We start from the raw sequence: 72,089 nt of genomic DNA, 5'->3' as shown, positions 1-72,089 counted from the left end.
GCTGTGTTCAAATGGGGTACCCGCAGTGCTACTGTGGCAATCGAGGATTCCACGTATGGCAGGCGAGGATCCGAAATGAAAGAAGAATAAAAGAATTGTATATTTGGTGAGTCTTGTGCTGAGTATATTGATACAGGAGTCTAAAATTTCGTTCAGAGTTCATCGAAAATGAACTAATGTTGACGACGAAAAGCCTACTGCTCGTCACGCCATCTGGCGAGTTAGCTGGATTTGCGGGTACCCCATTGATGCAAAGCTAATTGGATTCGCACATCATTCCATCTAACCGCGGCCTTGTGCTTACTGAAAATCGATTCAATTGCGGATAAATTGACCCAAATCGGGTTGAAATTGACCTGCGCTGGAATCAGATTGACGGTTGCTTCAAATCGACCCTGCTTTCAATAACCAGGCAGACACAGAGCGTCAGCTCAATAGATTCTCATCGTAAATAACTAGATATTTTAATTGAGGGGATCATGCGCAGATAATTTTCCTATTTCCAGTGAAGCCGTTAATTCAAACAGTGATGGAAAAACCATCAGAAAATGATTTAATTGACGTGAATAATTCACAAATTGAACCAATAAAATCAGAATGTCTCAAGCCCATTACAGAAAGAGAGAGAGAAAGAGAGAAAGAGAGGGAGAGAGAGAGAGAGAGTGAGGGGAGAGTGAGAGTGAGAGAGTGAGGGAGAGAGAGAGGGTGAGAGTGAGAGTGAGGGAGAGAGAGGGTGAGAGTGAGAGAGTGAGGGGGAGAGTGAGAGTGAGAGAGTGAGGGAGAGAGAGAGAGAGGGGGAGAAAGAGAGTGAGAGAGTGAAAGTGAGATGAAGAGGGAGAGTGAGAGGGTGAGTGAGAGAATGAGAGGGTGAGAGTGAGAGGATGAGAGTGAGGGAGGGAGAGAGAGAGAGTGAGGGTGAGAAAGTGAGAGTGAGAGTGAGAGTGAGGGAGAGAGTGAGGGAGAGAGTGAGAGAGAGTGAGAGGGAGATAGTGAGAGAGAGTGAGAGGGGGAGAGAGAGAGTGAGGGAGAGAGAGAGAGAGAGAGAGTGAGGGAGATAGTGAGAGAGAGTGAGAGAGTGAGGGAGATAGTGAGAGAGAGTGAGAGGGAGAGAGAGAGAGTGAGGGAGATAGTGAGAGAGAGTGAGAGGGAGAGAGAGAGAGTGAGGGAGAGAGTGAGAGAGAGAGAGAGTGAGGGAGAGAGTGAGAGGGAGAGAGAGAGAGTGAGGGAGATAGTGAGAGAGAGAGTGAGGGAGAGAGTGAGAGAGAGTGAGAGGGAGAGTGAGAGAGAGAGTGAGAGTGAGGGAGAGAGTGAGAGTGAGAGTGAGAGAGAGAGAGAGAGTGAGAGAGAGTGAGAGTGAGAGAGAGAGAGTGAGAGTGAGAGAGAGAGTGAGAGTGAGAGAGAGAGAGAGAGAGAGTGAGGGAGAGAGAGAGAAAGGGAGAGAGAGTGAGAGTGAGAGAGAGAGAGAGAGAGAGAGTGAGGGAGAGAGAGAGAAAGGGAGAGACTCCACGATTCTCTATTTAATAGAAGCGTCTATTACTTGATTTGATGGCATTGAATACAGTAAAATCTACTTGCAGTAATGGCTTAAACTGCTCTGTCTAAGTTTCCACGGGGATTTTCACGGATTAGGATGTAATGCACACAGCTACTTTGCGTCGTAGGATGGTTGGTCATCGTAACGCGATCTTCATCTTCATGGTTTATATACATACATATATATATATATATATATATATATATATATATATATATATATATATATATATATATATATATATATATATATATATATATATATATATATATGACAACATTCGATCAATCTCGTTTCTGAAAGTGCAATTGAATAATTCCTCAATAAACGCGGCAACCTGTTTGAGACTGATGGTTCTATGATTCGAGTGGCTAGAGGCACGATAGAAAATCGTTTTATATTGTTTATCGTGCCTCTAATCGTATAGAAAAATACTTTAGTAAGACCCGAATAGAATAGCCGCCATAGAATGCGATTTATCAAGTCGTCGCTGACTTTTCGAGATGGTGTAAAACGCATTCCTGCCGCTTACCGTTTCACTTTTCTCACGATATCTACGGCGATCAGGTGATCAGTAATTTATGGCAAGCCGGAACCAGCCGGGTCCTGATCTGTTCGTTAAACAACTTTCGTTCGATCGGTATTTTTTCTCGCTACACAACAAGGTAAATCAATCACTTACAGGTTGTCGGTTGTGTTGGCGAAGCGCGTGGGAAGCTGTAACCGAGTTTTTAACCTTCGAACACCGATACAAAAAATGTCTCATCGATACAGGTGTTTTACTAATAAATAGAATATATAATCCTCGTAATAGTTTTAAGATGGGATTATCCTAATCCACAGTGCCGAAAGCGTCGTGTATATCAGTATAGTATATAATCGCTATGGCGATAGAACGTGTGCCTTTTTAAAAGATCGGGAAATTTTTCGCAAGCGTTTTGTGCCGTTCGTCTCAAGAGATTTAACTTTATTCTCAATAACGTTTAGCCCTGGGTCCAGTTCCACAGTTCTGAGTTAAGATTTGACTCTGAGTTAACTCATTGAAAATGAACTAACTTTAACTCAGAGTTAACTCTAACTCATGACTGTGGAACTGTGTTCTGGAGACCGTGTAGAATAGAAAATGCATAGACAGGATATCTTATTTTCGGCGCCTTCTCTGTTGTTAATTTGGTCGGAAATCGCCCACGGGTCCAATTCAATCTCTGATTCACTTATCTTAATTCTAGAATCGAACGTTTTTACTGTATTCAGATAATCTCATAGTTTGAATCACTTTATTTCCTCTATATTGAGACTTAAATAGATACCATACCCTCGTGATAAACAGGACACCAACAATCATTATGCGAAATGAGAATCTTGTAGATAGCAGCCGTCTCTATTTCTGAAGGAACTGTCAACTGTTTAGACCTACGTAACTCCCGGATATTGTTACCGCAAACCCATCATCAAATATCGTAGTATAAGCGGTAACATTATAACCTAGTGAAGATTCTCTCTCCAACTAATGACAAAATGAACTAATACGCAATGATAATTGTTAACCGTCTTACATTTGATAACAGACAACGCCCTTAGGATAATTGCGCCCTTAGGATAATTGAACATTGGAAAGAGGTAAACACTAATCAACTTCCACAAGTATTATCATTGGCTTCTATGTAATATAATGGTTATTAACTTGTTTGAAAATATCTATCTTCCGATTTCTGTTGGAGTTTTTAAGGCACATCACCAAATTGTTATCATTACATCGAATGAAATGGTGGATATTTTTATTCCTAACTTTCCCAGGGGTTGACACGTGTCATATACTAGGATGATGATATGCGCGTATAGAAAAATCGTATCCCAACTGGAAAGTGCGCGGAAAATATGCGTAAAGCAACGTACGCGTGTAGCCATAAAGAGAGACGGACGAAGGCGACGATAAAATAACACATTCATGAACACTCGTGAGACGCACGGAATCAGACTCTTATACGTTACACGTATAAATATTTCATCATTTAATATCCTAGGTTTGTGTCGCGCATCTACAAACGAGTTTTGATGATGTGAAAGCTCCCAGAATCACGCTGACCGTCGCACGAGAAACTTCATATCCTCATTTACGTATTTATAAGTCGGTCGTAGTTCGGGGTCGGTTAGTTTTAAGTTGTCTTCGATGTATAAATCTATCCATGATTACGTAAGCTCTATACTGTACTAAAGGTCGCGCTATATTTATCGATCGGTACTGAATCACTGAATGTTCTTAGATAATTGTGTTAGTCTTTCTAATTAAATACGTATACTGTGTGTTGAATTGAAGTAACGAGACGATTGTTATCGTGGGTCTTGTCTTGTCGCGTGTATCTGCGGTACATGTCAAATAACTCAGTTCTTACACGAACGCTGCTGTTGAGTTCTTCTTCCACTTAACTTCGAATGATTATTTAAGAAGATTTCTTCCTTTTTTTCATAAGCACGACGCAATTTTCAGATACGTCATTTCCTTATCTCAATACGAACCACACACGCACATATATCAGACGTCTCTGGATGGGTCCCCCGCGCACCTTTGCTCGGGCTAACATTTCTAAAACCTTTTGTATACAAAATGATGTGGCACGAATCCGCACGGAACTGGTTTCATAAAAGCCCGGAGCTATAGACGTCGTGATAAGCCTTTATACGACGGAAATGTGGTCTGGAATTACCACGGCATCTTTTCACATGTCTTCACAATACTGAATTATTAGCATCATTAATCATGAACACTGTAGCCTGGTGCTCAATAAGTACTAACATGATCTACAGCAGTATCCTCAGGAATTTTTACGAGTCTCGCCATAAAATACACCTACAATTATGGTGCTATAAATACCACTCTCCTTCACAAGACGGCGCTCAATTGAAAATGGACGTCTTTCTTTTTTCTGAATTGACCGTGTGTGCTTTGTTGTGCTGTGCATGTTACAAATAGGTTTTTGTTGGTTTTAGGCAGGGATACAATAACAATCTACACATTTACATCAATATCGGATATTGACCTGTAACCTGCACACTCTCGACCTGTCTGGACTACTCCCGTCAGATAGTTACTGCCGGGATTCCCTCAGACATGCTATTCTCTATCATCTTCACCTTCTAATATTCGCACTCTCCCCGTGTGTCCAGAACTGAACATTTTATTTGAAAATGGACTACAAACACCGAGCATCCGATATTCTATGAGCACGCTCTCAGAAACTGATCATTCACACTATAGATCATTCACACTATACACTGGTGAATGTCCGAGTGTAAGGTTGAAGGCTTCACATTGATACGTTAAGAGTTCAGATATAAACTGTGTATGATTTATTATAGGCTCATCTTAATTGGCTGTGAATAAACACAAAGTATATTTTTGTATCGTTCTTTACGTGTCGCACGATTTTAAGCCGTCATCATCTGTTGTCGATAAAGTGAATTGGTCGCATGTGTTGGTTTTTATTTTTTATTTCTCGTGCATATAATAATACAGTAGTAACATACGGAACTCATGTTTCATTGTCCTTAGAATAACCTTTTACCAATTGTACCAACCGTTCGCTAATCGACGGTAAAACGCTGATACCGGATTTACGGAAGAAGCTTATAAGAGGACGGAGAAAATGACGTTAATTTTCCCTGGCGTCGTCTTTACGGTCTTCGCAGTATTTGTCTCGGTTGTGTAAGGTATCGCAGGTATTCAGCAGCGCCTTGACCGAACATCTTGGGCGGTTCGTCTTGAGAAAAATGGAGCGTATAGGTAAAGAGCAAAAGCCAACTTAAGATAAATTTGAAATTGGTAAAAAGTACTTTATATTTACCAATGATTGCGCCTTTAATTGTGGTTAACGGGATGGCGTGTCGTGAACCGCTCAAAAAAGAGGGACTTGGACGTTTTTTTCGGAGTTGGGTTATAGTCAGATGGAAGCCCTGTGTACGCCGTTAAAATTACCGATTTTAAACTCTGATGATGAATCCCGTTTACTCAAATGTTAAATTGACTCGACCATATTCGAGTTACTTTACAATTTACATTCGAATATCGCGTTACTACCGATAGTGTTTACATTAAACACTACATCGATTTGTCGTGCATTTTGCGCCAGTGAATTCGAGCGCTCTGATGGAGTCGCGTACAACACGGGTCCATCTACTCCGACTGGTTCAACCATTTAATATCACTGATGATCATCATCACCACCTTAAACATGATACGAATAAACTTAGATGATGTTTTTAAAACTCTCCAGCACAGAGCTGCAGATTGTACCGTCGTCGTCACAACCGCAATGTAAGCAACGTGCGAATTGAGTTCATCCTTATATTAAGATATTGCATTAGAAATAAGTGATTTCCACTGAATGATTCTGTGGGTTTTTCATTTGAAATTCACGGATGATCGGCGTCAAAGATTTGTCGATTTTGGGAGATCCTACTTTAATGTAGGTTATAATGATTCGTTAGATTGTTCGAACGCAGATTACTGGTGCATGACGTCACAACATAATATCTGAGTTTACTACTTGACACATGCACTGCATTTATCCTAGGCGTGGCGTACTAGACCTGGTCTGATGGTCATGAATGTATCAATTGGATGTTGAGACCAAACCCGTTTGGCACATCACAATATCAGTACATGTATATTCCTAACTTCGGGCGTTGTGTATCACGACACGATGGATATAGTAATAGTGGCACCATTTCCACTGAGCTACAATGTTCAAATATTATCACCCTCAGTCTATTCTAACCAGGTATCAGTCATCTCTCCCTGGGGAGAGGTAACAGCCGAGCAGCTGCTAAGCGCTATGGCATCATCGATCAGACCAGGCACCTATTTACTCCTGGATGAGGATAAGTGTCGTGCCCGGGGACGCTATATCGGTAAGGCACAGGGTTCGAATCCACGACCTGGCTTGTCAGAGTTGAACGCTCTAACCACTCGCCAATACCACTCCTCTTGACGAAGACCGTCATAGTGTAACAGTGATATATTTCTCGTCACGGAGGCGGATGGATCTGGCTTTAGATTAAGAGTAATGAATTCTTGTCGTGGTGATTTAAAGTATGGTAATCGCTCGCACTGGTCACAGTGCCTTCAGCACGGCCGTAGTGAGTGAGCAGCTACAGAAAATAATTCGGGACCCGAGACCACCGAGCCAATACCATATCCATACTTAGGTTTTTTGTTATCTGTTGTTAATTCATCTCTGCTTACACAATCCACTCCTCGATATCCAGACCAGTGTCAATAGTACAACGAATCTCTGTGTCATCAGATCGGTCACAAAGTAAGAGTTGATGAATTAAAACCGTCACTCTGCAGTAGTTTCTGTCTCCAGTGTATTACATTAGAAGGACAGCGATGTAGAATTACATGCGTCCGATCTTCAGTTAAAAGCCAATCAATTCTCTTGATATCAATTTCATTCATCGAACAAGTGGCCTAAATGTCAAGAACAAGCATATTTATACTCGTATATATCAAGAACAGAAAAGCTGTAATGCATTGCGTAATTTCACCACTCTCCTGCAGGGTGAGGGTTTAGGGGTCAGGGGTGATATCTCAGTAATGTTGTAGGCATTTGTTGTTTTATCGATTGCACGGACCCCTGTTCACCTGAGTTAGAATTTGACTTTAAACATCGGAGATGAAACCATTTTCACCAGAAGGCGTAGAAATCTAAAACTGTCAATGGAAATGGTTGAAAATTTTATCGCATTTCCTTTTTATCTATGATCAGGAGCGCGTAAATAAAGTATTTAACCTGGTCTCGGCAGCCAGTGCTACGTAACATTAGTTTTTGATTTTTATTTCGCTTGCCTATTCGCGTACGCCGTTATAATCGCTGTATTGTCAAAGCGAGGTTCGTGTTGAGTTATTGATATCCTGCTGCTGAAAACGTGGTTAATGGATTCCTCAAGGTAAATGTCAGCACAGACGACTTGCTCGCTCCTCAGATATCTCTCTCTATCTCTCTCCTTCTCTCTATCTATCTCTATCACTCTCTCTCCTTCTCTCTCTCTCTCTCTCTCTCTATCACTCTCTCTCCTTCTCTCTCTCTTTCTTTCTCTTCGATCTTTATTATCTTTTGACACCGCAGTTGAAAACACGCGAATCTTATTCAGTAAGCGATGTTAGAGCATTTTACTATAGAACACGGCGACCGAATGGGAGCAACTTTTAATTTGTATCGATATTCGGGAAGTAAATCGTCCATTGATTGAGTTATATACTAAATCAGTTTCTAGACCCGTTGATAAGTTCAATGTCCTGATTAACTGCGGCACTAGACGTATACATTAGAACCATATGCTTAAATGAGCTCGTGACTGGTTTCCAGTTTTAAATTATCAATTGAACTGTGTAAGGATGGTTATATAAAAGCTAGACGATTTTGTGTAGAACCAAAATGAGCTAAGACTGGGTCTAACGTTGTTGGATTAGTTAGATTGGCAGCAACAAGAATAATCATTACAGGTCTTGAGTTGTTAGATTGGCTATAAAAACGGAATAAACTTTAGGCTGGTCTCGAGACTATAGGATCAGATTTGCTAAGACAAACGTTTAATGTAAGACTCTGAACACATAACATACGCGCCAAACGCCATTGATTGCACCATTTTAAAATATTTGACTTGAAACGGTTGGAAACAGTTGGAACCACGTCGTGATTCGTAATTGAGCGTCGTCAAACACGATATGAAAATGCATTATTATAGTATACTAATTAAATCTAGTTTATTTTGAGTGTTATTGCCGTGAATAGAGGGAAATAGTCACTAATAACTGTATATACAAATCACCTGTACACGTATACAACAAGTATCAATATTCACGAGGTTTCACAGTTAACTTCATTTGCTTCGTCGTTGCCTCCTACTTCACTTTTTCTTCAATTCCTTATCTTTCCCTCGCGGCTCGCTGACCTTGACATTGATCGTCTTTTACGCGAGATCGGCGACCAGAAATTGGTGACGATAAATTGAATTTAGACAGACGCGGCAGTTTGCCGTATGCCACTCACCTCTCACTCATTTGTTTCACGCGATTGGTATACAATGACCTTTGCGCGAGAATTTCCCGGATGGTTTGGCTCTTAAAAAAAAGATGGCTCAGATTATAGATCTGAGCAAATTGACGAGCGACGATTCCATCAGTCTGGTCGGCGCTATATCAATGTCTAAGCAATAGTAATGTGTTACTCAATACTCGTCGCCGTTGCATAGAAAATGATGTTAACGAACTTTGACAGAAAACTGTTTAAATTCAATAATGCGCGATCGCGTTCGAGATGTTTATACCACGAGCTAATACCCGATAGTAAATTAGCACCGGGAAAAGAACTGATTGAAGATATAATAACCGTTGCCGCTTTGATTCCAACTGCTTCGATCAATTTACAAAACAAATCAACGTCGCGAATTGATGGAAAACATATTGAAACTGACGACGACTTTCATTTCCCGCGATCGATTGAGAAAAGGGCGAATCTATTCATAAAGCGAAGAAGTCTTCCTCGACCCACTGAGCTCATTATCACTTCCGAAACCTCTTTTTCTCACCAACTCACTGAGCGCCACTCAGCACGATCGATTTCTATTCTATATTTGCGCTACTCCGGAGGAGGGTCGGCCTGGGTTTAAATTACGGAGCGTAAAATTCTACCACAGCCCGGGTTCGAACCCACATTCACGGGATATCATTTAAGCTCGTTCAAGCAAGGCTGACTATAGCATCGGCCACTTTTACCTAATCACGCAAATATACATGAGCAAATACAAATAATTCGGTCTCTGAGAAGAGTTTAGTGTTTACAGTGTTCAGACTTATGTTATCTTTGGTTGCAGAATGTGGTTTGATCGTCTGGTAGTGTGAGTGATGTACGTATGCTATACCAACACTAGATCGATATTTCCCTTATCAATAATCAGATAAAACTTTGATGAATCCGTACGGTGTCGTAAGCAGCAATAATAGGAATTCGAAACGTCGTCGAGAGAATGTCAGAATTCAAGGCGCATCTTCGCCAGTATTCCACACTGCTGTATATCATCGATACTGAACTCTCTATTGAATTCTACTCGTTCTATTGACAATATCTACAGATATAATATACGTATTGTATTCTTACCGAATCCGGAATTGATGATGTATCATTTGACGTCTAAACTTGTTAATCGTTAATGTAGCTATGATTGTAAATTATCTGTTCTGAAAACACAGTAATCAACAATGGACAGTTTATACATGTATATCATAGCTGTTAGTTTTACACGTGAACATTGCAGAAATACATCAACATTTTACAATTATATTCTAGTATTCAATATTTGTCTCCGATACATCGAGTTTTCGGATCCGTTGCAGAAAATGAAGCTAAAACGCAATGTAGTTTACGTATTTTCTGACGTTTTCTGACGATAAATCTTCCAAATTATATTCAAACTCGATGTTCAATCCGGCCTGTATATCCGCAGGAGCCTCGCTGGATTTAGTTAATACGTTTTTTTTTACAAATTCATGTTCTGGTGAAGGCGAGCGAGCGAGTTGTAACGTAATTGATATTCGCGAGGGTAATTTCATACTTGGTCGGGTACACGATAGCGAGTGTCTTCATTAATACAATCATATCGAAATTCTGCAGGATATGTTCCTATTATCAGTGGATTTGTCTCGGGATATTCCTAGCAGACGTAAACATAATAAAAACGAGCTGAATTAATGTCGCGGATCGCGATGTCAAATAAACGTGATTAAACGATGACATGTTTTTGACACGGGATTCTATCAAAATACAGTAGAACTCAGTAGTCTCTATAACCGAAGATCTGTATTGACATTATGTACGGTCGTTAGAAATCTTGTTTTCGCGACTTCAAGGGCATCGTGGCACTCGTGTGTGGCACATTACTCAACTTTACAACATTCTGTTTCTTTTTTTGAAAATCTAAGGGTAACGCGTAACACTGCTTTACAATGTCAAATTGAAGTACAAATTAATTTCACGGAAAGTAAATGACGGCTTCTATACAGAGATTGAGAGAGGTATTGTTACGACACTCGTGACGTCACATCCGAATTGATTTTTGATTTTTCAATTACCGGAAGTAGTTAACAAAGTTTGCCACTTGATGAATAAATTTCGCTTTTAAATTCTGTATATAATGGGTTTTACAATGACTATAAGTCGTGCGCGTCGGGGTGTACCGGGTCTTGGGAGTTTCATCGCAGTCACAAGGTTGTTAATGTCAAATCATTTTCTCTGAAATCTTTCTAATAAACATCGTTAGTTCGTTGTTACTTGTGTCAGTAATTTTCGGAGACGCGTATATTGCATAAAACAATTAGAATCGCTCTATCGCTTTGAAAGCTGTCTCCGTTTGATGGCATCAGTCGATAAACGAAGTCGTTGTTTATGGGATATTTATTCGAGGCCCGGTTCGTGCTGAACATCAATAAAATGACGATTTAAAGGGGCCATTTTTCGTTTGAGATGAATGACAGTAGAACGGAGATCTACTTTGTGCAATTTACGGTTTTTTAGTGTTATCTACATTTTTATTACGAATATCCGGCGTACAATAGCACGAATATTCCGAATGAAAAAGTTCGATTCTAAAAATTGCAAAAACTGTCTTAGTAAGAAGAGGCTGTTGTTTAAGTACTTGATATCGATTCTTTTTTCTTGCGTTACGCAAAGCTGTCGGAGCTGTATTCGCAATTGCATGATTCGTCGCATGATCAAATTTCGATGATAAGCGCTTGAACAATTAAAAAGCAATCAGTCACTTACCTCGATACTGTCTGAGAGAGAGATAGAGGAGGAGAGAGTGAGTGTGAGAGCAGAGAGAGTGAGTTGAGGGGAGAGTGAGGTTGAGGGGAGAGGGTGCGATTGAGAGAAGAGAGAATGAGATGAGACAGAGGGAAATAGGGAGTGGGATGAGAGAGGGGAGAGAGAGAGAGAGAGAGAGAGAGAGAGAGGAGAGAGAGAGAGAGAGAGAGGGGGAGTGAGAAGTGTGAGAGGAGAGTGGGAGTGGAGTTGCAAAGATAGATAAAAAGAGAGAGAGAGAGAGAAAGAGGGAGGGAGGGAGAGAGGGAAGGAATGAAGGGAGGGAGAGGGAGGGAGGGAGGGAGGGAGGGAGGGAGGGAGGAGAGAGAGAGAGAGAGAGAGAGAGAGAGAGAGAGAGAGAGAGAGAGAGAGAGAGAGAGAGAGAGAGAGAGAGAGAGAGAGAGAGAGAGAGAGAGAGAGAGAGAGAGAGAGAGAGAGAGAGAGAGAGAGAGAGAGAGAGAGAGAGAGAGAGAGAGAGAGAGAGAGAGAGAGAGAGAGAGAGAGAGAGAGAGAGAGAGAGAGAGAGAGAGAGAGGAGGGGAGGGGGAGAGAGAGAGAGAGAGAGAGAGAGAGAGAGAGAGAGAGGAGAGAGAAAGGAGAACGGGTGAGAGGAGAGAGAGGAGAGGGGAGAGGAGAGAGAGGATAGGGGAAATAGGAGAGAGTGAGAAGATAGTGAGAGGAGTGAGAGTGAGAGAGTGAGAGGAGAGGGAGAGAGAGAAAAGATAGAGTGAGAGAGAGAGAGAGGGGGAGAGGGTGAGAGTAAGAGAGTGGAGAGAGAGAGAGAGAGTCAGAGCCATTCGTGTAACCTTCATTCAGAGCTACACGGAATAAAAATAAAACAACGTTCAAAACGGTTTCTTTCATAAAATAAAGTGCGGATATCGCTGAGTGATGGGGTGTATACAGGTCCAACCGCAAACAATAGCAATAAATACCTGTAAACAGTTTACACGATAGAATACATCGTTTCTCTTCTGTCGGCTCAAGTTCAGTGTTTGTTAACAGAAGTTTATTCAGCCCCATTAATCAGCCTTACGTTTCCACTCGGTAGGTTTTTCCTTGCGCCGCAGACTATGACAGGATTACTTTGTACTCGAGTTTACTTTCCCTCGTCGAGATATTTTAATGCACCTCTGAGTTTCAAACACAGGAATTCACGGAAGTTTATCAAAAGCGATCGAAAGGCAGCGTTGCCTGTCAAAATCTAATAAATTTCACTACTAAATCGCTAAAATATGTACTCGGTTGACCTCGAAATCCTCGCGGTTTCTTTTTTAAGTGCATTTTAATTAGTTGAACCGGATACGAATTCATATCATAAATTGAAGATATTACAATCGAAGGTATTTCCTCAACCTATGAGCGCTGCTCGCCAAGATTGGATGTAATTACTTACAAGGTATCTTCAAAGAGTATGGAACCCGAATTACATCTAAACGATGAATACCGACTCGGTTTATTATAGTAGCGATTACGTAGGTCTTTCGTGTTTTCCATTAAAGTGCTCGATGGGGCTTCATTAGACAGCGGTAATTCTAATTGAATCAAATGCTACACTCGGAATATTTTACATTAACACCGAGGTTTCTCCTTAATTTATACTTAGTTCATCGCGTTAGCTTTCATCGAACCTTCGTATAATGTCAATGTGAATTCGATATATTCTCGCTGGAATCCGACTCGACAATCTGAAATCACAACCAGGCTGTAAAACCCGTCACTACTGATAATTATATACTTTCATTTCGATATTTCTGTTATTGTGATTCCAAATAAAGAGTGATAAAGCTGTATTTGTTCGCGCCTCCTACACTCGTCGTCGTCGTCGTCGAAAACGAACCGAATATAGAATATTCTTCTTAGAAACGTATTTATAGATACGTATTATAACGTATTTAACAGGCATTAATGAAATCGGCTCGGGACAATTTCTTCCTCATCAACGAAACGATTCAACGTCTTATCCCTAATTCTAGCCCACGCTTTAGATATTCAACTCGGCGGTGAAGATGGATCCGTTGCCCTCCGGTGCGAATAAAAGCCTTCTTCTTCACCGGCGCTTCACGTGTTTGAAGGAAGCATCAAATGGAATGTCTGGATACCATTAATTTAATGGGTTGACATTGCTTTGTGTTCGGGAGTCAGAAAGTGTACAGACTGACGCTGTTGTTGAGAACGTTTCGTTAATTCGGATCTTGGGAATTGTGAAGAAGAGAAGAAGAAGTTCTCTATGAGTATCTACGTCTCTCGTGTAGTCTACTCGTCGTATATCTGTATGCGAACACCGACCGGTATTTTTACGTAAAACGCATAATGATGATTCGCAGAAACACTTCCAGGCTCCAGTACGGTTACAATATATGAAGGCCCACATATATTTCCGAATACACGTTCATTTTCCCACATATATTTCCGAATACACGTTCATTTTTAACTAATGGCAGCCATAGAGTCGATCTATCGCAGAGTTATGGCCACTGGGACTTCAGCTTCTGAGATTATCGTATCAGGATCATAATCTTAGTTTGGTATCAATATTGCAGACACATGAAATGCCGATTTGGTAGCGGTGAGTTCAGTTTGACCAGTGGAAATAGGGGTTCCATAATGGAAAATAGCAATACGTTTCGAAGTTACTTTCGACTGTACAAACTTGTATACTTAGACCCTGATTTAACGCATTTTCGATCTTGTAGTACTTACGGCTCTTATTCGAGCCCCTGTGAGTTCTATGACTCATCTAACAAGTCAGAAGCTTAGAGCAGTCTTAGAAATTAAGATCGTGCGCAACTGGGCCCTTTAGCGACGACATCATTTCATTATGTCTTTGGGACTTTGCATCTTACCACAACTCGAATCATCGGCGATGCGTGTAACTCATATATTCCACACTGCCTCCTTCTCGCTCCCAGAATCATCAATGATGCGCGTTAGAATTTTGCCGTGTGAAATGATGAAATATTTAACATACTTTCCGTCGACAAGTTTTCGGTCATTGCCCACGTGTGATTCGAAGCGACGGATGGATGCTATGCTCTGTAACCCGGTGTTTGTATCACCGCCGCTAGTAAACAGAATATCAATGAGTGAAGTTTCTGCATTATAAATCATACTTCAATCATCTCGAGTCTGATGTCGTATAGCGCTTCTAATCGGTTTCTCGATGTTTACAAAAAAAATCATTTGTATCTAAAACCTAAAGAATAGCGGTTTGTGTTCAATTTGAAGTGAATCTTCATGTTTTAACTTAATGGTTTTCTAGTAAAATGAATGCAGTGAAAGCTTGTTATAACGCGCCGGTCAAGGAGCCTGGTAATTTTAGGTGTTATAAAGGATTTGTTTGAAAGTTCATGGTTAAACTAGTGCAGGTATAACACTGGTAGAATGGTAGCCTATCCTTTACCCGGACAGAGAGATACGTTCGGTTATTCCATTCTAACGACTTTTTTAAACTCAATATAATCTTGTATTCCAGAAGGATTTCCAGAATAATAATCCGATCTTTGTTATTGTGTAGTCATTCCAAACATGTATCAATTACACTCAGATCACAGGTAGATCTGTCAAACAGTATGTGTGCTTTGATACTGTCACGTGTCCTGACAGTATTACTGCTGATATATTAGAAGGTATTATTGGTAGCCTGTGAATTCGAAGTCATTACCGCTACTGAGTGATGGACAGCGAGCTAGCTGGTGGCTGTTCGTAGGAAGCTTATTTTCATAAACCCCGGTTTCAGCGCAGATAATGTAATTTATCTTGATAAGCTCACTCATATCGAAAACGATACCGACACCTACGACGGATTTTGTCGAGAACTTGAATAGATTTCGTATAGAAGTTTGCGAAGCTAGGGACAGCGTGAATTCGTATCGGTTTTGTTTACTTGTGTCAGCGACATCAACTAATATCCAATTCTGATTGTGAACTTTCCTGACTCTGGACATGTGGACTGAACTAAAACAACATCCAGACCTTTTGTTTAAATTGACGCAAAGTCACGATTCAATCGATTTTATATGATTCATGTCGTGTTGGTGAAATATCGCGATAATACGACAAAGTGCCCGTTCAATTCCAACAAGTGCTCGCTGTCCCCGAAACGTTCAATGTTCACCTTCCCAACTATTTCCAGAGATAAAGTAATATCGAATGAATACACGTAATAATTGTGCTCGATAAGTTTTTCTTTGAATGGATAATATCAAAGAAGTCTCCATTGTCTAATAGTACTTTACGTAAAAACCGACAACAATAAAGAAAAGCTAAACGAACACATTTGAAGTTTCGTCCCGATTCTGTGGTCCAATTTTCAAGAACTGTATTAGATCGAGACGCCAAATGCTCATTTAGTTTTCTACGTCAATTTTTCTTCAAGACGTCTCAGTTTGTCTTCGCCGCATAAATGTTACTAAATCTTCTGTGGATTCTCGACGGATGGATTGTCTTACGGTATGATGATCGAATTTAACCGTCATCACCGGCTAGATTGATCGAAAACGTCGTCGTTCTATTTAAACACCGATCGCTTCGAGAATAGCTCTGATGAATGGAGCACGCATGAAACAATCTGCAACATAACGCAACCACTTTCGATTGAAAAAGATGATTCTAATTTTACTCTCATCTCAGAATGGCAACTGTTGTTATCAGTGCTACCGTTGAATACGAATCGTTGTGAAATTTAGTCACAGCGGATCCACTGATAATTTGATCATTTCTGGTTTAATCGAATTTGAATAATGCGATTACTAGGAAGCCCAGCGGCGGTAGCCACCAGCTAGCTATGCTACACTACCGGCTCTAGTTTGTGCATCACCTCAGCTATTTACGGCCTTACACGAATGGCTAAACTAAAAAATATTTTGTACCGAAGTACATAATTGGAAATGTCGGAACTTCTAAACAATTTTCCAGCGAGCGACTGACTGGGTATTATATATATTTTGTACGTTAGGCTAAAGGAGTCGATACCGTCCTTGTTTTTCATTTCTGCTAACCTGAACATTTTTTTTTTAAATCATGATCTAGCTAACACTAACGGACCCGGCTGCTTTAGAAATGAACTGATTACAAATTCTATTGAGGTTTACAAAACGACCCGACCAGAAGAAACAATGCGCATGTGTTCGCCTAATAAACTAATTTAATGAATCGATATTTTGAAAATTAGGATTTTGTCAGCACTTCAGATAACAACGATACCGCGTCTTTTATTAACAAGCTTATCGATGTATAAACTTGCGACGTTGCGCTGTATTTTCTGCTGTTGAGTCGAGGCGAATTATTCTTTACATAAAAGATCAGTGATCGGTGATAACGCCCCTGATTGTGTTCCGACTGACACCATAAATTCCCCGGATATTCCATTGAACGTAACAACGTCCGACGTATAAAATATTAACGTTACCGCGTAACAACGGAACGAACAAAGAACAAACATAAATTTTGCCAAGTAATTTAGGCGCTTACGTACCGCGCGTATGTTCCTATACGATTGGTGAAAGTGGCATGGAAATAACCGGGTGCCGCTTTAGCGACTGTTCCACAAGACGTGTTTACTGGAAAACTCTTCAACCAGCACGCGCTATTCGAAAACCTCTTTAATTGCATATCGAAGCTTATTTAACGAGTGGCAGTTAAACATTAAAAACTACAGCGTCAGAGAGAAACCTCGAGTGGACGATTTTACCTCTCAACGTTAGATTATCAGGCGTGAAACGTGTCCAATAGTTTATTAGTGTGGATTATATATTTATGGCGGTTGTTGTTGTCATTTTTTGGGGGTAGAAAATTAACAGTTTTTATCAAGTGAAGTAATACGAAACCAATGCAGAATCTATTAGAAGCACGCTCGTAATCGCAGGTCCCTTGTGGAGTTCATACGAACATGTAGGCCTAGGGAGGTGTCAAGTCTATATAGGTGTCAAGTCTATCATTATTATTCTTGATTTATGAAAATTCAGTTTTCAAAAAGTGGATCGTTTTCGGATTTTTTAGTGATTTCTCGTAACCCTCTAAGCCCCACCCCCTCTACTCAACGGGCATGCATATACTCGCGTGTTTAAAAAGTTTTACGTCTATGGATGCGTGATGAATGATAGACTTCTCGTAGTTTTTCGGTTGCACCTCGAGGGAACGATACAATACGGTGATATATTACAAAACTGCGTAATAGGAAATGAATTCGTAATTGCAAAATTCATTCTGAAACGACGGTGAAAATGTATCTCTTGTGGCCTATTGAAAACTTGTGAAGTTCAATTAAATACGCTCTCGACTGTTTAATCTCGGGGACTTGTAATAAATGAAGTAATTTTCAGAATAGAATTTAGGAAGATATATATATATATATACATATATATATATATAGAGAGAACTATAGACTAATCAGATTCCTGTTATCAAACAATAAGGCTGAAAACGATACCTTGTTTCTCCTAATCGGACGGATCATTTTTCTAAATCGCAAGATAATTTGTGATCAGTTCATTTCTATAATTGCCGGGTCAGTTATGGTTAGCTTGATCATGATTTTTTTTTTAAACAAAAGTGATGTACAGGGCAGATAGGCGACCAGCGCAGCAGAAATATGGAAACAATGCATCAATTTTTTGCCCAACAGGAAGAGGCAACATTAAAATCATCATTTTTGACTATAGAAAATACAACGAACGTACAAAATTGTGCTCATCAAAACATAATAAGACACCGACAGTTGTTTACTGATGCTTGGTTTTTTGTTCACCCAGTCCTGCTGGCAGTGGTTGTCCCTCCACAGTGATCTCCGTCGCTCTACGATCCTAGTGTAACCCACTGTGGTACATCAGACACTAGGGTTCTTAGTGAAGGTTTTTGGATTCAAGAGGTAATGCCTTTGTGATCATCTAATCAAAAATGAAGATAACTGTCATTAAAAGACTAAACAAATTATCATTTTCATGAATGCCTGGCACCCGCAATGAACAGACATTTGTTCATTATTGATTGTGCGTCTCGCTTCAATTTGCGCATCTCGGATCTCGGAATCAGTTCCAGTATAAGAACTGCGTATCGAAGTTCCACACGAATGACTTGTAGCTTTTGAAGCTTTTTATTTTTAGTTTTAATCGCTTCCCTGCGGGGCTCGTCGATAATATCTGTTTTCCGGCATCAGTGACATCCGATTTCCATTCAACGGATTATAAGAAAAATATGATAGCATATTCCATATGACGAGCAGTGACTAGATGAGCTATAGAGAATCCATTACAACCGCGTAATCTAATCAAACCATGAAACGGGTTGTACTGTGAAGGTTAACTGATTCTATTAGAAAATGCGAGCTTTTGTCGAGGAGACTGCTGTAAATATTTCACTGAGTTGAGAATCAGGGAACTCGGTAGCGTGTTGGGACTGCTGTAAATAATCCATTCGAATTGACCGGATATCGAGTTGAGAATCGGGAAACTCGCTATAGATAAAACTGTAAATAAATATTTCACCGAGTTGAGAATCACGGAGGTAAAAGGCTTTCCGAACGTACCTTAATAAAATTCGAAGACTTGACCTGTTTTGAGTAAGAATGTGACCACACGTCTTAATTAAACACTTTTCTATCTGAAGATATCAAATATCCGTTTCTATGGTAACACTATTGCTTTGAACTATTCACGGATAAAACTTCTATTCATTTAGTTCCGTGTTGATGTCGATGATGTTGATGATGTTGATGTCGATGATGTCGATGATGATAGTTAGTATAGAATAAAAACAGCTTGAAATTTCAGGCAAGGGTCGTATTTATCAGGCTCAATGTACGGTATCAAATGTATAAATCTGTTCGCTGGATCCTGTTTCTCGTCAGCCTAAAGCCCGCCCCACCTCAGACATATTGCCGCCCGCACCGTCCAGACAATCCTCTGCCTAGGACCAACATTCAATACTGAATCACTCTTCTCCAAGTGGATTTATTTCACGTGACAAACTAGAACTTCGCGTGAAACATTTTTGATTGAAAATGAACTACAAACACCAGACATATGACACGTTTACACTTCAGCGATGTGTTCAGCGCTGCAGCTGACACATTTTTGATCGAAGATGAACTACCACCAGACATTGAACATTTTTATCGGCGCACTTTCAAAAACTGATCATCCACACTTGACGCTACTTAACGGTGAATGTCTGTAGGGTTGTGTATTGATCCCTGTTATAAACATGTATTCAAGGTATTGATACGATCGAATTGTTTCGCTTAGTTATTGCGTATGCGTAAATAAGGATTGAACATTTTGATGAAATTGATATGAATAGTGATGACCAATGATTACTCGCTATTAGATGTATACATTCACGCGTTACTACGTTGAATACTGTATCTTTGCTGTAATCTTTTATTTCCAGATATCAGAATGACGTTCGTAAATCAAGATGTAGCAGGGGGAATAAATTTGAATTTTTTTTAACTGAATCTCATCCACGTCTATACATAATCATTATATGTACTCTTCGAACACGTTTCTACGATTCGTTAATGCGTTCATATCGTGCCTCTCATTAAGAAGATATTGAAATATCCATACATTTGAGATTGCTGTTATTTTGAACGGACAGAAGCGGTCTAATCAATAATCTATTTACTATATAACAATAATGAATATCGTGATGGGTCTAATAGTGGTTTCAATGTTAGCCTGTACGTATTTGAATTTTTGGCAGTTTTTCGCACAATTCACGCAAGTTCAATTTGATACGGGTTTATATAGCAAATCGCTGTTGCAAATAGTAAGACTATCGAATATTGCTTAATGGTAAAATGTATGAATGTTGTATGCGTGTGTATGTATGCGGTTTCTAATTATTGGTTTCATTTTTCATTGAAACGTCTTTTAAGTTTCACATAATCTTAAATGGACGCGACGTATCTTTTCTTATTTGGAAAATAATTAGAAAATGAACTTTAGATCCTTATCAGAATTATAATAATAACGCCCTACATCCCTTACTGGTCATCTGACCAGACAAACTTCGACAATTGCTATACAGCTCCCCGTATCTTGTCTATGTATTTTGCTCATATGGTGTAATAGCTAATGTCTATCTTAAAACGTAGTTTGAGAGGACCCCGGGTGGCCTAGTTTTAGCAGAGCCTTAACCGGACCAGAATAAAAGGGCAGTTGACTGTTAATTCTGAGGTGATTTTAGGGTGATATATGTTGATATTTTTTCCTGGAAGATAGGCCTAACATTTCTTTTAGAAAATCACTGTTCGAACCAAAAGAACTGACCTTGAATATTGACGGCTTATTAATGAAGATCGAAATGTTTATGTAATGTCATGTCAGGGAATATTAAATATATAAAATATTACTGGGATTCGAACCTGATCGTGTTATTTCGAGTATTCGAATCACGAGGTGGTCACAGATTACGTGTATATGCATATTATATCTGCATATTATTAATCAGTTTTATTAATTGATAATAAACGTTGCCTTGACGTGTCTTTCTACAAAGTTTGCTGTGTATCAGATTCGATCGTCATATTTTCAGTTCTTTGTATTACATTAGATCTATATACTGCCTCGTTGACCTCCAGTGGATATAAAGATAGAAGAGGCTATTCTTTAAAGCCATGATACTCAAGTCATCCGCGAAGAGAATGAAAAAAAGATAGTCCATTTAACAGAAAAATGTCTTCATTCTGGAACAGAGGAAAAGAAAAATTATCATTATTGAAAATATAGAGACAGGCAAAGTTCGGTATACTTTTTTCTATGGGACATGCTGCTGTAGCGATGGCCAGAAAATCGAGATTTTGCGAATAACGATCATACACATACAGCCTATATATGTTGACCACGTTATAGATTGCTTGGTACTTGATATCGTCAAGTAAAATAATGTACGAAGCCACCCATGTACGTGCAGTCCTCTCTCAAGACTGTGAAAAAGTAATTACTCGGTTTTACCCCGAAGCTTGGCTATTTGATGCAAACACGAATGTAATTTGCACTTAGACTATAAGCGCGCGGTGCGGTGCGGTACAGCCACAGACAATCGACGACAACGACGCGAGCGCGGTGCTGATTTTTCTTCCGGATGCGATTTGAACGATCATCAAGATGTTTACTTACAATGAAAATGGTTGAATAGCAGACGGCGAATTCAATTTTACGATTATTTCACGACAAATGGCGCCACCGGTGAATTACACGCTAGCGTCGCAGGACGTACGACATACTATCAAATCACTGGTATGACGAAGAACTTTGTAGATGGACTCATAGAGCTAGCCATCCCTGAGTAAAAAACAACATGGTTGTAATTGGTAACTACAAGAAACAGGTACACCGAGGGCTTCACCCAGTTCTGGAAGTGGTTGTATCAGCCATCTTACCGTGCTGAACCGGTTAATTTCACTAAGACCAAGGTTCGTGACTTGCGGGCTTGATCGGGAATGAATTCGTCATTTTCAACGTGTGCACAGTTACCCGGCGTGATATATCGGTATAACGTCAACTAATGTTTGGTCTTAACTCATTTTAAGAATGGAAAATAGCTCTTAAAACCTGAAGTGACGATTATGTCATGGCTCAATGTTTTGAAAACCAGTCTAAGACCTCTAATGTATAATATTTCAATTTTGCTAGAAAGAACGCTGGGTGGCCTAACTCAGTCATTTTTGGTTGTACACGCACGTACCTGATATAGGTCTACATTGTATTTAAGGACTGCCAAAAAGTTTCATTGAAAGTTGAAATATATATTAATTCTACAACAAACACCCAAACATCCATATTTTAAACCACTTTTTGACTGAACCTGGACTTGAAGCTACGACTGTACATGATAATGGGCGCTTGCAGAGTTCTCTCAGTTATTAAACGCATATATGAAGACAGAAATATGATAGCGACGCGTCCATTTTATCTCAGATGTTCTTGCTTGATATCAGATATTCTACGTAGGGAAAATCAATATACGGAGCTGCGAGGTTAAAGAAAAATGGCTAAGACGTTCCGCTTACTTACAGTCGTTCTGTCAAGCCATCTCTACTATCGCATAGAAAGAACAAAGCTTCTTGAACATAGAAATAACCTTGAGCTATTCGTTTACGTCATGTCTACAATTTTATAGCACACTGTCTTAGTAAGTGTTTTTTATTTGTTTCTGGTGTCACTATTTCGTGGCGTTAGTGGTGCTCTCAGTTTGTTTTTCCTAGCCGTTGTTTGCAAACAATGTCTAGGGTAAAAGCGCACATAGGTTAATTTTCGAATCGAAATCTGTGATAACATTGCAAGAAACAAGAATTAGCCGCTGCTATTTGTCTAACATCAAATGTTGAAGTGGATTTGCTGCAGTCAGCAACGTTTCGTAGTTTACGTATGGCCAGTATTGTTTGCTGTGCAGGAACTAGGAGAATAGTCAACGCCCAACCTACCCCGATACCACAACAGCGCCCTAATTTATATTTCGTTCAACACAATCTTTGTTGTCTGGATACGTACGTAGATTTCTATTACATTCGCCTCTTGTGCCTTCAGTCAATCAATGTTTAGTTCATTCGTGTTTCTAGCACGTCGAGAGCCAGAAAGAGTCGGGTCGCGAATATTGTCTTTTGATTAATTGGTTATTTTCTCTCTCCCAACTTCTCTACGGCTCCGGCGTTTATCTTCTTCATAGCTTAGTATCAGTCTGTCGAAGAAGGGGGGGGTACCCGGTACTCCTTAGTCGAGGTTAGATACATGTATATCAAAACCCACTATATACAAAACGATTTAAAAGATTAAAAGCGAAATTTATTACTTAAATACTATCTTATTATTGAATTTTAAACATGTAATCTCTATTTTCCACGTCTGAGTTTGGCTAATCTGTACAAACCTTGCATGATTTGCGTCCGCTATTTCGGAAGGTATAACATTTCAAAACTAGTCAAACACTTTAAGACACTTCGTAATGAACATTTCAATAGTATATTCATTCGTCTATATAAACCACTCACGGAACGGAACAATTTATTTACGACCGTCTCGAGAAAAAGCTTTTCATCAATTCACGAAGCTTCCACTGACACGACTTACCGGAAATGAACGTCGTCACGTGATCGTCGAGGGGAGTATTGCGTGTTTTGAAGTGTAAGCAAGAAGTTCACACGGTTATCAAATATCTAAAACCGAATCGTAAACGAAACGCGAACAGATCCGTCGTCGCTCCGTCGTCGAGCTGGCAACGATTTTTGCTCTTTTGCCTAATGCACTCATCAAAGAGCACGTTTCCGGCGTATGGACGTCGAGCTGTAGTAGGAGAAATCGACTTTATTCCATTGAGAAGGAAGTTCTGTCCAGGCTATAGAATATACACTTATCCGAGGATCTCTTTCAATGCAAACCATTCCCTTTGACAATAGATGTTTGCTGCTGCCTCCTCCAGACAGATATGAATTAATAATCATAATAATGTATATAATACATACAATGTCCATCCATTTGATTGAATACGTAGCGAGATCGGTTGGGAATATAGCAGATACAGTATATATCGTGCTATGGATTTAGACGTGCTTGGTTAATGGATATTTGTAAGTGTTCGCGAGGTTCATAGATAACTTTTATTTCATTGCTCTGTAAACAATAAGAACTGTAGACGAAATAATTAAGTTTGGAAAAGTTGGGACAGCGTTCAAGAGATTCTGACTACTTCTCGATGGGGCATGATAAAATTAATATGGTATTTCTATATGAATTCAACAAAAACTTCCAAACGAAATATACCTCATTACGTGATGGTGAGGTAACGATCAATTGAGAGGTCGGGTTGGAATCCTGAAATGTCGATTCAAAACGTTTTATTTTCCACGAGAGTGATAAAATAATTCGTCGAATAGTTCAGAGTGAGTCCATTCGACTGCTGTTAATCCCTATTGACCGATCGCCATAGAAATTCTATACATGCAAACTCTGTTCGTTAAGTATTGGAAACAAATATTATCGGTATTTGCCATAGACATCATGTATATCAGAGAATGCTGTATGCTGTATAAATAATATCTGTGTGAATGGTCTCTTAAGATGAAGATGAGACTATCAATGTATAGCTTAGATCTCACATGTGACCTGATAAGCATTGGGTAAATCAATTTTGAGATATGTAGAAATAACGAACTTCGATATGGACCGACATATCTGCCTTCGTTCTCAAAGGGTTACTTTAGTGTGTGTAATATCAGCATCGAGGGAAAATATAGGAAGTTGAACTTTCAGTAATAGAAATCATTTGATACGTTATTAGAAAAAAATCTTTAGGAAAAGCAATGCGGAGTAAGGCCATGGCTACGACTGCCTGCTTGTCCTTGTATCATCGAAATTCTAAAACGCATACCGTCAAATTCGGTATTAGATAAGCCATTGAAAAGGCACCGCTACTGTGGCAAGCGAGGATCCGCTAGGTTCGCTAGTTGTTACTCGGTTACCACGATTCAATCTGGTGTGGACGGTTCACCATTGAAAGTGCGTTTTGAACGTGGGAATTAAGATGTATTCTTGAAAAAAGCAAGTGTCGAAAGTTGATGAAAAGTTATGTAAAAGTTATGGATAAGATTTATCAGACGCAACTCTTGAAATTCGGTTTTATTGAAGTCAGATAAACGTATTATGTTTTACTGAATCCATGTAAGTGCGACATTTCTCTTGGCGCATTCGAGATTTCTTAATGTCAGCTATTGATACATATTTTCCTGGAAGAACGTTTGGCCGAGGAAAACACGCACGTGGACGCCCAGCCTAGCGGCTGTAGTGAATCTTTGACAGGTTTCTTACTCCTGACACACTCATTGATAAGCTAATATATGATAATCATCTACCATTATCATAACTACGATAGTCACTATTCTAATTGTTCTTGTGATTGTTCATCATTTATTAATTTCTCTTCCAATGTTTACGCAATTCTTATTCTTGTAAAATTGACAACGTGTCTTTTGCATGCATTAAACTCAACTAAATAGGGCCCAGATATGCGATTCTGCCATCCGTCTGATCCATCAATCCATCCATCCATCCAGCACATGAGAAAGGAACCCGCGCTGTCGACTTGCTAGCTGCAATATTGCCAGCAGGGGAATTACTATTCGGTGGCGGCTGCGATAGTCGCGTTGTTTGTAATGAACAGGTGATCAAACCATCTACATCGCGTCTGCTCTTGTTCTCTTTCCACTTTCACGTCATTGCCTCCTGGTTTACGGTTCGCCGAATTTCAACGTCTGAATCAATCATTTGGAAAGTATAGCGATTCAGGGCACAAACAACGCACAATCTGATGACGAGCATGCGTTGTACTTTCGCTGCTCGTATTAGCGGAAGTGACGTTTGTAGCCACATTTTGTTCGTCTATTTAGGGTTTATGGGTTCGAATCCTGGTCGTGGCAAATTTTTTTATCAATCGTTCTTCCCTTATCTCTACCTTGAAATGGAAACCTTCACCAGCTAATAAAGTCCTGCTGAGTTGCGCTAAGTAGGTTGAAGGGAACCTACTGATGTTGCGATGCCCCGGGTGCTCAGTAGGTTCGGGTTCACGCCGTTCAGATGAATCCGAATTTTGAAATGCGCTTTTTTAAAAGAATCTCCCACGAGATGGAAACATATATCATCACGCGTTTATGACTTTCTAGTTGTAACAGTAAAACCAACAGTAACTTGGCGCTCATCGGAAATCAATTTCGGCAAGAAATAATAAAATATGGCCATTATCAGTATTTGTGTCCGTCGATATGAGTGTACCTGATCGGCATCTTGTCGCTTTTAGCAGCAAACACATCTCTTCAGACCATTAACTATTTTATTCCCTCCATTTAGCATTTGCTCATCTATCATGGACAGATGTTCTATCGACTGAAACTGACCGTAAACACCGGCCATAACGACCTCGCGGCCGCCAATATTTCTGTCGCTGATTTTTCCCCTTTTTTGCCGTCGTTTTTATTTTGTCGTCGTTTTCTGGAATCCTCTCTGATATGTTATTGTTATAAGAGATGTTTAAGTCCCCGAACTAAAAACTTTATTAACTTTTCAGGCTTCATTGGGGATCACGTATTATTTTCAATAAACGATAACAGCTGTTTATAATAGCGCGAATATCAGTGTCAAGATATACATAAACTGATGAGTGTGGTAGTAATGAGATATCACGCGGTAGTTCCCAAAGTTACATAAGTTATGTTACTGTTGTTAACAGTAATAAACATTTAACTGTAAGTACCTAGTCATGAAATATATTACAATGTAGTTATGAGGTAGATGTTTGATATCAATTCCAATTACGACTTAGACTGGTCCAAATATAAGTTATACGATTGTTGGTTATCGTAGCAGAATGAGATATAATAGATGATCTCAGATCAGAACTGTGAATGTAGGACATATATATGTAATTTTGATCTACATCTGAATCCAACCAACATGACACATGATAGTCAACAGAAAATAAGTGAATATCCTCGACCGGAAAATAATCATCTTAACCTTTACAAGTCTACGAACCATCTCCGGTTATATTTCGTAATAATCTAAAAAAGAAAACAAAGACAAGAGAAAAAAAACAATAACATCTTATAACACTGGCATTCGTTTAATTGATGAAATGAACGCGGGTTCAGCTCAGACCACCTATTGTAAAAATAAAGTATCCAAGGTTTAACTTCGCATAAGCTCGTTGATCTACGTTAAGGAAATCTTGCTCGTCAGAATCTTAGCTACGCATTGTAGTGGTTCTAGCCCCAAATACCCAACCTAACTTTTGAAATAATCAAACCTTTAAAAGTTAGGGGTATATCCCAGGTATGCCAGATTATCTGAGCCGAATATTGAAGGAATTCCCCCTTCGTGGTTGGTACCTTGCTCCAAACAAAATAAAGATCCATCTCATCACTACGATCTGTCTCTCAAGATCCACGGATTTCATACACGTAACAGTCATTCGTCACCTATCCTATTCGGGGACCTCTTGTTTATTCTAGACTGTTTTTGGAGTCCTTCCCTCGGGTCCTGTCCTACACGCTGTAAAGTTACTGGTGTGATGTCGTTATCTATTCAATCCATTCACATTATTTATCAGATAAATGGCATGAAACGGCAGTAATAATATTCAACGAATATAGATAAAAAGTGCAGATTACGGTAAATTAAATCACAATCAGATTGAATTTGAAGTGAATTACAGTAAATCATGATGTTATGATTTAATTATGAAACGCGTCGTGTTATTATTATAATTATCATTAATCATGTTAGAAGCGACATCTGTGAACACTGAATCTCCGGATAGTCGGGTTATCTCTTAGAATAGATATTGACCCTGTTTTCTATTTCATTGGAAGATTCCGATTGATTTGTTTTGATTTGGTGTCCCTTACAAACCCACCACACCTGCCGGGAACGAAACAGAGGGTTTGATTTTGAAATCGGAAATTACATAATTGGAAATGTCTGTTCGTCGCGGGAGTTTTATCAACACACGCTTTTTTTAGAGGGAACAGGAAATTTCCTGAGAACACATCTCTCGTTGATGAGCGGCGCTTCGTCGGTGACATCTTCATCGATATTTCTTATACAAACCACCGGGGTTATTATTCCGGTTTGATTGGGCGTGGTAGCACTACTGCTGGTTCGTGTATAGTTATAATTGCCCTATTATGTGGTCTCCGGAATTATTGTTAAGACACCAGCATTTGAGACGTGAAAAAAGCTCTCCATATACTGATAGCGAATCAGCTAATTTCCCTAAAGACCGGCGGCTTGGCGACTGCGAACTGACAAATACCCAACTGCTAGTGTTACCCTTAATCACGAGAACAGTTTGACGGTTCTGATCATGCGTGTGGCTATAGATAAGGTCTAGCAGACTGCGTGTAGAGGCAATCTCTCAATTCCACCACTGCGCCATGTTTGAGATGGAGTCTGAGACAGGGAGGCGCTCGAACACAAAGATCACTGTCCGATATAACGACCCTAATTTTCTACGCGAATAAAACCGATTCACGTGTTGAATAATTCATCACGGGATTTCAATTTTTCTTCATCGGAATCTCAAAAAAATATTTCCCGCCTTGAGTAGCGTTTATTCGTAAATAAAGAATAGATAAATTCTACCTGTTTTGAAAGGAAGAGTGTGATTGGAACAACGGAATCTACAGAAATCTATCTGAAAATCGGTGGATAGTAAGTAGTAAGTTTAATGAAACATGGCGTCTGTTTCAACCGTGGGCTGAATACCGCTGATCATCATCTGCCAACAAATCACCACTCAAAGCCCGATATTCATTTTCGAGTCGCAAATTCAAATCGATATTAAAAAATTCGTCTGGATTGCCGATCGAAACTATCAGGTTTATAAACTGATTGTTAATTTTTTGTTTCGGACATCGAAGGATTTACCTTAAGCCGCAATCAGATTCGACTTCGTGAAAAACGCCTTAGGTTTCATGGAGTGCATTTTGTCAGTTCGGTCACCGAAGATTTGTCGATTGATCACATATCGTTAGAACACGAAAATCAGGTCCGTTCTCATCGTCGTGATGTTGGATCATCAATTCACGTAAATATATGTGATAAACCTTCCACGCCGTATCGACCCCGATTCACCTGTGTTCTACAGATTTCGATTTGTTCGCGGGAAAATGATTCGCTCTCTTTTGCTCAGAGCGGTTGATCACGCGACAGCGGGTCGAACATCACGACACGCGATTCCAGTTCTCAATTTATTTCTTCATAAAGCGCCGAATTTCTTGTTAATTTCCAGAGCTGTCTGACCGGGCGCACACGTCGCGACCGGTTCGACACGGTGCACGTATAACTCACGGTGATTGATGCTCCCCATATAAACGTATCTCCGCGTCTTACGCGATTTCGAAAGCAATTTTCATATTAATAGAGATTTGAATTGATTGATATGATGTCGTAATAAGGACATTAAGATCGCGAGGAGTTTCGTCGACGCAACCCGCGCGCGCGAACGTCTGTAGTCGGAAAACTCTTCAAGTTAATCATCATTCTAAAAGTTAACGACACTCGTTCGAGTCTGGAGTGGTTTTTTAAATGGAATCAATCTGTTTTAATGACGGAAAACTCGCGTCGAGATTGACATCGATTTTCTAAGATTATAAAACGAGGCACAAATTGCCTCAATATATGACATGAAGGGAACCATTGCGAGAGGAGAGGGAGAGATGTTGCCTGAAAAGTGTTCGACTCGTAATTAGCAAATCGTAACGCGACGATGGATGGTTTCACGTCCGCGCGATTTAAGCCGTTCCATTTATAATAATAATCATAATAATAATAATGTTTATCTTTATAAATGGTCATTCTATTTACAGACTCGTAACGCTTTACCTGAAACTGAGTAAGCAATGAGAATATAATATATATTGTAATAATATATTACAATTTAGTGTCATTAATCACTTCAGCTAATTTTAGCCTCTTTTTAAAGACTGATAGGGACCCGCTATCTCGAGTCATTCTTGATTTCCATTTCTGTTGAGTCTGAAAATCGCCTCCGGGACTAAAAAAATAATGTCTATCATAAATCATTTATTGGTGACATCCAGCTGGCAGTTTTACCGATGCGGAATAGAAACACGACTCCCGAAGTTGAATCAAGTTTTATTTTACCGTGGAATTTGATCTAGTTTATAATTAGTTGCGTCAAGTCGCATATCGGGATTTCAATCGTCAATCGGTTTCCGCCTGCAGGGGGTGGAGGGGTGGGGACTCCGGAATTGAACCTCTAATGAAATTCGATTTCACACAGTCATACGAGATGATTTTAATAAGAACACATTGCCACTGCTGCTGCTGCTGCTGCTGCTGCTGCCGCCGCCGCCGCCGCTGCTGCTGCTGCTGCGAATCTTACTCAGGAATAATCAACTGGCGCTGACAAAATAATTCATCGTCAAATAAAACCCAGTCTCGTGATTCCGGGATTAGACTTAGAAAAGGTTCGTGCGATCTTTAATGATAGATTAATTGTATTATACGATTAATCTCAACTCAGAAGGGGAGCGGGGAGCGGGGAGGGGCGCTGAGAGGAAAGGGGCGCGCAATGTACGGTTTCCCATGTCAGATGAAAGCGACGCGCGTTGTCCAATGAAAGTCACCTCCTTGATGAAATGAACCGCTTTCGAACGAAGACTTTTTTTGATTTGATTTGATTCATTTTTCAAAAATAATCAATAATGATGATAATGGTTTATTTTCTAATTTATTTTACTGTTATTGAATTTAATCACGGCACTTTATTGGCACACATTACTTTATTGGAGATTATAACAGAACATGACGTGCCTACATGGTGTAGTCAGCCTAGTAATAATTATTTATTACCGCAGAAAGATTTTTAAATATTCTGTGGTTTTCAATTATTATATAGCCTACCTCGCTCAATTATTTTTTTCTCTTTCGGGTTTTGATTGAAAAAGCGAGAAATATATTTCAAGCGTGACCGCGTTATTTACACTGTTATACTGATTATTTGAGTATTTTCTATAAATACAAAATGACAGTTTTGTTTCGCATGGTTTCCGTCAGGTTCGATCCCTAAGCGCGAATAATCAATTATTTATATAAACACGTCCTAGTTTTCCTTCGACTGTTTTCGTGTCGATATTTTTCTAATAGATATCGCAATTCTTCGTATCATTCAACAACATCCTCGCTCGTGCTGCAGGCGTCACGGATTTGAACCGATCGCATCGCGAGAGACTTTCTGTCACGTTCCTCTCTCAGCTCGCGATACCCCAACAGACCAGACTCGCTGCCGACGAGGATGCTCACTATAAATTCTACATAATACACACAACGTTTCGGGTCTCTCAACTAGCATCGAACCATCGACACCTAACGCACACGCCGCAGGGAAACACAGAAATAGGAGACAGAAACATGTTTCCAAGTGTCGTTTGCGTTTACCAGATACGAGAAACATTTGTTTCGGGAACAATGATTCCGAGATTAAACATATTTGTTTCCATGTTTCCTGTTTCCCTACGTCGTCGTGTGAATCGGGCCTAAACGTCATATCGTTCAAAGGATTTGATGTGCGTATATATTCAAATGTTTCCGTTGTTTCCACTCAGTTAGCATTCATCATTAATTTAGGAATTTTAATTCTCGATGTACCGATTTTACACAGAGTGATACCGAGCAGATTTTGCATCACTCTCTACGCAAACAGACGTATCGCACGCGGCGGCTCTGATTTATAAAACGATCTGTATTTAAAGCTAGCTGCAATAATTAATCACGATTCGCGGTATCAGAGCTGCCGAATTACTTCCAGCCGCTGATCGCGCGTCATTTGTAATTTTACACGTAGAAAATCGTGTCTAACAATCGTACGAGTTACCGTGAGAGTCACACGTGACTGGAAACTGTAAACAAGTGGCATTGTGGGTGTATATTATTGATGAATTTGAGTCGAGGGTTGCGACTAATTCGGAAACGCCTAGAGCTCCACCACAGTCCCCGGAAGCCTCATCTATCATCATTTACAGTAACGAACCGTTTTGTATATTCGGTGGTCGGGTGTAATGAGCTTGTTTTTCACTGTACATTATGTAAAACGTTTTGCGGCGAACTTTTTTACGAGAATAAAAAATCGGCGGCGGCTTTCCGTTGAAATGCTATCAATAATAATTAATAAACTTTAAAAAAAAGTCTATCAGACTCTTTTTTTCCCACGCAAAACATCGTGTCTACGAATGGTGGCAATGTTTTGATACTTCTCCTGTTAACTTTATGAAAACTAAGTAACTGCATTACGCGTATCTGACTAGACTTGTCAAATACGTGTAGGCTGATTTATACGCGTATCATCTTCGATAACGCTATAATGAACTGTGTATTCTCTCTCGCAGTTGTAGTAGAAATATGAATCCCAGGCGTTTTTTGGGGTTGAATGTGATACAATCATTGTGACGTCGTCAAAGAGTTCCCGATCGAGCGTTTAGTATCTAATCACTCGAGGATTCGGTGGCGTAATGATCTCTAAATCCCGTTTTAAAAATATTCAAAAACTTCTGAAATCATTTTCTTCCACACACGCAGCAGCAGCAGCAGCAGCAGCGGCGGTGGCAGCAGCGGCAGCAGCGAGAATCACTTCTTTACGTAGTCAAACTCATCGCTTATGTAACACACACACAAACACAAACATAAACACAAACACACTACAAGTGGATCCCAACTTAATTAGCTGATCATTCACAGAGAAAACCATTAAATCTGTCATCGAAATTCTTGATTTATTTGGCCATCTATCAATCGAATTTTGGTTACGACTCATCTAAAAGCAGCAGCTTCCATCACTCTCAATGTCTGTACCATCTGTTGCCAAGGGTGAAATTGTCATTCGTCGCTAATCTAATACCAGCACCAGACTGCTGCTGCACGAGCTACCAGCACCAGACTGCTGCTGCACGAGCTACTAGCACCAGACTGCTGCCGCACGAGCTACCAGCACCAGACTGCTGCTGCACGAGCTACCAGCACCAGACTGCTGCTGCACGAGCTACCAGCACCAGACTGCTGCTGCACGAGCTACCAACACCAGACTGCTGCTGCACGAGCTACCAGCACCAGACTGCTGCTGCTGCTTTGAGCAGTTTAAACGATTTTTGCATTCGATGAACCGGTCGCATTAAACACGGATTGAATCGATTGGTAGTGTACTTCAACCGTTTAGCAGAACTGGGACTACGACCATCAGCGAGTGGTTTACTGTAAGAGAGTTTATCATCAGGCAGTACTTGACAGTTGAAATTCTATATTGGCGTCGTTACGCATTTAGATTCGATGATCAATACAATTCAAAGTAAGCCACCTATTTACCCAAATGCTCAGATTACGAGATTCTTCTCTTGAAGTGAAAAATGTCTCCTAGCGCCTCAAGGGTAAATCTTATATAAATTCAGCGAATTAAACGTGTTTATTTAAGATAGTCGTCGCTGAGCCACGCGCTGAGAAAAGTAAAGAAAATTAGTTTTTCTACCAACGGAAACTCAATTGCTCGTAACTACTGCATCTCGAAACGATCCTAGGTTTCGACTGAGATGTAATTACATACACGTCGACCAGACGAGAATGAAAGTCATTGACGCCGGGTTTGAAAGAAAACTCGCAAACAAATTTAACTCGTTTTCACGCATTCAATAACTTATACAATCGAATTAGGATTAACACGTTCGCTACTATCGACTTATTTCTCCTATTCGAGGTTGAAGGGCCACGAAATGGAGTATTTACACCGTGCGGCTCTCCGATGGTGTAAGGTAAAATCGTTGATGGTTGGTCGGTGGTGATGTCGTGCATAACGGCGCCACCGTACGGTAGTAGACCATCGCGCGTCGGCAGCGTCATAAGTACCGCTAGCATGCACGCACGGGCTACCATACCTAGCGTATTCGCTTTGTCTTGAACCTTCACCATCGAATACTTCGGTTGTCGCGTTTTACCGAATATTTGCGAACTGATTAAAATTGAATTCATAAGCTTGTCATCTGCTTTTACAAAAATGAGTTTTGCGATGAGCTTTCTGTCGGATTGCGAGTTGCCACTTTGATTATTTGATGTGCCCTATTTAGGGTATACCCTAGATCCACCCTGCCATTAGTCGGGTCTTACGATGAAATCTGAAGTTTACCATATCTGCTCATTCTAAAGAAACTCGGCGCATGTTCATATTGAAACTCTTGGAAAACTTTTGTCGATCAAGACGTGTCTAATTACGAACTCGTGCTACTGAGAATTGCGTCTTGATTTTATTTCCATGTGAAATTAGTAGAAAACTATAGCTAAATAGACATTAATGACGAATCAATGTCAAATGAAGAACTGCGAAATTTCATCGCAGTCAGAAATTTGTAAAACGAGAGACTATTATTGGTGAATGTATGAAATACGTGTAAATTGGATCCAGATGATGGTCGCGTGTTTGACAGATGGGAAATTGAATTCATTCTTTACAATATTCTACCTGCGAGATGTTAAAAACATTTTGAAGTTTCCCCGCGGGACGCAGCAAAATGAAATCAATCAAAATGTGAGAGATTAGCGCGAGATTGAAGAAGTGATTGAGTTGAGGCGGTCGCGAGGTAGAGATGTATGTGTTATACATGTATTGGTATGGTTGACTGGTTTGTACACTTTGTGAAGCGTGCAGCGGATATCAAACTCACACGTGATAACGGGCTCTATTGAAGTCGATCATTAAAAACAACAACTGCAAATACTTGAATGAAATTAAGAATAGTTGCGTAGATGAGTTTATCACAGCCACATTATGACCATTCAAATATGTACTTAACATTTTTTTTTAAAGTAAGCTCTTTACTAAAATATCTAGTACTCTTGTCCTCAGTATTCAATGTATTCTAAATTCTAGAAAAAAAACTCCACAATTTCGATAGAAAAGTGTGAGTTGTGACGTTTCAACTCTATCCCATTCGAAACTTGGTGTTTGAAATGTCTCACAGAATCAAGTGGAAACGTCACAACTCATTTTGCGTTTTGTTTTCAATACGCGCGAGATGATTGAACCAGGGAGGTGGGAGTGAACTCACTCCCACCTCCCTGATTGAACTCAGAAAATACCGAGTGTTTGTATCACCGGTGTATGATGATCGGTGTGCGTGCGTCAGATTGGTCTAACAAAAACTGAAAAGGAATATCAACAATTCATCAAACAAGGGGTCATTTAATAACGGCTTAAAGTTCATTTGCGCAATAGTGTGTCTGTGAGTATTCTACCGTACAACTAACTATAATCCAGTCTCATCACGCAATCATAGCTAAACGGCTTCCTCATCGAGGAGACTTTAAAATCCTTGAAATTGGCTTCCATTTAGATTCGTCCATACACGAAAAGTCGTATACGGAAGAGAAATGAACACGCCATATCGCGTGTTAGGTATAACCCCCTCGTCGATCGGAAATTCTTCCTTTTTCGTTACAAAACCCGATCGTTAAAACGCGACGGCGAAAAAAAAACATTCGGAATATTTTTCGTAATTGCGCTGCTTGTATCTCGCCTACCGCACCGACTAATAGTTACTTAAAGTAAACCAATTATACGACGACTCGCCACTTAAATGTGTCGTAATAATGCTTCGTTTTTAGGAAGGTAATAACAACTATTTACCGCGGAAATAGCTGTGTTAATATTACCGTTTGCTCCTCCGTCACATGAAGACAATAATATCATGATGATAATCAGTAAGTATTCCGGTCTCTTCACGCCTGTCTGTATCGTCTCAGACCTGGTTCAAACACGAGACAATCCCAGGTACCCGATTCATATGTATGAAATTAAATTCTTTCATATATAAAACGTTGTTCTTTCTGATCTAAGAGTAGGGATTGACCCCGATGAATAAATTCGTAAAAAAGTCTGTAACAATCTGAGACATGACATTTCAAACCCGAACCGGAGACCGGACTGGATTCCGAAACGCCGGTTCTAATGAATCAAAGTTCGAATAATCATGATAACCATATGAAATGAAACTCTGACGAAATGTTACGTGGTTCTGTGATTACAACTAAGGTTAATTGAAGGTCGCGACTAAGGTCACTTTTTTTGGTGCGTAATTCCCTTTATGACGATCGTAATCCGCGCAGTACTCAAAATCCAGCCGAACCGAGTCAACTATTATCAGTATTATCTAATCGTGCTATATGCGTTTCTAATTGACTGAGATCCAGTTTGCGCTGATTTCTATTCGATTTTTCATTAAATAACCGCGGAGCGTGTTGCGGAACTGCAGCGACTGGATATAATCCGACACCGCATTTAATCTTCTGACTTAATGAATAAAAAACTGAACCGTCGCGATTATCATCCAGCGCGATTCCGTCGATACGTTTAGGAGAGACGGGTCTTGGTATTATTCTTTGTCGTCTTCGGATTTTGGACTCTCATCCGTCAAATAGTTTCTTCGTAATTAAAAACCCGGGCGTTAATTAAACTCGAATAATCAGTGACGGTCGGGAATTTTTATTATTAAATTCGTATGACAGCAGTTACGAGTGCGTGGTTGATCCGGTCCGAGACGTGCGCGCTGTCGAGTGTCAACGATGACGATGACGAGGATGAAGAGACAAAACGCACGCAAAGAAACGCACACCACGCACGTTTGTTGCGTAGAGAGCGGTATACGTCGAGTTTCGTGCGAGTATAATCGATTTATTCGTGATCGTTTCTAAACTAATTAAGATATGAGTCTCGTCTGGTTAAAGATTCACTGCCGAGTCGCAGAACCGAGTCGCAGCCGAGTCGCCTAGACGAGTCGCCGAGCCGAGTCGTGAATTATCGAATTCATTTCTCATAATTAATTATCGACATCACAGCAGTTTCCGCTAGTGATACAAATCCATTCCCCTTATTTGTATTGGACCCCGCGATAGCCCCGCGATAGCCCATTTAATTGATTCACACCGTTTGAAGCCGTGATCACGCGGAGATAACTTGACTTAGATCAGACCCGAATCAAATTTTGCCCGTGCCTTACAAAAATAGCGCTTTACCGCCTAAACACAAGCTCGCTTCTAGAATGCTGCCCAAACTAAACTGTGGCAAGGAGGCGAGTCACTTCCAGTACTAATAATTAACATTCAAACTGAATCATTTGATCCATGCTGAGATTTTGCATTCAAACTGATTTAGTATATACTCGGTTTTAATTGAAATATTAAAGCCCGGCAGTAGACCACGTATGGCGACACCTGGCGGATCCTCACTTGCCACAAAAGGAGTCTCTGCGCAGTAGCGATATGGAGGTTTGGAGGTTTCCCATACGCCAGTTCCCATATGCCAAATCTTACGTTATTTTTTCTCGGCGATATTTAGCTCAGAAGCTTCGAGTCTCCTGAATTCAACATGCCTACACCGGAAGTACATACAAAGAGCGCCACCTCGCGGAATACCTTGCAACCTTTCAACCGACGATTTCCCCTTCAGGTTGTCATGGTAACGCGTTTCAGCGAATACAACTTCCTTTTGTAGAATACGTTTTCTATTTTTTCTTCGACAAGATTTTCTCAGATTTGTAGAATATGTGGCCATCGACGAAATTTAGCGAGTTCTTATCGGTATCTTATCGGTACACGATAACCGTTCACACACGTCAATCTACTTCTTTCGTTCGACCCGTTGTGGCTTAACACCTAGACTGATGTATTCGCAGTTATATTCAAAGTTGCACCCGCACAATTCATGTTGATTAGATACATTTATCTTTTTTCAACTAGACGCCATCAACAGAGAGACAAAAATGATAATGATAATGATTCACAACATTTCCAAAAATATCGATATTTCCCAGAAAGGAGGTTGGATCAGGAGATAATCATTAAATAAGTAGATATTTTCATATCGGGTTATATGTATTTAGACACTGATCGGGTTTATCATTAATTAACGTCTATAGTCTGTTCTGCGTTCTTTTATTCGAGTATTAACGTTGTGGCTTATATTACGTGTAGCAGATAGTAAGAAGGTTTGATTATTTTCAACATGAATGCCCGGGCAATGTCTTCTGTTGTTTGAAATGGCCGGAACGCCATTGCTTTAAAGGCCGTATAAAAATCAAATTTCGTCGACGCACAGCCGAATACACATTGATCACTCGTGCTGGTAAACTCCGTTATTAAGCAAAACTAGATCAGTAATTATATCGCCCATAATGTTCAAAGATGAACAACTTGTGATAAAACAGCGTGTATCAGACGTCTTTAGATCCCTTCACATGAAATCGTTCGATAGGGTGGCGATAAGTATTCTCATCACCGATCTTATCTTCCGTAAACATTTCTGCCAGGTGCCAAATATTCCCGAGTACCCGCTTCACTTATGTTGTTTCACTAGGGGTTTCACATTTGAATGCAGTTAGTAAACCAAACATCAGTAAGCTTTGTTTCTTTATTCATCCAGGGAGGTGGGAAGACTCCCTGGTTCATCTACCAAATATGTGAACGGAATAAATAATTCAACAATGCGGACGCTCAAGTGGTGCCCAAAAACATGGCGCAGGTAGATTGTAGATGTCCTTATGATGAAATCAGTTTCTAAGCTCGCAAAATCTGCATATTGGGTTGAATTGTTAATTCGTCACAGCCCTCTCTGTTCATCTTTATTTCGCAATACGGAGCTTCATCGTTCGTAGGCGTTTCAGGTCCGCCCGATTGTCGTCGTAACTAAATCACACGACAAACGCTGAAAGAGAACTGAGAAATCGGTCGATTGCATTTGTTTTTAAAAATATTGAATATACTCGACGGTGTGGTAAATCACGTCATGAGTCGCCGAAGTCCTAGTGAAAATGTTCGGGCATTTAGAGATGTGTTGATGTGATTTGACGGTTGTTTTACGGATGAGTGACGTCAGCGACCATGGCTGAAATGTAGCATTAGCTGGTTGAAATGTTTGTTGAGTGATCAATGGCTCGGGTGTACGGTTGTGCAAAGGCCAATGAATGTGTAATGAGCTGTAGTAGAGGGTGAGAAATAGGCAGAGTGATGATTATTTATCGACTGACTGACTGACTGACTGACTGACTGACTGACTGACTGACTGACTGACTGACTGACTGACTGACTGACTGACTGACTGACTGACTGACTGACTGACTGACTGACTGACTGACTGACTGACTGACTGACTGACTGACTGACTGACTGACTGACTGACTGACTGACTGACTGACTGACTGACTGACTGACTGACTGACTGACTGACTGACTGGCCGACCGACCGGCTGACTGGCTGGCTGGCCGGCCGGCTGGCCGGCCGGCCGACCGAACGACCGACTGAGTTGGAGGTGGTGGTCACGTGATAGACGCTAGCGAATGAATGGATGAATGTATGGAAGTGTCGTATGCACGCTGATTGTTTATTTATTGATCTTACGAAATAAAAAGATAACGTATCCGGCTTCGAGCGTCGACTGTATGAATAATTAAAACTCTATTTATTCGTTGGACTTTTTTTAACTTAAAAGAACAGTTTACATCGGCGGATCTACGGAGGCTCGTAGGTGACATACGAGATCATTCGTTCAGTTATTAGGTCGAAATTCGACTTTTCGAGATATCGTCGGGATTAAACCACATAATCATGGAGGCAGTAAGGGATAGCGGGGCCGTTTCGCCAATTGAAAACAGATTCGATAATTGTTCCTGAGTCGAAACTCTTCATAATTTCATAATAGTTGACTTTACTTCAACACAAGATTTTTAACTAGATATATATCACTGAATCGTGGTCAACACATTTGCGTTCACATTTGCGTTCGACTTTTTCCCATTAATGATATTGTTTTTTTATCGCCACATACGGCGGTAATACACGCTGTAGTAGGTAAACACTAGAAGAAATGTGCACAGATTGCTCGTGTAGTGATCATCATCGTGGTCTGGTGAATTGATGTTTGAGAACTGCGTCTCGCGTTTCTCGCACTTCCCTCCTACGCGTTCAGTATATTGAACTCGCATCGTCTCGATCCCGAACTAAAAATAAAACCAGCTTCTGTTCCTAACATGATTAAACATGGTCAGACAGGAGAACAGCTAGTCTTCCCTGTCCCTTCATGTCTCACACTCGAGTGGTCCTCGTACACATATACCATGGGTCTGAGGGGTGCAGGGTACAGAGAGCTGATTGTCTGAGGGGTGCAGGGTACAGAGAGCACATTGTCTGAGGGGTGCAGGGTACAGAGAGCTGATTGTTTGAAGGGTGCAGGATACTGGTAGTAGCATGTTTAGACAGTAGTCCTTATCATTATCGATCCCTTGTCGATTTAACGGATACGACTAATTATTGATCAGAATGCACCGATAGGAATATAAATTCGGGCTTTCATTATATTAATGAGTTTTAGGTGTTTACAAAATCGCTTCGATTGGTGACATTTTAACTGAACTAATTGAAGTTGCCATCACATCGTCGTGCGGTTTCTTTTCAGCGGATATTGCACAATTTGTCATCGGTTTGTTGCCAGTGCTGTACACACTGCATGTGGTCTCCCTGAAGGGATGCCGCTTTACCGACATAACTTACCTGTAATAACAATAGATGATAGTCCGCGTCTAAATTAGTAGGAAGCGTAGTCATTAGTCGCGACGATCTGTAGGGAATGTACTTAACGACAAAACAAATTATCGGCGAACACCAAAATGCCAGAGCGCAGAAAGGCTAGCCGCAATATAACCAGCAATAACGCAGTGGTATGGACAGACGAAATGAGTTATTATATATCAGAGTGTGTTTACTGATGAGCTGGACGTCTGTGAAAGGACGGTTTGGTTTATGTGCTCGATATGAAAGACGGCTGCAATTCCTCGACGGAAATTCGGTTAAGAAATCATCTTGTCATGCATATGCCCATATATATCCAGGGTCTAGTCTTATAAATGTGTGGAGGATATAAATGGAGCCTCTTTGGGAACAGTTTCACGGATAGGTTTAAACTATAAATGGTTTACTTTCAGAGCTTTGTCGTCATTGAAATGTGAAGTAAACATTAATCAATAAAATCCAAAAATCCAATACAGGTCCTAAGTATCCGATAGGCCTAGGAAGACTGGGAGAGCATACGAGCCTGGGATTATATTCACCTTCTGCAAAATCATTAATTTTCGAAAGTTGACTTGGGATGTTTGGTGGTTCATCGTTACCCCTATACTACGAGTCTGCCCAATAAGGATACATTAGATACCCAGTCTTTGAGACTGGCTCCAGGTACCATAGATTGGTGCATAAAGAGCAGCGATTAGTACAAGTATTCTTTCTAAACATGTGAAAAACAGCCACTGCGTCGCCGTGTTGACTGTGTTGACTGTGTCGGTATTATTGATAGTTTCACCTCCGCGATACAAACGAGTGTTGCGAAGATAAGTACCATCAAACGTATTGTAAGTTTGGCTGTACGTGGCAACCTCAACAACACTGATAAACTTCTCGAGTGATCCTACATTCATGTGTCCACTCACTTCTCAGTACCACTTCTATATACTCAACGCCACAGTTCACCTAGCAACTAATATAGCTCCTCGCCCTTCAAACAAAAGTGTGACGAAACTCGATATATGCCTTTTAAGACTAACAGGCCGTGGTTAATTTAGCGAAATATTCTGCAAAAGCTCTAATTGGACGCTTATTACAGGACGTATAGTTAAACCAGTTGTCGATCAGGTTTGACTACATGGTTAGAATTAGTTCACTTTCACTGATCTCGGGTCTGATATTAGTCAACTTAACTGTGGACCGTCGTGTCCCGTTACACCGAGTTTCATAACTACTCAATCACACTTACAGTATTATTTTGCATTGTTTGTATCAAATATCTTTTTCGTTGACAAAAAAAACGTAATCGTTTACGTTGCTTGCGCAGGTGTGGTGCAGCGAAGTCGTTATTGAGCTTTTAGAGCCTGATTCTGCAATTTACAAAAATCTCACTGTCGTGTTAGATGACGAGGTTTCCGTCATCAAATGTCGCAAGATTTTGTTTTTAAAATATATTTGATTTATAAGAGACAAACAAGAGGAAGACTCATAAACGATATCTTACGCTCAAAGATATAATTCTGAAGAGATGAAGACCCACAATTTATGGACAACGCCCAGCCAGAAACTGCGTCTAATATAATACAAATCAGTGACACTGAAGCCTTTATCGTCATATAACTTATGTAGAAACATAATCTGATTTCTCTTCGACAAACAAGTTCGTACTCGTAACTCATCGGGGATCGGTAGAACATTGACAGTGATAATTATGTATGCGAATTAGTTTTAAACAATTTTGTAAACTATTTCGACTTTCCCAAAGAAAGTGGACTGGTCTCTTAAATGAGATTTTGCTCATTGTTAATTGTAGTCCGCGCGAAATGTGTCGCAGTCGTGTGCTTTTTCACTCGAAGAATCTGCCATATCGACAAAATATTCATAATTGTATCATACGCCGTAGATTCGGTATCGCAAAAACGACTGTATCGTCTTTTGTTACAACGGACAAACAAACCATGACGTCACAAACCATGACGTCATGTGTCATACAAAAATCAACTGCTCCTTGTGTTTTTGCCCGGCTTTTTGCACACGTATCTAGACTCTAAGACAAATATATTAATAATTTGTAAATTTCTAAGTAAAGTTTAGTAAATTTATATGACGTAGCTTCGTCTATTGGCAACGAGTGTTTGCGAGCTACAACAACAACACGACGCAGATAGCCGATTCAAACTAACGCCTCCAGGCACGATTCGGTCATCGAAAAAGTGCATTGCTACTAAAAATGAATGATGTTCCATATGGCCGATACAGATGTCATATTTCCGGTAAACAGGGCAAAAAGATTACTATTTCCGCGCTACTGCTGTCGTGCAAATTCAACTTGTTTCGTATGTCATGTTTTACAAATAGCTGCTCGTTGTAATCGCGAACACTGATGTATATACGGAGGCTATTACGCGCTGGTTTTTTATGTACTCAATACGCATGACTATCGGATGCGGTGATTAATATCAAAAATATGGGAGGAAAATCGTTAGGTGACGTCGGTCGCACGGAGACCGCAGGCTATCTATCCCGACCGTAAATTAATTACCAACCGATATCCGATGAATTACGTAGATAATATCAACCCTGCGTGAAAATATATTCCAAGCGAGCTTGAATATTTATGAGATATTTAGAATGAACATGGTCCACGAAAGCCGTTTATCGTTTAAGGCCGACGAGCGGTCATCGCTTCGTCTTTATGCGGGTCCTTTTCGCTAAAGATAAGAACGGTGTGACTGATTGTAAGAGTTTGTTTATTCGACTACGCTCGAATCAGAATAATCAAATTGTTTCTACTTAAGAGCGTTAACACACTACAGCACACAGTAATCTCGAGCGGTCGCACGTAGAGTAAGTATATGTAAACACCTATCTCCGTCATGAGCGTTATCTAAAGCGTTTATGAGTTCGTGGTGTTACAAAAAATACATCATTATCGCGTATTTACTCGACAGCCCCCTCCCTCCCCCTCCCTCCACCCCTCCCCCTCCCTCCACGCTGTAGCCTAAAACTATGAAGAGTATGGACGATTGATTATATTGCACGAATGTTTGGCTGAGGTTTATTGGGGATTTCGAGTTGCTTTTACTCGTTTTGTCACCTGTTGATTGTTGTTGGGAACATCAGAAAAAGTTGTTGGTATCAAATACAATTTAAAATTTTTGGTTTCTTCAATTGTGGGGTTTATATTACATAAAAATCGTCGTATTTAATTTACAGAAAACCTTACACGTGAAATTGTATGTAATTGTTGTATGAAATAAGCTTGGTTGGAGTACGTGTTTCATGAAACTGCTCCATGTATTCAGTATTTCACTGATGAATATTGTTACACGTTTATCAGAATGACGTATATGCCCTTGGTCCATATCCACAGTTTTTCTCGGTTAAGAATATATATGTTATATGAAATTCAATCAAAACTAATGTTTTAAAAATGAGCGCAAATTATCGCAACAATGGGGACCTCGAGAGACCGCCACAAAATGGCGCCTAGAAACAGGAAACTTCTTTATTTCACAGTTTTTCTCGGTTAAGATTTGACTCGCAAAAGACTCATCTCAAGTCTGGAATCAAACGATACTCTGGAACTGGTTCTTGTGCGAAGGTCTTGCAGTCACGTACTTTTTCGAAGTGACATCGCCGTATCTTTGGTCAAACACAATAACTCATTATTTCGTATTAGCTGAAGTCCGTAAATACCTTGATTATCGTTTATTGTTATGAACGACAAGTTTCGAACGCTGGTTGGCTTACAAACTTAAACGCCACGCGCAAGACCTCTGCAGCGGTTTTCAATTTATATGTATATATTATTTCTACAATGAATGTAAATATGTATATTTTCTATTTTTTTCTTCGAATTTCAGTTTGATATTCGTCACGTATAATGACGATCTCTAAAATGATCTAATTTGGTTAGCTCTTAACAACTAAATCATATTAAACAACAAATCTTAGCTTCATCGTTAATAGAATGTTGTTTAGATTAATTAGCAATTTAGAAAATGTTTTCTTTTAGCGAATTGATTAACTGTAGTTTTATCTAAACGTACTCTATATATTTGATACATTAACGACTTATTCAATTGAATACAATCGTATTAAACTGTGCTGCGCCGAACATTATGTAAATTATACGTTGATTATTGAAGTTGTAAAATGTTACGTTATTATGAAAGTTTAAGCTGTTAAATGTTAATGATATCATCTTAAATAAATACGTATTATTAAATATATATTGTAAGAGTAATAAAATATATTATATTATTATGAATAAATTATCCAATAATAAGGTAATAATGATTGTAAATAAATCTACCTGATATATGAACAAAATGGTGTTTTAATTTCGCTGTGTTCTTATTTTCGTACGGTAGTCATTTTTGTCGAGAAATCACCTCTGCTGAAAATGAGATCGAGTAAATCACATATATTTTGTGAGTGACGTTTCTATCAACTATGGATTTACTAAGATATAATTTTGACAGCTGATGATAAAATAAAACACCAATGATTAATCAAGATTTCCCTCTTGTAAATCACTCACCGAAAGAGCATTACACGTTGCGTCTTTAGGGGTTGAGCTGAAGGAGACATAAAGTCTGGCCGCAGACCCTTCATTCGTCTATTACGCCGCCGATCAGTGGCCATCTGTCTGTATAAAATGGTGGCTTTTTGAACCGTAGAAAATATTTACTGTACAATAGGGTCCAGGGCCTTAGGGCAAAGAAGGGTTTAGGCTTTAGAAGGTCCAGAGGTTCGGGTTAGGGCGCTTGCGCGCTCGAAGCAATAATTGCTTACAATTTTAGTAGAGCGGGTTCGTGCAGTCTACAATCTAGAGACTTGAATTACTATACTAACAATAGCGTGTCTTAGCGTTCTGCGAATAAATACAATACAATTCAACTTTATTGTCGACCAATCATTCAGACTACGTTTTAAAACAGTAGCAATAATTTCAAATCAATCTGAATAAAGAAACAAATAGGTGTTCGACAACACGACACAAACCGGATGCTTCACAATATTTATCAATCAGTGCTGAAGTCTCGGCGACTTGGCAAAAAAGGAAATCGCAGCTCAATTATCTGCTACAAGACACAGAGCTCAGCTGTTACACGTCCGTCTATCTGTGCGATGTCTGCAAAGGTGAAAAAATGGTGTATTATTCAGATCATTAGTGTTACGACATTTCACTGAACCGATACACGTCGAGACGACCCACGTGACAAACAACCAACACGGCTTCAAATATCTATCTAACACGTCATCAGCAGATCCGTCTCACATCAGGGGGCTAAAGTTTAATTCTATTTCCTCGGTTATAGAACTCATCACAGGTCTGTTCCCGGGTATACGAACGCCCTGCCTCCGCAGGTCCCGTCATTTTTCGTAAAAGATAATTTATTAGATTACGGTAGTGTTTCAGTGACTTCATTGGATGAAATCTTCGTTTAGATTAACTGGAAATGTATCTGAAACGGCTCAATTTTCAAAATCTCCTTCGGGCAACCTCCAAACCCAGGAGGCTTCTACGGCGCTCGCTGTTCCGCGTTATTTACAATCGCACCCACCACGAATAGATGCTGCACCGAGGTCTATATCAGGCCTATTGATGCGACAAGTATGATTATGCAGAGAAGGACACGGGACGAGCTTTGTCGAAATCGATTTCAGAAAATTAAACTCATTCTAGAGAGAACGCGTCAGGTCGATCCTATTATGACGTCACGTGTATATGTATTTAAAACTGTAACGTAAAGGAGAACGTAAACATGATATCGGAATGTTCCCATGGTAACCGTGTCAAACGGTGTTATCTTATAATGAGGCCAATTAAGTGAGCGCTATATGAAAATAGGAACCTTTATAAAAACTGAAACATTTCTTTTTTTTATTATAGCCTCAGTTTTATCGCCTTTACGATGTATTATATCCCCGCAGAGCCGGTATCCGTAGTGAAGAACTCCCGCTCTCTGTTGATGACAACTTTATCCAAGGCTGAAATGACAAACGAGCAAATAATTATAGATTTCGTTTCCGACCGAGTCGTATTCTTTCAGAGTAGAATGCGCTATAAAAATGCAAGGAAAAATACAAGCCAGGTTCGTATGGACGAGGACGTTGCCTCTTTTATTTTGTTATAATTGTATGTTCTTTCGGCCATAGACATGTAACGTTTCAAAAATGCGCTAGGTGCCGCTAGTAACGTTGTGTTACGTTAAGCGCCCTCGCAGGTTGTAATTAACAAGTGATTTTCTGTCTCTAATCTTATTGATCTGTTAGAGTTTTTTGAATCTTCATTAAATCTATATAAACGCTGTTCTGAATGCTCCCGGAGAAAATCTCATCGAGAATATTACCGAGAACGAATCTATTGTTTATCGCAGCCGCCGATGAGGGCGCTGCAGAAGACGTCACGAAGACGTCGTGCCCTTCAAGTTGCATTTCTATGTTTGGACCGAAGCATGTATTTATTTCGTGTATGCACTGATATGGTCAGTAGAATGTATTTGGATTTGAATGACGAGCGCCGTGGACGCGTCGGTCTCATTCAGTTGTATCGTCCATCGCTCGCTATCGTGATCGAGTCTAGAAATCAATTAGACAAAAAATCACCCAGACAAACATGGATGGATTCTGTATTTCCGCAAAACTTCAACTTGATACTCGAACGAACGTTGAGACCGTAAACTCACCTTTGAATCGAAACAGACCTTTTCAGAAGAAAAGATCTCAAGAAGATGCGCTGAGTTGACCGGAGTTGAAAATCAGGGTAATAAAGGTCTCCCCAAATGAATTTTAAAAAATTCTACCGACTTGAGTAAGTTGACCAGTTCTGAGTAGACTGGTATTTGATACCAGAACAAGGAGCGATGTAATGTAATTAGATACGTATATACCAACAAGTCCGCCTTTAGCTACAATCTAATAGAAGAAGCTGCAATTATTTTCCAGCGGACAGTTGATAGATTTTGACAAACTGCCGCGCTTAAGAAACGTTTTCGTTATAATCCAGATTTAATAAGACTCGGAAAAGAAGTCGGTTATATCACGGTTCAGCTATCAAATCGTTGTAAATATGAGCTTTCGGCCTTGAGCATTTAATCGAAACTATTTAAAACCTCGTATATTGTGAAATATTGCAGGTATACCGACGCCCGGGGTTTATTACAGCGAGAAAAGTTGTCATCTTTTTAGACGGCGTTTTACTTTCCTGTACAAAAACCGAGGATAAAATGAACTGTCATTTGTCAAACAGCGAACAGCAAAAATTGCCATCGCGACGATGCACGAGTTCTCGATGTTTCGAGGCGGTTGTATAAGTTAAGATATGTAATAGAAGCAGATCTTTTACAACGGTAACAAACAAAGAAAGATGATAAACTTCAGGGCAAAATACACACGAATCGTCGACGAGTCAAAGATGAGTCACAGAAAAAGCGTGTGTTAACAACCATACAAGGTAAGGTAAATATAAAATGATATATCAAATATCAAATATCATAATTTTAATATGAAATATCATTATCTCGTCACATTGAATACATGTATACAACTAAACATCCGGATCCGGTTTCAAAGTTCTAGGTTAAATTTGAGACTCAGGAGTGAAACTATTGGAAATGATTTTATTCTAACACTACGGGAGGGAAGGGGGGGGTTGGGACTGAACCATGTCCGGCAAATACCATCATCATATAGTACGCAATGTACTCTTTTAATGGGAATTACTATAATAATAATAATAATAATAATAGATAGATAATTCATGTATATTTGTTTTCCATTGATAATAATTCATCGAATCCTTTGCTCGACCATCGCAACTAACGAGATTGAACTTGTACCGAAATCGCGAACTATTTCAGACAGGAATATTTCGCCTCATTACGTAACAATCCGCGTGTATCTCCGTGTAACCAGACAAATGAAACACTTTGTACGATCGATTTTGGTCAAAGATTAATGCCTGTGTTTCGCTCGGAACCGAGTGTTAGCGTCTTCTCTGGGATTTCACCGCGAACAACAGCAGCAGCAGCAGCAGCAGCAGCAGCTGGCTTCACATAGTGACAGGTGCTGCGAATTATAAAACCACTCAACGATTTTTCGAGTTGTTGCGTTCGGTTCGTTCCAACTTCCATAGAATGCAACGTAATCGCTGAAACTAGACGGGAAAGATTTATAATTCGAATATGGTATGAAATGTGGAGACAGAGGTGGCCTCGCGTTAGGCGCTTATAGAAAGATGGTCTCACGAGGAGTTTATAGGTGGCCTCCCGTTAGGCGCTTATAGAAAGATGGTCTCACGAGGAGTTTATAGGTGGCCTCCCGTTAGGCGCTTATAGAAAGATGGTCTCACGAGGAGTTTATAGGTGGCCTCGCGTTAGGCGCTTATAGAAAGATGGTCTCACGAGGAGTTTATAGGTGGCCTCGCGTTAGGCGCTTATAGAAAGATGGTCTCACGAGGAGTTTATAGGTGGCCTCCCGTTAGCCACTTGTCCTCGCTAAGGGGAGGCCTCGTGCTAGCTGCCCTTGCGCGCAACGCAGATAAACATAACAAAAAAAACAAACAAACAATCAAATATTCTGATCCGGGAAACATTGTTTCCCGATGCGATCATTGTAGATTCTCGTAGACGCACACGACGCGGGGACACGCTCGGAAACGCGTTTCTGCGTTTCCCTGCGTTATTTCGTGTGCGTTGGGCTTTAGAGGCGATCTAACGCTTACAGACAGCCATGCACATAACCCCTTATACATGGCCACTTCGTGCGAAACCTAAAAAGAACTGGCAGTGCAGTAGTGTCTCGCGCGTCACAGACAAAGAGAAAAACACTGATCAAAGCGAATAAACGTACGTATGTCTTCTCGCAACTGAACTGTTTACCGGTCTCTAGTGAAGAAGTGTTTATTCCTGCGAGTGAGAGTTGTTATTAAGGAGTTTATCGTGTGTACCGATGACCACCAGTAGATGTTTGATGTGTAACGGGTATTATAGATGATTGTCTGCCTCGACGGACGCCGGAAGATGGCCACCGTTGATAAGGTTAATTATTGTATGTTGTTGGAGCCTTTTTTCATCCCGCGATTGAAAGAAGAAACAACCTAGACACAGAATGCTGCGACCGAGTAGCCTACCTGCTCAATTATATACCAGAAGCCCTAGGGCTCTGTCCTTAACCTAGTAGAAGCGGTGTCGTGGTGGAGATGATCGGATTCGTCAGAGAATGTCAGAAATAATGAATTATTATTATCCCAGCATTATGTGAAAGTATTTACAAGAAAATAAATGTTTCATTATTTTCATTGGATTCCGAAATAGAAGAAAATTGCAAACACATTAAAACAACACTTTTATAAATCTTGTTTTAGGATACTGTATGAAGACACGTGAGTATTTTTCACAGAAAATGTTCCTGTTGACCGATAATCTTGTAATGGATCAAGTCTAGCGCATCCAGAAGGCGCTGTTAAGTATCCATTACACAATTTTACTGAAATACTATATAAAGATCCAAGAAGAGACAATAATATGTTCAAAGCGACATCACACACTCGACCAGCCGGTCTGCATTATATATGTATAGTTACGTAAGGAGCCCCTAAGATTGGGGGAGGGGCCTCGAAGGATTAGGGGTCCACCCATCAAATCTTATGGCATCTTTTTTATATTCTAGATTTTTGAAAAGGCAGACTATTGTGGGATATATGCATCTGTCTGAATTCGGTCAGTGTAACAAACAGTATAAATCCCTGTTTCAGAATAGTAATCACTAATTCAGCATATGTGAAATGTTCGAAATTCAATTTTGTTGTTGTTGTTGTTGTTGTTTGTTGTTGTTGTTGTTGTTGTTGTTGTGGTTGTATATACCGCGCAGTCGTAAGATTTCCTGTTACAAACTATAGTCGAACGGTAACTCATTAGTTGTGAAGTATACAGCGGACTAATGACGATATTCCTCTAATTGAGAACACTTTCACGGGAGTCATTCTCTTGTTTACCGAGGAAATAAAGCACAATGAACCGTAGAGATCTGAATACATAATAAAGAGGTTCCACGATATCCATGGAGAGGATGATTGCGGAAGATCTCATGGGTTTGTAAAACACTTATTGAAGGAGGGAAATCGTGTATACGAACAACGTAACCATGATCCAATCCCTGGAGACAGATAGAATACAAACTGTCATTTTCTGATTGACTTTCGTAAATAAAACTTACCCCGTTTACTCGAGATCGATTTCTGAAGAATTACGTAGAAAAAAAGCAACACGGTCGCAGATGTTCATTTTACCACGATTCAGGTTCGTTATAAGAAAACACGTTTCCGTTTTTTCAACGCAATTTCAAAAACCGAGAAAACATAATATGCCTTGAACTCGACTCGTGTCCTGCATTTGCTAAAAAAGGAAAGGTTGCGTCACATTTCAACGCGAATTAAAATAAATCGAAGCATTATCAACAGGAGGCGAGACGTGCTAAAAGCAAAATCATGTAGAGTAGACGAACCAACTTAGTAGAAATACTAAAAGCAAAATCTATCCGCATTATCAAAAATTTGAATACGTTTTAAAGGCGCTGGGAGAACGAAGCTCAGAGGTACGAGATGTAAAAACTGCAACGATTCCTCTTCAATTTAAAGACGGTATTCATTTTCACAGTTGAAATTACAACTCATCTCAACTGCACACTCAATTCTCTATAACTTCTTAAATCTTCATTTTTTTCGAGACGATTGTTATATTTGTATGCACCAAGCTCGAACATGTGATAAATGGACAACTCAAACACTCTAAAACAATGAGACATGCAGGAGATGATTATACATAATTAATGACTACTAACGATTCTGAACCAATCGACAGACGGTAGTTCTAGTATTACACAAGAAAAAAGGCGTAAAAATCCAAAACATCGTCGTTGATTATCGAATTTTTCATTTTTGCCTCGTAGGTGACTTTGGGGTTTGATTAATTTTCATCAAATCCAGTCGTTTGGGGTTATCATACGACGGGTTATCATACGACGGGTTATCATACGACAGGTTATCATACGACGAGTTATCATACGACGGGTTATCATACGACAGGTTATCATACGACGGGTTATCATACGACGAGTTATCATACGACAGGTTATCATACGACGAGTTATCATACGACGGGTTATCATACGACGGGTTATCATACGACGAGTTATCATACGACGGGTTATCATACGACGGGTTATCATACGACGAGTTTTCATACGACAGGTTATCATACGACGAGTTATCATACGACGGGTTATCATACGACAGGTTATCATACGACTATTATTTGCGACTAATTGCGATTATCCCGAAAGATTCGTTCATTTCCATCTCTAAAGCAAACGTCGCTCATGTTTCTCAGTTATACACACCAAACCTGGTTTTCCGCAGTTTTTGCGGATACTTTTTGACTATAGAGTTAAAAACCTACGAAATAAATTGATTTCAACTTATGATTCACGTTCACCCAGGAACTGTGTCCTGGTACAGTGGAACCTCGTTATAACGAACTCAGATACAACGATTCATCGGATATAACAAATATAGAATTTCATCCCAAGTAAGAAAATATGTGATTTATTTCATACTGGATATAACGAACTATCGGTTATTTAAAAAAAAGATTTTCTGGTCCCGTGAAGCTCGTTGTATCGAGGTTCCACTGTATTCGGTACTGGGTATTTATAAACTCACTCGGGACCGATGATAAAAGCGTATGTAATGGGAAATGACATTTAGGTATTTAACATTCCGAGTAAGTGACTGATTTTTGCAAGAGCGTCGTGTTTTATCAATAGTCCGAAAGAGATCTTTCGTTTTCAAAAGAGCGAGTGAAAGAGAGAGAGAGTTGGTGACTGCTAATTGACGCTGCCGCTACCGACTACCACCGTACGCACTACAAAGTCATCCGAAGCACATAAAAGCCCACCGGAAGTTAGAATAAACCGGAAGTCAAGAATAATCTGCAGAAATTGAAAGATGGGGATCAGCTCGCCTCAATCCGCTGCGTTTCGTCTGTCTGGTGCGTGTCGTTAATTGGCATCGACTTTTTAATAAAAGATAAATATGTTTTTACAAGCAAGTGAACAAACAGCAGCGCCTACGCGTTTACAAATCAATATCGATTCATACGCGAGTCGAAATTAACCATCTTTACGAGTTTATTGAATAGAAACATGAAATGTTGCACTAAGCCGTGAACAAAAAAGAATTTGAAAGGTGAATCTATGAAATGAAACCTGTAGATTGTGTCCAGGCGTTTACTGACAGTAATCATAGGTATGACGTCACTAAAAACCGTCTGAAATATATAGTTGGACATTACAGGATATTGAGGGACATTACGTCATGATTGTGGTTATATTCATGGGTAAATCGCTGGGAAACAAGGAAACATGGAATCAAACAACTTGGAAACATTATTCTCAAAACCACGTTCCTCGTTTTTCGACGCAAGTAATCGCACACGACACATGAATCATGTCTCTGTGTATTTCACGTCTACTAATAAGAAATGTTTTCATGTTTGAAGTGTTAGTCTTCAATTAACGTGTGATATTTCACTCTTAGCATTTCGACTGTTTGTTACATGTTATCTTTCCTCAGCTTCCTGCATTCAAGGATTCAAGGAGACACCTCTTTATTTTTTGTTTGTTTGTTTGTTTTTTATTCTCATTTTACCGATTCGAATTTCAATACGGATTGAACACCGTAGCTCGCATCAGATACCTAGTTCGAACGTGGTATATTTCATTATAAATAATTTCGCATTTTTATTGGAAATTCTTTACGTGCCTGTCCAGTTGAATAGAAATACCGACATATCACACCCTGAGCGATCCATACCCAATCGGACATGTTCATTGATATAGTATCGACATGGCGATGGTACAGTTGACCTCCAATAAATCCAATTTCTATTCAGCTTGACAATGGCGATCGCGTGATTAATATATCGCATACGATATATCAAAAAAAGTAATTTCTGCGTCGCTTTATTTCGCGCTGTTCGTTCTGACGTTTTGTTGTCGCGTTGAAATAGCCGCTCAGATTAATGTCTTATGATGTATTTTACAGATCGATATGTTTGTCTGGAAATTTGCGAGAGATGAAATTTTGTCGACCAACTGCTATCGAAGTGTCATAACATTGATTTACGAAGCTTCAGCCAATTTAGAACTCGAAGAAGCCTTGACCGGTTCCCTTGATAAAGACGCAATTATATCAACGCGGGAGGACTGAATAAAAATAATCCCTGCAGCTAACATCGTCAGAGAGATTATGCAAATCAGTTTCCATTTCTAAATCAATTAAATTCTAAATGTCGCTATTGACTCCAGGTCAAGGGCATTGTTTCGCGGTAAGCTTTTCTTGACGGCTTTTCGACGTTTCTTCAAAGACGTCGATGAATAATTCTGAAAATGTCGTTAGAAGGAGAAGAAAGAACATGGGATGGAAAAGATAGAAACGGCAGAGAAAGAGAGAGAGAGAGACTTCTCGCGTGAAGTAATTCTTCCTGTGATAAATGACTTAAAATATTCATTATTCTGAATACTTGAACGCTTTTGAAGTGAAGAACGTTTGAAAATTGATTTCTATCTTATTATCAGTGATATACGTTGTAAGCAACTTAACTTAAAATGTTTTTCCACGATATCCATTAATTTCTAGCACGAAAGATACGTACAAGCAATCAAACCACGGTATTTCAGGACAGCACAGTCCTGATATGAAAGAGTATCATCTCATTGTGTGATGGTAGATTCCTATCGAGTTCATGATATCAAATTTTATGAGATTCGTCACACTGTGAATTGACGTTGAATCACCCTAGAGGCGTATTATACACAGACTATAATTGATCATTTCAAACATCAGGCTTGTCATATTTGTATGATTTATAATGATCACTGTCGGGTTAATAAAAGTTCAATCGAAGAACAACAACCTTCTGGTCGCGCTGGCGCTAAATATCGAGACGTTTCTACCCCAGGGCTAAATCAGCTGTGAACCACCACTGCGCGTATATACAGAAATCTATTTCCTCAGCGAGTCAAGATTCAGTTTTATCAGCTTGAAATATGTTCAATGAAGCGAACGTCTTCGATCCGTTTTGATGTTTTATTATGTGCGGTTTTTATCTCTCGAGGCATTTGTTTTATATAAAATACGAGCGCGACAGATTATTTCTTATTTCTTCTATCAGGAAATAAACGATGATATTAAATGTCACTTGAACAAACGTTCGAAATAATGCACATCACGCGGCAGTAGTTTATCTCTGCGGCAGACGACGTTCCCAGACCCCCATGAAAGAATTGCTTTTATCTTATCGTCAGACTAAACTCCAATTCATCATTAGACGTATATATATAGATGTACACATGGGCGGGAGAGGGACAGGGAGAGACGGAGATGTAGAGGAAGAGTAAAGGGAGGTGTAGAGGGAGAGATGTAGAGTGAGAGGGGAGTGAAAGGGGAGGGAGGTGTAGAGGGAGAGATGTAGAGTGAGAGGGGAGTGAGAGGGGAGGGAGGTGTAGGGGGAGAGGGGAGTGAGAGGGGAGGGAGGTGTAGAGTGAGAGGGGAGTGAGAGGGGAGGGAGGTGTAGAGGGAGAGATGTAGAGTGAGAGGGGAGTGAAAGGGGAGGGAGGTGTAGAGGGAGAGATGTAGAGTGAGAGGGGAGTGAGAGGGGAGGGAGGTGTAGGGGGAGAGGGGAGTGAGAGGGGAGGGAGGTGTAGAGTGAGAGGGGAGTGAGAGGGGAGGGAGGTGTAGAGGGAGAGATGTAGAGTGAGAGGGGAGTGAAAGGGGAGGGAGGTGTAGAGGGAGAGATGTAGAGTGAGAGGGGAGTGAGAGGGGAGGGAGGTGTAGGGGGAGAGGGGAGTGAGAGGGGAGGGAGGTGTAGAGTGAGAGGGGAGTGAGAGGGGAGGGAGGTGTAGAGGGAGAGATGTAGAGTGAGAGGGGAGGGAGGTGTAGGGGGAGAGATGTAGAGTGAGAGGGGAGTGAAAGGGGAGGGAGGTGTAGGGGGAGAGGGGAGTGAGAGGGGAGGGAGGTGTAGGGGAGAGGGGAGGGACTATGACGTCAACACCGTACGTCACATCTCTTGATTAGATATATTGTGACGGCGAATTTTAGGGGGTTTGGGGGTCCACTCCCAAGAAAATTTTGAAAATTAGGAGCGATTTAAAGCGTTTTCCCGCCACCTTGAGTGATTACCTTGTGGAAAAAAACACGAGTTTTTATATAGTAAAAAATGAAGAAACCTAGCCGAAAAAGGGGGTTTGTTTGCACCCCCCGAACCTGGCGACGCCTATGCTCTCTGCTGCCATCAGACTTCAGCACCACTCATAAGTCCGATCCTGGGCTTCCACACAATTTGTCAAAGAAAATATAATACAAAATTAATTATTTATTTACAAATACTGGTAGGGATCAGCAGTATGACAGCCTCAGATTGTCACGAAGAGAGACAAATTATTATATTGAAATCTTTACATAATATACTTATACATAAGAAACTAGTTTATATATTTTGATAATACAGCAGTTATGAAGAGTGAAACTTTAAACTTTATTGCAGTATCTATATACGGGGTGCAGCAGTTTAGTAACTAAAACTAACAGATTTGTCATAATTTGTCTGAATTTGGCGTGCATATTTTTAACCGATCATCCGCCCCGCTAGCCATCAGGCTTTGTGTGAGGGTGAAAATACTTTCTAACACTCAATACACTTTTTTCCTTACACTTACCAGGGAAGTCTCATCACACTTCCCTGCACTTACTAAACTTCCTTCATTCCTGCCTAAGGCTTCATGTCGACGCCTAGACCAACCGGCCGGATAATCGCCGATCAGCGCCTCATAACCTCAGCGTTTTCAAACTTCGAAGCATTTACAAACTTCAAAAGAAAAGATGCCATTGGCCGCAATTCAAGAATGGCCAGTGACCTACCTGCAATACCTTTTGAAATCATTCACCGAAACTTTTGTTATCGGTGATGCAACCAATCACCGGCTACGAATTTTAAGGGGGTCGGTTAAAAACTGGTGGGCACTCCTACAAGTTGTCATTATACTTGGAAATTCTATACGGCGAAGAAGTCTCTGTCGCTGGATATTGCTTAGATAGGACACGTTTTAGAAAAAGAGAATTTTCATTAGATTGTAACAAACGCAGCTCAGCTGATAAACTATTTGTTATCAATACAACTGGATTTTGGCAACAGGACACGGAATTTAAAAATGACTTTAAATTGACTCTTAAATAAAAGGATTACATTTTCAAATTGCTGCTTATCCGCGTTACAAGGTTGCTGTAAGGTAGGTGGAACATTTATTTAACATTAGCGGTCGAAATTATGTTTTATAGATTTAGATTTAGGAAAAAATAGTTGCACTTTAGGTTAGGGTTAGGTTAGGTTTAATTTACAGGTACCGGTACCGTAACAGCTTCATGGAAGATTCAACAGACTCGCCTACTGATGAAAAAAAGAGCGGTCCGAATTGAATAAGGTAGGACATATTTCAGCGTGGACTTATCAACTAGAGTTGATACGTCCATGATTTCAGTGAGAAGAAAAAGACCCCCCGGGCCACAGAAGATCGAACCCGAAGTTGAATGATGATGACAGAGTGGCTTGAAAAAATTCAGGTGCGACTTGTATGACATGTCTAATAGTTCTTGTAGATAAATAGAATTAATAGAATTTATGTTCTAACTAGTTATTTGACCCCCCAATTAAAACATAATTTCAACCGTTAATTCTTAGGTATTTTGAATATATTTCACAATTATCCAACGCCCCCACCCTCACCCCTCCCCTTAAAACGAAGCTTCCACGATTTTGTGGGTTAAGCGTGACTTTGGTAGGATGAGGAATTGACGATTTGAACTTGACAACTTTTTTCTACATAATAGAAACTACATAAACGTTAACACATGTAGAGCTAGAGGGGTTGGACTGTTAACCCCTCAAAACACATACAGATAACAGTGATACAAATATAAAACAATAGACAAATATACACTTATACAATATTACACATTAAAATGATAGAATTAAATTTTTCACGCGCCATTTTATTTTGAAGTCTCATCTCGCGCCATTTTCTTTTGAAGCCTCATCACGCACCATTTTATTTGGAGGTAATCTCGCGCCATTTTATTTGGAGGTAATCTCGCGCCATTTTATTTTGAAGTAGTCTCGCGCCATTTTTGTCTTTTTGCGCATCCCAGTTTATCTATTGTAATATATGTATTGTATTATGTATTGTATTATGTATTGTACATGTATTGTATTATGTATTGTACCATGTATTATATTATGTATTGTACCATGTATTGTATTATGTATTGTAATATGTATTTGTAATTACTCTTCTCACTCGGTTCTCTCTGATTAGTGTCAGTCTGCCTATAAATACTGATTAGTAGCGAAAGCTTGTGCGTCAAATAAACCTATATTGTATACTTATACTTGTCTCGTTATAATTATTCTAAACCCGGTTTATACCCCAGGCTCCTCTACGGAATAAGGGAACATCGTGTTTTAATTCCTGATTCGGACCCAATGTCGCAGCCTTCGTCAGTGGACACAGGACAACTCGGGGCTGGATTCGAACCCTTGAAAGCAGTAGGCCCATTTCTCTTGGACATTGAGGAAAACTTCTAAGACTAAGATTCGATTTTCAGCCTTCTTTGACGGAGAGAACTTCAGTGGACAATACTCGGGATTCGAACTTGTGGAATGAACCTGTTTTGCCTGCGAAAGCTTCATTTTTCCAGAGGAAAATAAATCAATTTCATATCGGTAACTATTACGACGAGTAATAGGAAAAATTGTGCCGAAATTGAGAGTATTGAAAAAACAGCTAACCTACACGGAGCTGTCTGGAATCAGTTGTTTCGGCATGAAAAATTTGCAGAAAATTCCGAAACATTTTCATTCCATCACGAGGAGACTGAAATTGACTGGTGACCCACGTACGCTGGGCGAATTTTGGTTATCGGACTAAGTCGCGACTATAGTCGAACTAAGTGAAACCGAATGTCTGAACCATAGTCCGGAAATAGTCCGGAAATAAAGCGCATTCGGTTATTAGTTCCGACCACTAGTCGACTAGATACGAAAACTGAATTACTGAACTGGCCCCTACTGAGGAACTAGGATTCTGACCCGGCGGACACGACCATCAGCCAGGAACCAAAGTCCCGACCAGTCTGTGGTCGACGGATGAGAGAGGATTAATGTACAAGGCAAGCAACATCGGAGCCTCACTTGGAAGGTCTCAACTGAAGGCGCTGCGATGCACTAATCTCGGGAAGTGGACTTTATTAGAATAACATGACACTAAAAGCAGACGCTAATTTCTTTTTCACACCAGATCCGCCATTTTGTTTCTACATGTGACATGCTATCACGTGATCTCAACATGTAAATACAATAACTACCGGTATACATAAAACACGTGTTCCATAAAACAGGAATGAGTTGAATAACGAAACCCACTAAGTAAAAAAACGAAAATTGGAGTCTAGAATATAATCCTAATTTAATTATAATGTTAATAAAATTGGGGAATCATATGGTCAATTTTATTAATTATAATTTATGTTGATGTAGACATCGCGTGTAGCAGACGCTGTCCTCAATAATGCCAGATCCAACTACAGTTGTTTGATATGATGACGATGATATTTATTTGAACGATATATTTCATAGAAATGCGGTTGGTACGAAATCAAAGAAAGTCCCCTTGGTACTTCAGACTGCACAGAAGATGACGAAAACTGTCTTGGTCTCCACTTTTCGGTGCCGTTTTGCCTTTTGTTTTACCATAACTTGTCAAAACTTCATAAGACTTTCATTTCTCACCTACAAAATCTACCGTAGCACCACCTGGTAGGTGCTTGCTGTCACCGGAGAGCATTCTATGCGATGGGGTTCGAGTCCCGGCATAAAAACTTAACGTAAAGCTGCCTCTTCGGGGAAGGAGCGCGTATATTCGGTATATGTTTTCCTGGATTCCTAGAAGGGGGTGCTAACTGAAAGGGTTAAACTGAACAGCCAATGTACTTACACAACTCGCAGCCGATCAATCGATAATCCCGAGTTGAAAACGACATCTGACGTGATTTACGAGATAGAAAACTGTCTGGACTGTCACAGCCGGGTGTGTTATTATCGGAGCCGTCCTTTCTAACGGTTACGCGTTAATCTCGCGCGTGACATTGACCGATATCTAGCTGAAGACGGGCCCTAGATCAACCAATCAGCAACGAGATCAGATGATTGTTATTTTGGAGGTCTAAGAATCGTCCTGATTGATGCGCGGTAATTGCTTTTACATCCCTTCTGTTGTCCTCGACTGTGCTAGCTACTTAGTTTCCCTATTGTTCAGAATAACAGAATAACACGCATACCCGCAACATACTAACACGATACATGAGCCGCGATCACACGGAAACGATTTGGCCCGGGCCAAATTGGTTTGGATCAGGCCCATGTCAAATTTGGCCCGTGCCTTATAAGAGACAATCGCGATTCACGCGTAAACCGCGCGCTCGATGTGCTTAAACAGAGCGAAGTGAGTCCGAGGATTTTGGTCGGGCCAAATTTGGTTCGTTTGATCCTGGATCAATTGGCACCCGTGTGAACAGTTGCTCTGGGTCTTAATGCCCATGTGATCCTGGTAATGATCTCCGAGTTCCACGGTATTTTCGGTTTCAATACTCTATACTAGAAACATTAAAATATTGAAACATTGAAACATTGAAACATTGAAACATTGATGAGTCAAACTTGATCAAGGATTGTAGAAACATGGCCCTGGGTCGAGTTGTAGACGATTATCCTCGGACAAACGAAACGTATACAAATCAACTGAAAAGTTCAAAAGTTTGTGTCTATTGAGACCACAACAAGGTTAATGTTGTTTCCCTAACAGTTGTATCCAGTAATCAGTCTTATAGTTCAACAGCGTGATGTCCGATGTGAATAAATTCTTATGTTCACTTAATTCCTTTTCCATGTTTACCCCATTTAACACCTATCGTATATTTCACCTCTGGTATTTGTATCTATTGTATTGTATCTCTGCACCGTTACCAACGAGAAGTCAATGTACTATCTACAAAAACACAAATCGAGAAGTCGTATGGAAGCCGGCTAACTATAGTAGGTAGTTTTATCCAAACGTTTAAAATATGTCGATTTGTGTAAGGCACGGATTAGATATTGATCGCGTCAAATTAACGTCAAGTTTTTAACCTGATCCGACGGAATTATACTGATACTACACAACTGACGTGAAATAGACAGATCCCTCTCGAAAACATCATCCATATCGTTTCATTTTCACTATCGATCGATCGGATCGATATATTAAGTTACACGTATTCGATATATCGAGATTAATGCATTTAACAGATGTCAATAGCAAACTGTGTAGATTCGAGTACCGGGCACTTCTCAAATCACGTGACTCATTACTCCCGATCAAATAATCGACGCGTTTATCATATACGATTTTAATAAAGGAACTTTCTTTAAGTTGTGGCCAGTAGAAACACAGGGACGGGCGTAGAGAGTATTTTCAGTGATCCGGAGCCAACTGGGATTGAACGTATTTAAAGGATAGCAATACAAACTCTATAACAGCCACTTTTATCAAGTTTATGGAACCGCAATCGATAAAGACCAATCGAAACCTGCCTAACATGGAGGGTGGACCCACTTGGGGTATTCGATGCGACTGTGTTGTGCCAGGGATCCCCTACCTTTCTTTTATACCCTAGCTTTCCACAGAGTCCCAGTCTCCAGGGTGAATCCCCATTTCACAGTTTTTAGTAAGAAAGAAAATCTCCCCCGGGTCTAACAACTGACAGGGATTCACTGAATCTGCTGACAGATTCTTCACGCAGCTGGTGCTACTAGACTGGAGGTCAGTCTAGGCACAGTCGGACGGTCAAGCGAACACGATGTTGATAGCGATAGATATTGACACTCTACAAACACGATCCCCATTTTTCGTCGCGTTTTGTTCAAATCGTTCTTTCTTCCTTCCAAGGTCAAACCTTCGCATCGCGCTTCGAGATCTATCTTCAACGAGAGCAAAAAATAATGATGACCAGAATGTGTAATGTTTGTTCCGTGTCGTTAAAGTGGGTTTTGTCGATATTCCCAGGCGCTGCAGTTCGGCCTCTAGATATATTGGCGCTGATAATGAATAGTTTGTCAACAAATAAAAGGATTTAGGAATGTTGAGTTCGTTTGTAAAGGAGTCCTTCGTTTTTTTCCTCCAATAGTACTCTGCCCTAAGCCCTTATTTCGACGTGCTGTACGTAGAGCGAAATCCAGCTGTTAATGTCAGAGGTCAAAGAATAGTATAAACTGAACATTTTAATTTGGAAAAGTTCCGGCGCACAAATCAAAATGGTTCACGGGGTGAACTTCGGTTTTTGTAGTTAGTTGACTATAGTGGTCGGGACGAATATACAAACACACTTTAGTCCAATCTGGTCGCAACGCATTTCACAGTGGCGACCATCGTGGAGCTGAACTACAACGACCGCGGTCGATCATAGTTCCGACTAACTTGACATGCGGTTTCGCTTTGTTCGCAAAATGTCGGGAAACTTCGATGACCGAAGTTCATCTAATAGCTGCGAATTATTGCGCATTTCTTGTACTTTTTCTATAAAATAAAAACTGTGCGCTTTTTCGCGGTCTTGATTCGATATCCAGACAAAACCAGTCAGAATCACAGCAGTAATCGATATGTTGTTAATCAGACACCGTGTGATAGTTGTTATAGTGGGTCTCATTATCAGGAAATCTTCTCTTCTTCTCGTAGACGAGTTTCAAGCCGTTTATCGCGTTATCTCCTGCGGCAAGCGAGGGTCGTGTGACGCAATGACAGCTTAATCTAAAACAGAAATCCCACCGCGAGATGGCTGCGAATTGTCGTTGCATAACTGCTGAAACGGTCTCGTGATCGCTGCAGGCTGGTTTTATAAAAATCTTTGCCGACGTAAATCAGGGTTAATTATTGATCTGAAGAACTGAATTTAAATGATTCTATGATAAAGTTGAAAATGAGAAAAAAATTCCCCCAGTAAATATGCTCCTAGGTCAAAATCCCCACGACGAAACGAACCTCAAGTTTTTTACAATACCGCTAATGAAATATTCCCAATTTCATAGATTTCCTGCTTTCGATCGTGGATTACATTCTTTCCGAAGATCGTATTTTGAAAACCAATCCATGGACGAGGAAGCAATTCGACTGTAAAGACTTAAACGACAACGAATAATGTCTTTTATTCATGAGAAACTTTCGCAGCAAAAGATTCTTTCCCCGATAGAAAAACCACCGCATAAATAATAATATGATGTATGAATAGTGAAATGATTGAGTGCTTTATTCAACATCTGTACTGAGTCTCGACAACGACACGCTGCGTAAGTGTATTTTTAAACTTATACATAATTCAGATGTTTCGTGATGAACGAGATATACACAACACACAGTTTCCACTCCTCGTAACCGAAACCGAATGAACGAAATAGTAAAAATTCGATATGCGTTTGACAAAAAATGAGACGGATTTAAGCGATAGTTTGCATGAAATAGGGCGGGGTTCGTTTCGTCGTGGGTTGCGCAGATTTATCACCGTTCAAACCATAATAGATCGTATATCTTCATTAAATACTCGACGACCGATCCCACGTCCCAGGGGAAAAATCATATTGACATTAAAAATAGAAATCATTCGTCGTTAGGGGTGTTTTTTTATTTTCTTTGTTTTCACAAGGAGGCGTATCGGAGTGAAATGAGGGCAGCAAATTTGACTTTAACTTATCCGGAGAAGAATTACCGCCATTATGAAAAGCATTTGTCACGTCGAAAACATTTTCAATTTAGCTGGGACAAATTCAAATATTGAGACAGCCGATTACAGTCCGCGTTCCATTGAAATACGGGAATAAGTTGTCACAGTGTTTATTATTTGCCAGTAAGTTAAGCATTGAAAACGCAATTTTAACTGAGAACTATTGAACTTGATCATGATTTGTAAGCTGTTGATTTATGTTGCTGTTGGCACGAGTCGTAGATACAACTTACAGCTTATTTCATTCATATGAAGCTGTTGAAGGTCTACCCGATCATTTTTACTGATAGCCGTTCAGCTGTCACATCCGCTGTTCATTATGTTCCCACACCTTACCAAACAGGTACTGATAATGGAGACTGAGTGAACAACTGTTTGAAACCGCTGTGACTATCAACAGCAAACATCAGAAGTTTTACAATTAGCTGATGAAAGTGACTACATGCACCTCACTGACGTGTCTCATAGGCCTAGCGTGGAATGTTTGTATGAGGGAAGAATAGCCGCGCTATGACTTAGAACAGATAATAAGTTAATATCAATCAAGAATTAAAATCTTATTCTAAAGAGTATTTTGATTTTAATTCTTGATAGAAAAAATTCGTTTTCAATCTTTTGAATTCTGTTTACAGTTAGTTTTGAACTTATTCTATGTGTTTTGAACTTATTCTATGTGAGCGAGTTAAGCCGTTGCCAATTCTCGGCATTTTGCGGCATCTGTTCCCTTTAAACAACTCGTAGTTCAATTATCCACATGTTTTCAGCGATTTAACTCAATAAGATCAATCTTAACAGAACACTTTGGAACTGGGTCATCTGCCGTCTGATCTACCAGACGAGTGTGACGTCACGGTACATTTCTACCCTCAATCTATGATTATCAAGCGAAGTGGAATTTTCATCATTAACCGTTCGATTTACGATGTCTGAACGGGCGACGCGTCTGGGTCAGGAAAACCATCTTGAATATATAAATCCATCGATTCTATACATGTCGGATAAGTAGTTCTGAAGAATGAACCCCCGGGGGTTAGGCGCGATGGTCATCTTACTGTCACCGCGTGAAGCTACTCGAGGAATTTTTGCCCCCGATGCAAACATACTCGCATCTGTAGATCTCGGCGCAAAAATGACATTTGTTAGATACTTTCGAACGGAGTAATTTATTGGATTGTCAGAAACTACTCGCGCTCTCTCGGTGCCTGGTCGTTTTAACAAATGAAGATAAGTGGGAGCTATGTATATATGAAATGTCACTAGAGACAATCGCGGCTTTGTGGCCTCTCCTTTAGTGTGGCATATCGACCGAGCCTGAGGCTTTTAGTTCACATTCTCCATTCTCGCTGTTTGGTCGTTGTGACCGATTGGGCAGTAATCAATACTAACGGCTCTATTCCTGTCGCTTCAGAGAAAAAATGATGAATTTCTTTTCGTGTTCACGCAATAAGTTTGAAGATTTCTTCTCTGAGCCTTTATATCTAATCAACCGACCTTGACCGGACAAAATGGTCAAGCAAGTCACATCTTACATCGCAGTATCCGAGCTGGTTAATTTACCACCTCTTAAGAGCGAGCACGTTTTATCGACTTGCGATAAAGAGTCGAACGATTTGTGAAACCACAGCAGAATCGAATCGCAACAATTAAAAAACTTCATCGTCGAATAAAAGTGAATATGTTTTCAGTTTTACGATCGATTTTGCTGTTAATTCAGTCTCTTAATGATGTCTTTCTGTACATAGTTCATTTTATATATCATGTACGCCTGATATATCCATTAAGCCTCATCAAGTTTATCTGATATATAGAATGAACTATATATTTAAGGGCATTGTTTCATGTAATTTACATTATTTATTGTTGGTCGCGGTAAAAGTTCGATAGAAGAAACGACAAGATGATATAGAGTTGATAGACAATTCAAAGATTGGGTGTCACAATCTGATGGTCGTTTCTTTCCCGAAGACGCGAGAGAAGTGAATTATTTTTGAAATAAAAGAAAAACGACCATCCGACAGGCTGCCGAGCACTCACTACGTATCAGGTCGGTCGCTTCGTTTCACTACCCTAACTTCAACTGAGTTTATTGAATTTCTGTAGATCGTCATCAGCTGACTTTTAATCAATTGTGATTTTATCAATTCAAATTGGCCGCTGAAATATCTATTGTGTTCGCAGATATCACTTCAGTCGTTGCACGTTTGACATTTTTTTTTGTTCATGAATAAAAATCAAATACTTGATCTAAAATGATTAGAAAAGAGCGATTCATAGAAGACAATTTAACAAACAATGACTCATTTCGAGAGACCTAACCTACGCCCCGGAATGAATAGGTCTATAAATGATTATCATTAATAAAACTAGGTACATTTTGAGTTTGGTTTTGCGGGACCGGGTCTACATTGACATGTAGTTAATAAACCATGTGGTGAATATTCATCAGAACAGAAAATCTATTTGATCGACAAATATAAATTGGAGTCACTTTAGTCAGAGGAGTAAACAATCTAGTGACTGCTGACAACTCTTTTAATATCGACGTTTAAACAAATCAGAGATAAAATTTTCAATATGAAATTTCTGTAGCAATTCATACGTTACGTCCATATTGTATTCGACTGTATTTTAGGGTCGTGTATTTCAATGACGCTGGTGTCGAATTATTGATCAACGTTACTCGTTTATATCCGTTTTGGAGCCAGTTGCACAACCATGGCTTAAATTAAAGACCAATCCAACACCAACTTATTTCTATAACGACCCAGTTTTAAGAATTGACTTGACAGTCTTAGAATTGAGGCCAAAATAATTTTTGACATTAATTACGACTGTACAATTAAACCCTGATTGTTTACATGAGGTGACCAGCTCTAGACTAAACATAACCTAAAGTTAGTCTATAATCGTCTTACCCTAGAGTTAATCGATTAGTGTTATCCCTAGCGAAACCTCGTTTAGGTCCATGACGTTGCCCTGAATATAAACACTTTTTTTCAGACCCTTCTAGACCGATTATAAGCTAGGGTCTAGTGTGGCGGGGTTTCGAGCCGTGGCTGGGTGTAGCGATGCCATCAGGTTCGAATCCCTGACGGGGAGGGGATGTAGTATTCTCTCAGTATTTATCAGAATAATATGTCGATATCTCAACATAGTGTCAATATTTCTAAGCTGTTTGATATTCCATTGTGTTCGTCGAATTTTTTTTAAGTTCTTTGAGTTGTATAAACCTAATTTTACCCTTTGATTTCTAGACTTATCATTGATCGTCTATACATGAAGAATGTTACGGACACGAGTTCACAAAGATTATTAAACGAACATTTTCTGTCTAATTATATTGAAGTGTGACAGCATCTTTTTATATATTATCATGGAAAGTAATTGCTATCGAGTTCCCCAGATGGTGCCTGTTCATATTCCTCGATGAGTAAGAGTAAGTATTGCAGGAATCTATGCAGAATAATTCTCAATTCAATTTGAAACGTTGAATAAATATTGAACTGCAACACACCAGGTGTTCGCGAACTGTAGCGAATGCTAGAAAAACGTATCAATAAAGCTTAAACAGTTAAAAGCAGATTCCCAGGAATCATTCGAATTCAGTAAACTCTCCCGAAATTATATCGACTGAAAGGAAATCGTTTAATCGCAGTGATTGAAAATGGACACGTGCGCTGTAAGCTGAGGTAAACACGCGCATTCCTCGGTCAATTGAAACTCATACGCATTCTGTGTGCTCGCCTCTTTACCATATTCGAATCAAGTTTAAGGACAACTATGAAAATCTTATTCGTCGTATTGTTTATTTTAGGTAAGTTATCTTAAATAGGCATTTTCGTAGTTCTGTCTGGACCAACGCGCTGGTCAAAGGTTTAAGTTAAAGGTAACCTGTAGATGTTGACACAGTGTTGACGAAGCAATGATTAATTAAAGTGCATTTTAGTTGCCTGGACCCAGTTCCACGGTTCCACAGTTGTGAGTAGTTAACTGTTTCACTTGGCTCGATTTTTAATTTGACTCGGAGTTCAAACATTGGAAATGAACCTAATTTCAACATTAAACTACGAACAATCATCTGAATGATATGTTTGCCCGTGGAGCTCCAACTCACAACTGTGGATTGAACCGGGCCGATGAGGTTTTATCTTAAAGCAATTATGCTCAGTGTATGTGATGCAGCAAACTCTGAGTGAAAATTAGAATTAATCGTTGATGTAACGCAGAAACTGTTTACTACAAATCACGTGAATTTGTAATACATAAAAAAGTAACTAGAAATGAGCCTATTCTGTATAGTGATAAATATTCCTGGAGGAGTAGTGAAATTCCCGAGAGCCAGGGTTCTAAAGGACATGTGGATGTTCTCATACTGAATTCATTGTTTTAGAACTGAAACGAAGCCATCAAGATATCGCGCAATTCGCCGATTTAGTTCGGAAAACTACAGGAATGAATCCATTCTTGTTCGTTGATTATGGAAACTGGTGTGGAATAGGTGGAAGTGGAGAGGTCGAAGATCAAATAGATAGGTAAACTTAGACATTTTGTTCCACAGCGTGACCCAAATTTCATCAGTTCATTCATTTGTGAATCGTCGTTGATTAAAAGCGACATCGATCGGTAATTTAGTGGTATCAGGTATGATAAATTCAATGCTAATGATGCTAATAGATTGGTATAGGCCACCTGTATAACCGTTAATTTAACGTAAAGCTGTGTTTAGACTACACTTCGTATATTCAGTTGTTGCCGGGATCACGATAATTGTTGGGCAGAACTGGAAAAATCGAAGTGCAAAAATAATTTATTGTTATGGGTGACGTACAATTATCGACGCGTGGCTGCGAAACAATTCAAATGCTGTAAGTTGAATTCAATGACTTTCTCAAGGGGGGCTGTTTCACAGATAAGACAACTAATCTTCACACTTGCTTCAAAATTACATCCATATGTATTGTTTTTTGTTGATATGTATGGGGCCCCGTTCCCCGGGTACCAGATCTTATGAAGATTGTCAAAATTGTCCATTGGATGAAAAATTGGGACGTTTGCAAAGCTACGGTTTTAACAATTACTTTGTCAGTTAACAACACTGGTTAAGCACCTGGGTCAAGTTGCTAATAAGTTCCCATCGCGCACGACACTGCGAAACACGGAACATGTAGAGTTAACCATAGGACATAGATTCCAATTGTCTGTATGATACATTTTGAGCAAGCAATAAGATATTCGAAACTAATTGGTTTAAGGTAAGTGTTATTTTTTCTATCCAACAGATCCGACATTGTGGATGTCATCGTGCACAGAAGCGCTATGCCAATGTGATGTAGATGCGGCGAACTGTCTGAGAAAATGGAAACATGTTTACGACAAGACATTTAAAAATTAACATACATTGATAATCCTCTCTCCGCGGTTCTTATTTTGTTAATGATGAATAAAATCTAAAGACCATTTCCAAAATAGTTCATGAATTTCATGACTAAATCCAATGTTCGCTTAAATCGTTTACAACGACTGACCTTAGTCCAATTTAAATTTAGTTTGTTCACGTAGAAAATTTTCAAAATGAGAAAACACAATCTACGCATGACTAATAAAGCGTCACTGAGTTACAAAATCGCCTTGTAAGAGAAGGCTTATGATGACCTTGACTTCACACAAGGTAAACTTACACAACCTGCGCCAAATTCAGTTTTCGTATCTAGTCGACTAGTGGACGGAACTAATAACCGAATGCGCTTAATTTCCAAACTATTTCCGGACTAAAGTTCCAACTGACTGACGGTTTCACTTAGTTCGACTATAGTCGACTAACTCCGATAACCCAAGTTCGCCGTTGTTGTTTTCATAACCAGCCCAACACCAATCAAATTTCCATCGGGATCAAACACAGGCGACAAAAAAACTAATTAATCATCGGGAAAAATTGTAAACAATTTTCAAACACACGAACAATAAGTTCTAGTTTATACGTCCATGCATATATAGAGCATCTTTCGGGTTTTGGTGCATGATTCAATCTAAGATAAAATGTGTCTGACTTGACTTCAATCTATTAGAGTGGTATATTATCTCTTTATACTTCAACGTCTTCAGAACAGCAGCAGCAGCAGCAGCGGCGGCAGCAGCAGCAGCCTTCAGTTTCAGAGCGACGGGATGCAAATTTCCTCATAAATCATTTTCAAAAACTATCATATGTATAATATGTAATGTCCAATGTGCACAGGATAAAATGTCAGATTTATTCATAACTCGCCGATATTTGACATTTTAAAGAAATGAGTTTTCCAAATCACTCTTTTTCATCAGTGAAGTTCATGGTTATAGATGTTTTACTTTATCGCTTCAACAGTGGACAGAAATTTAAAATTGTTGTATTTTCCGGTTTGGTGGATGTAAGTTGCCCTGAGCCGTGAAACATTATCTCGTTACCACCGTCACACAAACAGCTCATTCCTGCTATATTCCTATAATTATAACAAATGACTGCCCGCACTTCTTATGACAATAATACGCCGTAATAAGAATTGATCGTCACCAGAGGTCGTGTATAAAACGGTCAGGATTAGATAACGCTGTGAAGTGTGCCGTTTCTGACGGTTGTATATCGATAAATCTATCACATGAATCGTGGTTCCCATCGCCTTTATATTAGTTATTGTTCGGCATTTATTGTTATGGCCCCATGGACGTTTCCGCAGATTCTCGTTCTAAAGCTGTACAACTGTTCACGACATTTACGTAATTCGTTCGCGAAATGTGGAGATTAGTGTTAACTGTTTGTACGTCATTAAGTCTTGTGGTGGGTGTTGCACATGCCGCTATACAGTCGCAATTTACCGGTAGCACGGATTTTATTAGATTTTGTTAAAACCTGCTGAAATTTCAAAATTTCAATTGCCACGTTTGTTTGTGATTTACGTAAATTCTGAAATTATCGATGCACCACTATGTAATGTGTCTAAAATCTAACGCATGTATTGTGAAAACTATATCTATGAATTTAGAATTAAATTGAAATTTAACCTTTTACTTATTCACATTATACTTTTTTAAAAGTGCGATGAACCAGTCTTCATATGTAGGTTCCAGCCACTCGATCACGCTACTCGTGACTCCCGTGCCACCATTCATAAAGCTGGGATTCCCGATGACGTCACTTACCTTCGTAATGTAGATGAGGGAATACCCGGTATACACCACATCAGCGCCATCTAGGTGCCCGAATGGCATCTGTGCCATTGAGAAAAAGTGTAGTTTGACTGTAGACCTACTATAAATTACGGAAGCCCCTAGGTGACATACGAGATATTTTTTTTACTACTTCGACTTATTATCTCGAAATTCGACATAATAAGTCGAATTTCGAGTTAATCATGTCGAAATTCGAGTTATTTTTATGTCGAAAATCGAGTTAATTTGGCGAAATTCGAGTTATTTTTATGTCGAAAAGCGAGTTAATTTGGCGAAATTCGAGTTATTTTTATGTCGAAAATCGAGTTAATTTGGCGAAATTCGAGTTATTTTTATGTCGAACTTCGAGATAATAAGTCTACATGAAAATAACACAAAATGCGTCATAATTAAGTCGAAATTCGACATGAAAAGAAAACTCGAAATTCGACCTGACAAGTCGAAATTGTGAAAAAATCATCTTGTATGTCATCTAGGGGCTTCCGTAGTAAATATCCCGTGTATTTACTCAAAATACTGAGGACGTATGATAAATACCCCTTGTATATATGTTCCCTGGGCCCAGTTTCACAGTTGTGAGTTAGAGTTAACTCTTGAGTTAAAATCAGTTCTTTTCAATGTATAAACTGTTGTCAAATTGAACTCAGAACTGTGGAACTGGATCCTGAATACTGAGGTAGATTTAAAAGTGTAAATATCAGCTCTGTGTTAGCTGAGCTTTTTTCTTATCGTGTTCAACTTGAAAATAAAATTGTTAGTTGACACCTTGATTTATAAGATAGAAGTCATGACGACGGCTGGGGATTCGAGAGAAATATTATTCGCACTAAAAAATTCTCATGATTTATTGCGAAAAGCTAATCCTTCATTTAGAAGAATTCACATTAGAATAAAACCGCTGAAATGGAGAGTGGTTTCGACTCGGTGAAATGGAATATCGTTTGCGTTTTAATCCCGAGGTGAATTTCACTCTAAGTGCCTCGGAATCTAAATCTTTAAATACCGAAATAGATGCCGCAAATCGACGCTTGAAATCTAGTATCTGATTGTATTTCTTATACATTTTATCGCTGTGTTGAACTCATAATTGTTTGAACCCCGGGAAAAAGTTGCGCAAATGGTTCAAGAGGTTGCATTGCTATGCGGCTACGTCACATCACGTGACGACACGACCAATGCATTTCCGGTCGAATGACCCAAACTTTCCCAATATGTGATTGTTGCACCAAAATGATATATACTATACTCATCAACCTTCTAAATGGCCTTCCAAACGGGTATAGTTTCGGCCGCCGAAACTAACCTGCTTTTCATCCAACAAAATGGATATATTATTCTCTGGAGAAATGTTTTCTCTGGAGCCATGTGTTTGACCTCTAGGAAAAAACGCCGAAATTCTTCCCGAATTGTCGACCAGTTTTCATGTCGATAATTGGAAATAACAGCATCTTGGCCCCGTCCCCTCCCCCCCC

General features: G+C 39.8%; 2 protein-coding genes across 2 annotated transcripts in view; both read left to right on the top strand.

The window, feature by feature from the left end:
* Window positions 1-9,501, top strand: part of LOC141903450 (somatostatin receptor type 2-like) — a 16,303-nt gene extending 6,802 nt beyond the window's left edge. The window contains exon 2 of the mRNA XM_074791567.1: window positions 9,410-9,501. The gene's annotated coding sequence lies outside the window, so the exon portion shown is untranslated. The remainder of the gene's footprint in view (window positions 1-9,409) is intronic.
* Window positions 9,502-67,197: 57,696 nt separating this feature from the next.
* On the top strand, window positions 67,198-68,809 carry LOC141904527 (basic phospholipase A2 RVV-VD-like). Its single transcript, XM_074793120.1, has 4 exons — window positions 67,198-67,231; window positions 67,808-67,949; window positions 68,164-68,282; window positions 68,697-68,809. Exons 1-4 carry the CDS (start codon window positions 67,198-67,200, stop codon window positions 68,807-68,809), a joined length of 408 nt encoding a protein of 135 aa, XP_074649221.1.
* The last annotated feature ends 3,280 nt before the right edge of the window (window positions 68,810-72,089 follow it).

This window comes from Tubulanus polymorphus, chromosome 4 (assembly GCF_964204645.1).
Source record: "Tubulanus polymorphus chromosome 4, tnTubPoly1.2, whole genome shotgun sequence".
Lineage (NCBI taxonomy): Eukaryota > Metazoa > Nemertea > Palaeonemertea > Tubulaniformes > Tubulanidae > Tubulanus > Tubulanus polymorphus.
The sequence above is the reverse complement of the archived record's forward strand: the minus strand, read 5'-3'. Positions and strand labels throughout refer to the sequence as shown.

Excerpts from the sequence above, each read along its gene's own strand:
- LOC141904527 (XM_074793120.1), top strand. The coding sequence starts at position 67,198 with ATGAAAATCTTATTCGTCGTATTGTTTATTTTAG. Across the intron at positions 67,232-67,807 it reads CGTCGTATTGTTTATTTTAG|AACTGAAACGAAGCCATCAA; the intron begins GTAAGTTATCTT and ends TCATTGTTTTAG. Across the intron at positions 68,283-68,696 it reads TGCGAAACAATTCAAATGCT|ATCCGACATTGTGGATGTCA; the intron begins GTAAGTTGAATT and ends TCTATCCAACAG.